We start from the raw sequence: 72,089 nt of genomic DNA, 5'->3' as shown, positions 1-72,089 counted from the left end.
GATTATTACTGGTGCAAATTTATTTGATTGAGAAGCATAATATTTGTACGCATGTTGTATTGAAAATCGGTTGTATTCCAGGTGTGGCTTGAGGGGGTATTAATCCAGTTTGGAAGGATTGGTTCTAAAGGTTGAGGTCAGCTTTGTGCTAATTGACCTGGTTGTATTTAGGTGCCGCTTCACCCATTAAGTGAGCCTTAGTGTAGTCCTTTTGCTTATGAGCCATGGCGGGGACGTAGGCAGTTTGCTAAACCTCGATAACATATATGGTGTCATCTCTCTTTACTGCTTTATTGTGCTTGCTTAATTATATCACCCATTCTATTTAATTTCAGGTGAATATATTGATTTATTTTATATATGCACTAGATTGACTCTAGGGTTGTGTATTACTGCTGCTGGTTAAGTGATCTAGGGAAGAAATTTTAAAATATCAATTCACCCTCCTCTTGTGATTATAGTAAAGCTAACAATTGGCATCCGAGCCTAGTAGCTTAGACTTAATAGTTATTCTACAAAAGATTTAGATGACTCATAACAATGTAACCCCTTTCCCTGAGCGACCCTCTTCCACATGTTCTCCAGTCTTTAGTGGTGTTAATTACACCTTCTGGAAACAGAGGATGCATATTTATCTTCAGAATATTGACTGGAAGGTGTGGAGAGTTGTCTCTAAGGGAAACTATGTTCTTATGAAAATTGAAGGTGAAACTAGAGTTCCTAAGATTGAAGAGGAATATACTGATGGTGATATGGAAGCTCTTAGTGTAAATGCTACTGCCATGAATAATATGTATTGGGGTCTTGATGTTAATGAATTTAATAGAGTTATGACATGTTCTTTTGCTAAAGAAATATAGGATAAGTTAGAGGTCACCTATGAGGGTACTAGAGATGTGAAGGATAGTAGGATTGATATGTCGACCAGTGAGTATGAAACATTTATGATGAACACTAGTGAGTCCATTTAGAGCATGTACACTAAATTCACACACATCATTAATTCACTGCATGCATTAGGTAAGACTTATCCTACGTATGAAATGATTAAAAAAAAACCTTACGGGTTTGCCTCCTGTTTGGGAAGCAAAGGCTACGACCATATCTGAGGGTAGAGACCTTAAGGCTATGTTACTAGATGAATTGATAGGTTCACTTATCACCTATGACTTAGCCATTAATGAGAGACTGAATAAGCACAATAGGATGAGAAAAGTAACTGCCTTAAAAACGTCTACTAATACATCTAGTGAGTGCAGTGAACCAGAATCTGGAGATGACATGGCTATGCTTACTAGGAAGTTCAACAGGTTCTTCAGGAAGAACAGTAGGCCATACAAAAAGTTTAGTTATTCAGTATTTGAGAAGGGAGAGCCTAGTAAAAGAAAAGAAAAATTGAATGCTCCCACATGCTACAATTGCAACAAGGTCAGACTTATCAAACCTGATTGCCCATTACTGAAAAAGGAGTCTAAGAGAAAGAAGAAAGCTATGAAAGCAGGTACCTCGTGGGATAGACAAAACAGCAACGACTCAGATTCAGATTGCAGCGACTCTAAGATTGCCAACTTGTGCCTAATGGCACGGGACGATGAGGTATTGTCTTCTTACTCCTTATCTTCATATTATTCTGATGATGATTGTGATTCTGATAGCATGCCTACCTTTAAAGAATTGCAATATGAATATATTCGTGTATCTAAATTGTTAAAAAAAATGACCAAGGAGAATGATATTTTGAAAAAGAAATGTGAAAATTGGTCAAAACTGTTTGAAATTGCAAAGACCTCTCATGCCTCGATTCATAAAGAAAAAGATTTGAAAATTGCCGAGCTTGGGAGAAAATTGGAGGATAGCTCCAAAATTGTTTTTAAATTTACTGAGGGTCAAAACAATTTTGAAAAACTACTTGGAGCCCAAAGAAACTCTCTTAGCAAAGAAGGTCTTGGATTTAATGGTGTTGAAAATGTAAGACGACCTAATCTTTATTTGTGACATTTTACTCGAGAGTCAAAATCCCAAATTCCACCTAAAGATCCTCAGTGTCGAATGATATGTTTTAAATGTAAACAAATTGGTCATATTCAGTTTGACAGCCTACTTAGAAATAGACATGTAAAAGTTAAAATGGTGCAAAGAGTCAAAGGTGATCCAGACACTAACCCCTGTGGACCCAACAAAATTTGGGGACCAGCGTCGGTTACTTACATTTTCTTGTAGGGGTGCTTAAGATTGTCCTCTTCCAAGGAAGTGGTACCTGGATAGCAGCTGCTCACGGCATATGACCGGAGACAAGGCCAAGTTTGCTTCCATCACTCCCAAGGATTGAGGATACATTACATTCGATGACAATGCCAAGGGCCGAATCATCAGTGTAGGTAAGGTTGGTAAGGAACCTTCCCTAAGTATTGATAATGTATTATTGGTTGATGGATTGAAACATAATTTGTTGAGTATTAGCCTATTATGTGATAAAGGGTATAAAGTATCTTTTGAAAATCATAAATGCATAGTTGAAAGAAAATCTGATGACAAAGTACTTTTTACTGCTGAACGCCATGAAAATGTGTACACAACTAGCTTTGATAATTTAGCTTCTCAATAAGTCACATGTTTTTCTGCAATAAATGAAGTTAGTTGGTTATGACATAGACGTTTAGGACATGCAAGCATAGATTTGTTGTCAAAACTTGTCAAAAAGGATTTAGTTAAAGGCTTGCCAAAAACACATTTTTTGAAAGATAAAATTTGTGATGCATGTCAAATGGGTAAGCAAACTAAATCAAGTTTTAAGAAAAAGAAATTCATATCTACCACTAGACCACTTGAAATGCTACATTTGGATTTATTTGGTCCTAATCAAGTTCAAAGTATAGGTGGAAAATTGTATGCCTTTGTTATTGTGGATGATTATTATAGGTTCACATGAGTGATGTTTCTTTCTCATAAAGATGAATCGTGTGAACAATTTACTAAATTATGTAGAGGAATTCAGAATGAAAAAGGCTACAAAATCACACACATAAGAAGTGATAGGGGAACTGAATTAAAAAAATGATGGCATAGAAAACTATTGTGACTTTGGGGACATTTCACATAATTTTTCTGCACCTAGGACCCCACAACAAAATGAAGTTATAGAAAGAAAGAATAGGTCCTTGCAAGAAATGGGTAGGACAATGTTAAATGAACACAAATTACCCAAATATTTCCGAGCAGAAGCTGTGAATACTGCATGTTATGTCATGAATAGAGTGTTAATCAAGCTTTCACTTAATAAGACTCCATATGAATTGTGGAACAACCATAGACCTAATATTTCTTATTTTCATGTTTTTGGTTATAAATGCTTTGTACTTAGAGATAATGAGCATTTAGGGAAATTTGACTCTAAATATGATGAAGGTATTTTCCTAGGTTATTCACTTAATAGTAGAGCATATAGAGTATTTAATAAGAGAACTTTAACAGTTGTTGAATTTATTCATGTTGTGTTGATGAATCTAATCTAAAAGGGATGATGAAGTTGATATTGATATTAGAAAAGGTTTAGATAAGTTATCTATTGAAAATAATGTGGATATCAATTCAGAAGCAAATGACTAGGGATTGGAAATTCATTAGGAACCACCCTTTAGATCAAATTATAGGTGAGCCTTCACGTGGTGTAGCCACCTAGTCCTCCTTAAGAAACTTACTTAGTCATTTTTCATTCTTGTCTCAGGAAGAACCCAAAAATATTAAGGAAGCCATAGAGGATGAGTCTTGGGTAATGTCTATGCAGGAAGAGCTTAACCAATTTGAAAGAAGTAAAGTTTGGACCCTAGTTCCTAGGCTTAACAATCATACTATTATTGAAACTAAATGGGTATATAGAAATAAAAAGGATGAAAATGAGGCAGTAACTAAAAATAAAGCTAAACTAGTTGCCCAAGGATATAATCAGGAAGAAGAGATAGATTTTAAGGAAACCTATGCTCCCGTAGCTAGAATGGAGGCCATCGGTATGTTGCTTGCTTATGCCGCTTTTAAGAACTTTAAATTGTATCAAATGGATGTTAAAAGTGCATTATTAAATGACTATATAAATGAAGAAGTTTATGTAGAACAACCTCCTGATTTTGAAATTCATAAATATCTTGATCATGTATACCGGTTGTCCAAAGCCTTGTATGGATTGAAACAAGCTCCCAGAGCTTAGTATGAGAGGCTTAGTGGTTTTCTATTAGATAATGGTTTTACCAAGGGCAATATTGACACTACACTTTTCATCAAATCTAAAAATGATGATATGCTCCTTGTTCAAATTTATGTTGATGATATTATTTTTGGAGCAACTAATGATGATTTGTGTAATGAGTTTGCCAAATGCATGCAAAGTGAATTCGAAATGAGCATGATGGGTGAACTGAGTTTCTTCCTAGGTCTTCAAATCGAACAGGCTAAATATAGAACTTTTATATGCCAATCTAAATATGTTAGGGACTTACTCAAGAAATTTAATATAGAAGATGGTAAAATTCGTGGTACCCCTATGAGTTCTTCCACAAAATTGATAAAGATGAGCAACACATCCCTGTTGATGTGAAACTATATCGTGGCATGATAGGTAGCCTCCTATACCTTACTACTAGTCGTACTGATATCATGTTTAGTGTGTGTATGTGTGCTAGGTTTTAGGATGCTCCTAAGGAGCCTTATCTATTAGCAGTCAAAAGAATTCTTAGATACCTAGTTCGAACTATAAAATTAGGCTTATGGTATCCTAAGCATGCGACATTTGAGATTGTTAGTTATACTGATGCTGATTTTGCCGGTAGTAAGGTTGATAGGAAGAGTACTAGCGGCACTTGTCACTATTTAGGACAATCTCTGGTTTCTTGGTTCTCCAAAAAATAGAACTCAGTTGCCTTATCCATAGCCGAAGCAGAATATATTTTGGCTGGAAGTTGTTGTGCTCAAATGCTCTATATGAAACAACAACTTATGGATTTTGGATTGCACTATGATATGGTTTCGATTAAATGCGATAATACTAGTGCAATCAACATCTCTAAAAATTCTATCTCACATTCACAAACCAAATATATTGAGATTAGACTCCATTTCATTCGTGATCATGTGCAGGAAGGGGATGTGATACTTGAGTTTGTGTGCACAAATGAGTAGTGAGCTGATATTTTCACCAAACCTCTTCAAGAAAATAGGTTCATATAGATTAGACGTGAGTTAGGTCTAATGTATAGTAGAGATGCCTCATAGGAATTTGATAGAATGCACAAACTTAGAGGGAACTTCTTATCATAAGAAAATATATGGCTCTGAAAACTTTACACTTATCATTGTTTTATACTTTATGAATATGTTTGTGGTTTGCAATGCATGACTATCATATCCCTTGCATGTTGATAGTTATATTTATGTTTTTCATCTTGATCATACTGAACTGTTTGAGTTGGTAGCTGTGGATAAATTATTAATTTAGAACTCAATAAGGTCTTTTACAGTTATTTTTGGGAAAATGCTTTAATTTCAAATGGCATGCTGTCGAAATTTCCAAAAAAAATTTCCAATCATATCTTGCATGTAAATGATTTATACTCAATGCTTTGCTTACATGCCTTATATTTACAGTAGCCCTTTTTACTGTTGCCAAAAGGGGGAGAAGAGGCAAAATTAGGTACTTTTTGAAAAATGTTTGAACTTTAAATCTTTAAAATTCTCATTATGCATATTGGCAGGGGGAGCCTTTCAAGGTTGTGCCCACTTTTGCATGATGTATTTATCATCATCAAGGGGTATAATGTTGACCTTATAGGTCATACCTTATTTTGATTATGACAAATAATCAAGTACTTAGTGTCTATCAAGTTTGTGTGCAGGTTCATATTAGTAAGATCATTTGATGGCATATGAAAACTTGAAGAATAAAGACCCAGAAGATTTATTTGTTGTAATTTATATTATCTTCATTTCGAGTCTATAATAGTAATATAGGAAAGGTTTGTAATAATGAATGCATATCATGCATGTAGGAACTAATAAGCTCAAAGACCTTAGAAAGACCTTAGGTCCTTGCAATTACACTTAAGTTAGTCCCCAATATTACATATACTATCAGGGGAACCTATTGAATTGAAATAGTACTTAAGGGCTAAAATAGTAAGGTTTCGGGCAATCGAACCTTGGTGTTCAAAACACCTTGGTCGACTAAACCGTTGAATGGCCAGCGAGGTGACTTGGTTTCGGGCGACCAAACCAAAAGGACTGTAGCATCCTTGGTTAACCAAATCTTTATTCTAACCTTTTCCACCAACTTAACAGCCAAAACTTTCACATTCAAAACTACCTCGGGCTACCGAACTTGATATCGGACGACCGAATTGCGGACTTTTGGAAAATTGCCTCGATTCAGCAAACCGTTCTCTTCCTAAGGCAGTTAGGTAAACCAAACTTGATACCGGAAGATCGAATCGTGGACTTTTGGAAAATTGCCTCGATTCAACAAACCGTTCTCTTCCTAAGGCACTCGAACATGAAAAACATACTTTTTCTCATGTGTCTATTCGGGCGACCGAACCATAGGTTAGGCGCCCGAAACTCTCGAGTTGCACAAATTTTTACCGTGTTTAAGAGGGGTTAAACATGGTTAATTTTTCTAAATATTTTTAAAATAAATTTAATAATACCATATGTATCCCCAACGGTTATAAAATTGGGCAAGTCTATATATAGGGGTTCATTTGCTCTGATTAGCAATTAATTAGCAAATTGATTAGCAACAAATGCTCTAAAAATTTTCAAAGCCCATTCTTTCATACAAAGTCTATATACTCACATACTACCATTCTTTTGAGAAATCTAGCCTTGTGAGAATATCCTGGAGTGATTATTCATTGTTGGTTGTTGCTAAAAACCCTCATTTGTTTATTGTATATTTGGTTTTCGGATTGATGGTTGAGCTTAGTTTTCCCTCCAGATTTAATTTAATAAACTTTTGTGTGGGAAAGCTTAGAGCTTGTGGGTCTTAGCATTCATATTGTAGGACACCTTAGCTCATATTTTTGATTGTGCAAAAATCTTTCCACAAGCTCATTTTTGAATATTTCTTTTTGCTTTGATATTGAAAAAATATTTTTGAGATATTCTGATTACTCTTTGTGAAAATATTTGAAACCCTAAAATTTTATTGAGAGTTGCATCTATATGTTGTTTCAAAGATTAGCTTGTTGATACACTCATGTGCTCGATTGAATATAGACATTTGTTGAGTGTTGGTTGCACACATATAGCACTGAGCTTATTATTCTTACATTATTGGTGTGCTTTGATTATTACTGGTGCAAATATGCTTGATTGAGAAGCATAATATTTGTACGCATCTTGTATTGAAAATTGGTTGTATTCCAGGCATGACTTGAGGGGGTGTTAATCCAGCCCAGAAGGATTGGTTGTAAAGGTTGAGGTTGGCCCTGTGCTAATTGACCTGGTTGTATTTAGGTGCCACTCCACTCGTTAAGTGAGCCTTAGTGTAATCCTTGTACTTGTGAGCGAAGGCAGGGACGTAGCTATTTTCCAAATCTCGATAACATATCTGGTGTCATCTTTCTTTACTGCTTTATTGTGCTTGCTTAATTAGATCACTCGTGCTATTTAATTTCAGCTGAACATATTGATTTATTTTATATCTGCACTAGATTGACTCTAGGGTTGTGTAATACTGCTACTTATTGTAAAAGCATTACATTTGTACACAAAAACTTTTATCTTTGTAATCCCGACATGTGGTCGGAAGAGGACTGCACAAACCTGTGAGGTGCACCGGTTTGGCTCTTGCCCGGTTAGGTGAGCTAGGAAGCACTGTCCTGTAAGGTGTATGTTTGGTTCTGCCCGGTAAGTGAACCGAGGAGACTCTATCTTGTGAGGAGTAGTGTAAACGGCGTGGCTCCACCCGGTTAAGTGAGCATTTAGTGAATCCTTTTACTGGTTAGCTTGAGGCGGGGATGTAGGCATTGTGGCCGAACCTCGATAACAAACCACGTGTCACTTTTACCTTATACTCTTTACATTTCAGTATTTGCATGCTTACATTTATCTGCTAATATTATCTCTAGTGCATTTTTAATATTAATCAGTGTCTGATTTGGAATATACTGGAATTGTGTTAATTGTGTAAGCGTTCATTTATCTGCTATATATATATATAATTAGAATGACCTTAGGTTGAGAAATACTAACTGCTGTGGTATTTTAACCTAGGAATTTGAAAATATCCAATTCACCTCCTCTTGGGTTTACACCATAAATCACATTTGGTATTAGAGCCTCATTGCATAGACTTAAACGTTTTTGTAAAAGATCACAATGACTCAAACTAGTGTAACCCCTTTTGGTGAGGGACAGTCTTCCACACGTCCTCCAATTTTCATTGGTGTTAACTACACCTTTTGGAAACAAATGATGTGCATTTTTCTTCAAAATATTGATTGGAAGGTGTGAAGGGTTGTCTCCATAGGATATTTTATCCTAATAAAAGCTGTAGAGGGTAAGAGAGAACCTAAAACGGAAGAAGAATATACTGATGATGATATAAAAGGGAGTAAATGTAAATGCTACTGATGAATGCCCTATACTAAGCTCTAGATGTTAATGAATTTAATAGAGTTATGACACATACATTTGAAAAAGAAATATAGGATAAACTAGAGGTCACATGTGAAGGCACTAGAGATTTTAAGGATAGTTGCATTGACATGTTAACTTGTGAATACGAGACATTTAAAATGAACTCTAGTGAATCCATACAAAGCATGTACACTCGGTTCACACATATCACCAACTCTCTGTATGCACTTGGTAAGACTTACCTAACATATGAAATGATTAGCAAAATACTTAGGGGTCTACCGCCAATCTAGGAGACAAAAGCCACTGCCATAGCTGAGGGGAGAAACCTAAAGGCAACGACGGCAGATGAGCTTATTGGATCACTTATCACATATGAAATGGCAGTAAATGAGAGGTTGGGCGAGCACAACAAAGCAAAGAAGGTGACTGCTCCAAAAGCATCTACCAGTAGCTCCAGTGGAGATAGTGATAAGGAGTCAGAAGAGGATATGACACTGCTGAGCAAGAAGTTCAAAAGGTTCTTTAGGAAAAATGGGAAACCATCCAGAAAGTTTCAAAGCTCAAAATATGAAAAAGGAGAGTCAAGCAAAAGAAAGCAAAAATCAGATCCTCTCATTTGTTACAATTGCAATGAAACTGGACATATTAAACCAGATTTCTTGCTATTGAAAAAGGATTTAAAAAAGAAGAAGAGGGCAATGAAGGCCGGCACGTCTTCAAATAGATGTTGTACCAACGGCTTAGACACAGAAACCAGTGACACTAAAGTCGCAAACTTGTTTTTAATGGCACAAAGTGACCACGAGGTGCATTCTTTATGCTCTTTATCGTCTTATCTAGTGATGATTCTGCTATTGATAGCATGCCTACATATAAAAAACTACAGCTTGAACATATTCAAGTTCATAAATTACTTGATAAAATGACTAAGAAAAATGATGATTTGAAAATCAAATGTAAAGGTTTGTCAAATGCTTTTGAAAAGGAAAATAAATCTTGTTCCTCTCTATTGAAAGAAATAGATTTGAAAAATGCCAGTCTAGAGAGAAAATTGGAGGATAACTCCAAAATAATTTATAAATTCACAGAGGGCAAAAAAAATGTTGAAAAACTCCTTGGGGTCCAAAGAAATTCACTAGACAAAGAAGGCCTTGGATTTAATGGAAAGGAAAATAGGAGGTAGAAAAATCTTTATATGGGATATTTTGTAAAAGAATTGAGATCATTTATTCCATCTAAAAACTCCTAGAGACCTACAATGTGTTTCAAATGTAAAAGTGAAGGCCATATACAATTTGATTATCCATTTAAGAACAGGGATGTTAAAATTAAGAAGGTCTGGAGAGTTAAGGGAGATTCAGGCACTAAAGGATAATGAGAACCTAGGAAAATTTGATTCGAAAACTGATGAGGGAATATTTCTAGGTTATGCATTAGATTGTAAAGCCTACAGGGTGTATAATAAGAGAACATTAACTGTGATAGAGTCCATCCATGTAGTGTTTGATGGGTTCAATCCCTTCTCTAAGAAGTATGATGAGGATGATATTTAAATAATATTGACTCTATGAGTCCAATCCTGTTTTGGTAATGACAAATCACATAGTATCTTACTTGTGCATTGAGATTGTGAACAAGATCATTACCTAGCATGCATGGAAGGTAAGGATGTCATGGAAGCCATGAGGAACTTAAAGCATATACAACCTGACACACTTCATGGAATTAGAACGTGAGTTGTTCATATATATATATATATATATATATATATATATATATTTATTTATTTATTTATTTATTTATTGAAATAATGTTGACTCTATGAGTCCAATCCTGTTTTGGTAATGACAAATCACATAGTATCTTACCTGTGCATTGAGATTGTGAACAAGATCATTACCTAGCATGCACGGAAGGTAAGGATGTCATGGAAGCCATAAGGAACTTAAAGCATATACACCTGGCACACTTCATGGAATTAGAACGTGAGTTGTTCATATATATATATATATATATATATATATATATATATATATTACACTTGAAGATAAACATTCAAGTTTATATTTTATTCAAAGATTTTATGTCAGTTTCATTATTGTAAAATTGATTTGATTTAGATCTTTGGAGCAAAGATGTTTTACATATATTTTCATAAAGATCATATAGTTGGATTAGATCTTTGGAACATATTTGTTATACATCTTTTCTTATATAAAGATCATTCAATTGTTATTACTAAAGATTTCATTGAATCATATTACATACATTCAATTGAGCTTCAAGTTATATCATTTGAGTATGTTTTAGGATTTCAATTGTACTCATTAGCTTGTTGTGAAGCATTTGACTTTGCAGAAAATTGTAATCTTATTTGTATTGATGGTCGGGTTGTGAACCAAAGTGAGAAGGAAGCTACGCCTCTTGTAAGCAGCAAACTATAACAAGAAGCTCTGTCCCAGTTAAAGGAGCGGCATTAGTGGAATCCTTATTGAGTTGCTTAAGGCGAGGACGTAGGTTAGGTTGGTTGAACCTTGTAAAAACTGTGTTTGCATTTCTCTTTCCCTTAATTCTTTTAATTTTTGCTTGCAGTTAATTATGTGGGTGTTGTGTATGTGTTAACTGTTTAGTACGTCAGTAAAGTAATTGGGTAAGATCGATTGATTAATAAAATCACACATTAAAATTGATAAGTTGAGAAATACTGAATTGCTTGTCATCTAAGTTGTATGCGTATGGTTGTAAGTTGTTCAAAATTAGAAATTAGAACTTGAGTGACACAAATTTTTAAATACCCAATTCACTCCCCTCTTCAGATTACACCTAAATTAACATTTGGTATCAGAGCGAGGTTACACTAGACTTAAATGTTCTTTTTGTAAAAGATCACAATGGAACACATTGGTGTAAGCCCATTCGGTGAGGGACACTCATCCACACGACCACCCATCTTTTGTGGTGTTAGCTACACATATTAGAAATAGAAAATGCGAATCTTTCTTCAAAATGCTGATTGGAAAGTACAGAAAATTTTTTCTAGAGGAAATCATATTCCTATGAATATTGTCGATAAGGAAAATATACCTAAGACTGAAGATGAGTACACAGACGAGGACATGAAAGCTCTTCAAATAAATGCTACTGCAATGAATCTACTTTATTGTGCTTTAGACGTAAATTAATTTAATAGGGTCATGGCATGTACAATTGCTAAAGAAATATGGGATAAATTAGAAGTCACATATGAAGGCATTAAAGATGTAAAAGATAGTAGAATAGACATGCTAACAAGTGAGTATGAAGCCTTTAAAATGCCTTCTAGTGAATCAATCTAATCTATGTACACTAGCTTCACTCACATCACGAATTCATTGCATACTCTTGGTAAAACTTACCCCACTTATGAAATGATCAGGAAAGGCTAAGGCTAAGGCTAAGGCTACAACCATAGCAGAAGGAAGGAACCTGAAAGCAATGACACTAAATGAGTTGATCGAGTCGCTCATCATATACGAGCTGACAATAAATGAAAGAGTGAGTGAGTAGAAAAAAACTAAGAAAGTAACAACCCTCAAAGCATCATCCAGCAATTCCAGTGAAGAGAGCTATTCAGAATCAGAAGATAACATGACTCTTCTAACTAAGAAGTTTAGAAAGTTTCTGAAAAAGAACAACAAGTATACCAAAAAATCCAGAACTCAAAAACAAAAAAAGAAGAGTCAAGTAGAGGGAAGCAAAAGGATGATTTTCCTATGTGCTACAACTATAGAGAAGTTGGGCACATCAAGTTAGAATGTCCACAGCTAAAGAAGATGTCCAAAAAGAAGAAGGCGCTAAAGGTCGGTTGGGACACTCACAGTACCAGTAGTTCATACTTTGAATCTAGCGATGATTAGATTGCAAATCAATGTCTGATGGCTCACGAAGACCACAGGGTACAATCTTTTTGTTCAGCTTCATCATATTACTCTAGTGACTTTGATAATGATGATAGCATGATGTTGTATGATGAATTGTAATAGGAATATCTATATACTTTTAAAATTCTTGAGAAAATGACTAAAAAACATTTTGATTTGAAATTAAAATTAAAGAAAATTTCCAAGTTGTTGGAAAGACAATGTAAATCTCATGCATCTTTAATAAAAGACAAGGATTTGAAAATTGAGGAGTTAGAAAGAAATTTGGAAGATAAATCTAAAATTATTTATAAATACACAGAGGGTCAAAATAATTTTGAAAGACTCCTTGGATTTTAAAGAAATTCCCTAGATAAGGAAGGTTTTGGTTTTAATGGAAAAGAAAACCTTAAACAGAAACACCTTTACATGGGTCACTTTTTGAGAGAATCAAAATCTTATGTTCCATCTAAAGACACTTATAGATATACTACATGTTTTAAATGTAAGAGGCTAGGTCACATAAAATTTGTCTGTCCAATTAAGAACAAAGATTTTAAAATTAAGAAAGTTTGGAAAGTCAAATGAGAGTCTAGCACTAACCCCATGGACCCAAGAAAATATGGGTACCAAAATTAGTCAATTGAATATCCATTGCAGGTGTGCTTGACATCATCCTCTTCAAAGGATAGATGGTATATGGATAGTGGATGTTCTCGAAATAGGACCAGAGATAAAGCAAAATTTGTATCCATCACACCTAAGGATGGATGATTCGTCACCTTCGACGACAATGTAAAGGGTAGAATTATTTGAGTTGGTAAGGTTGGTAAGGAACCTTCCCTTGTTATTGATAATGTGTTATTAGTAGATGATCTAAAACATAATCTTTTAAGTATAAGTCAATTGTGTGTTAAAGGTTATAGAGTTTCTTTTGAATTTGACAAATGCACCGTAGAGGATAAATTTGAAAACAAAATATTGTTTATTGCTGATCATCATGAAAATGTCTACATCACTAGCTTTGATAACCTTGCTTCTTAACATGTAACTTGCTTTTCTACTATAAATGAAGCTAGCTAGCTATGACATAGGAGATTAGGACATACAAACATGGACTTATTATCCAAACTAGTTAAAGGAGAATTAGTTAAGGGATTAGCTAAGACAAAATTTGCTAAAGATAAAATATGTGATGCATGTAAACTAGAAAAACAAATAAAATCTAGCTTTAAGAAGAAGAAAACTATCTCCACCACTAGACCACTTCAAATGTTGCACCTAGATCTATTTGGTCCTAATCCAACTCAAAGTTTAGGTGGTAAATTATATGCTTTCGTCATTGTCGACGATAATTCTAGGTTCACATGGGTACTATTTCTTACACATAAAGATGAAACTTGTGAACAATTTACTAGACTTTGCAGAAAAATCCAAAATGAAAAGAGATACAAAATAACACACATTAGAAGTGATAGGGGAACATAATTTAAAAATGAAGGTATAGAGAACTATTGTGACATAGAGGGTATATCTCATAACTTATCAGCACCTAGTACTCCACAACAAAACGAGGTAGTTAAGAGAAAAAATAGAACTTTACAGGAAATGGCTAGAACTATGCTTAATGAACATAAGTTACCTAAATATTTTTGGGCTAAAGGAGTGAACACCGCCTTCTATGTATCGTATAGAGTTCTGATTAGACCCACTCTAAATAAAACTCCCTATGAAATGTGGAAGGGCCATAGACCAAATATTTCATATTTTCATGTCATTGGCTGCAAATGTTTTATTCTTAGAGATAATGAACACGTAGGAAAATTTGGCGCCAAATTAGATGAGGGTATCTTTCTAGGTTATGCCTTAGATAGTAAAGCCTATAGGGTGTATAACAAAAGAACGTCGACTGTAGTTGAATCCATCCATGTAGTGAGTCCAATCCCTTCTCCAAAAAGGTTGATGAGGATGAATTTGAGATAAGTAAGGGATTAGAAGAACTATCTATTGAAAATAATTCAGATAAGAGCATTGAAGTTAAGGAAACATCTCCTGAAGATAATCAAGTAGAAAGAAGGGTTAACAAGCTTCCTAGAGAATGAAAATATGTTAGGAATCACCCCATTGATCAAATCATAGGTGAACCATCATGTGGAGTAGCTACACGATCTTCACTTAGAAATATGATTAGCCATTTTGCATTCTTATCATAAGAAGAACCTAGGAATGTGGGTGAGGCTATTGAGGATTAATCATGGGTGATATCTATGCAAGAGGAATTAAATCAATTTGAGAGAAATAAAGTCTGGACATTAGTTCCTAGACTTGATGATCATACAATTATTGAAACAAAATGGATATTTAAGAATAAGAAAGATGAAAATGGAATAGTAGTTAGAAACAAAGCTAGACTAGTAGCTCAAGGATACAACTAGGAGGAAGACATAGATTTCGAGGAAACATTTGCTCCTGTAGCTAGAATGGAAGCCATTAGGATGTTGCTAGCATATGCCGCTTTTAAGAATTTCAAATTATACCAAATGGACGTCAAAAGCGTTATTTTTAAATGGCTATATAAATGAGGAAGCAAGCTTTTAGAGCTTGGTATGAAATGCTTAGTGGTTTTCTGCTAGAAAATGGATTTACTAGAGGGAAGATTGACACAAAACTTTTCATAAAAACTAAGAATGATAACTTGCTCCTAGTACAAATATGCGTAGATGATATCATTTTTGGAGCTATCAACAAACAGTTGTGTAATGAGTTTTCTAGTTGTATGCAAAGTGAATTTGAAATGAGTATGATGGGTGAACTTAACTTCTTTCTAGGACTCCAGATCAAATAGGAAAAATATGGAATTTTGATGCACCAATCAAAATACATTAAAGACCTGCTCAAAAAGTTTAACATGGAAGATGGTAAAATTTTATGAAAACCTATGAGTTCTTCCACAAAATTAGATAAGGATAAGCAAGGTATACTGATGGATGTTAAACTCTACCATGGAATGATAGGTAGCCTGTTATACCTGACTACTAGCAAGCTTGATATTATGTTTAGCGTATGCTTGTGTATACGATATCAGGCTGCACCTAAAGAGTCTCATCTATTAGCCGTTAAAAGGATACTTAGATACCTTATTGGAACTATTGAACTAGGATTATGGTATCCTAAGTACACTTCTTTTGAGATAGTAAGTTATTCTAATGCTGACTCTGCTGGTAATAAAGTGGATAGAAAAAGCACGAACAACACTTGTCATTTTTTAGGACATTTTTTAGTTTCTTGGTTTTCGAAAAAATAGAACTCAGTTGCATTGTCCGCAGTCGAGGTAGAATACATAGCTGCTGAAGTTGTTGTGCTCAAAGCTATATATGAAGCAACAACTAATGGACTATGAATTACACTATGAATCTATTCCTATAAAGTGTGGCAATACGAGTTCAATAAATATCTCAAAGAACCCCATATCACATTCACGAACTAAGCACATAGAAATTAAACATCATTTTCTACGTGACTATGTGCAAAAGGGGGATGTGAAACTTGAGTTTGTGTGCACAGATGAACAATGGGCAAATATATTCACGAAACCACTTTTGAAGGATAGGTTTATCCAAATTAGATGTGAATTAGACTTGATGCACAGTAGAGAAGTTGCCTAGAGATATATTAGGATACATAACTTAAGGGGAGCAATTTAAATATTTTATGGCTATATGATACATGTTGATGCGCACATGAATTTTAAACTTTAATGAACTAAATTGCTTGCCTATATAAATGTCGATATAAATGCTGCTGTATGTTCAACATGAAATTTGTTTTCACAAAACGACTATATCTTTAGAAAGGGGGAGAGATAAAAGGGGGAGAGATAAACTTTTTTTTACAAAGGGGCAAAATATTTAACCATGTATATTTTTGTATACCTTTTTGATTGATGTCAAAAGGGGAAGAGAATATTTATTAGAGAAAAATTTTATTTGTAATATTTTCTGGATTACACTGCCATATTATTAGAAAATGAGGAGAAAATATTTTTTTTGCTCGTGTATTTGTCATCATAAAAAAGGGGGAGATTGTTGACTCTATGAGTCTTATCCTGTTTTGATAATGACAAATCACATAGTATCTTACTTGTGCGTTGAGATTGTGAACATGGTCATTACCTAGCATGCACGGAAGGTAAGGATGTCATGGAAGCCATGAGGAACTTAAAGCATATATAACCTGACACACTTCATGGAATTAGAAGAGCAAAAGAATGAAGAAACTTTAAGTTTTTCAAGTGTGGGTATTTAGTATTACTTGTATTTACATATCTCATATGATATTGGTGGGAGCTCAAAATAACAAATAGATGGACCTTAGGATACATGCATTTTATGAAAATTTACATTCACTTATTGATAATAGTCTAAAAATTCAGTATTTTTATACACTTCGTAAGACTTTATTACACTTCCATTATATTAATACTCATACTTTTGGTCAAAGTAGAAACTCATGTCACAACTTTGATTTGCATTGACTTTAATTGTAAAAATAAGACTATGCATACATGTTTAGGTTGTCTTGAGTATTATTCATAAAGTATAGTATTTATGTAGTGTATTTGTTGTGTGCAAATGAAAAAAAATGTGTGAATGAAAAGCCAACAATTTCAGCTTGCTTACCTACTGCACAGCAGTCAATAGTTTGAACATATATGAAGTTGTAGATCTCAAAATGAGCTGATATTTTATATATAGAAAGAAAAGACATATATCTACAACTTTTATATTTTTAATAAATTCAAATTCGGTGTGCATGTAGGTGAAATATAGCAATCAATTTGGGTGAAGACAAGTCAACAATGCTGGCTGCGTACAGATTGCTATTTTGGACATAGCTGGAGCTGAAAACCTTGAATGAAGATGAAATTTGATATATGAATGCCCAAGACATTGGGTTACAACTTTCATGTTTTGACTAGCTCCCAATTCCATGTGTAAAGGGGTACAAATGGAGCAATCCTGTGGAAGTTGATAAAATTTCAGCTTGTGTTCAAACTTGTGTTCACACTTGCATAAGGTGCTTGTGATGCCTATAAAAGGAAACCTTGAGAGAGCTCTAGGGACACGAAATTCTGACCATTATTCTCCTAAAAATTGTTGAAGAACTTCTCTCTCAAGTTTGTGAGATGAATTGTAAGTTAGACTAGAGTTCTTAACAAGGCTAGAGATGAATTTCTATGTGTAGTATTTCTATTTCTCTGTTTTGATTCAAATTGAAGTTTAATAAATGTAATCTTTTTTTAATGCATGAAGCTCTTTATCATTTTTAGTTTCAATCAAACCAAAGATTATGGTTTTCAAGTTCGTATAAATTTAGTCATGCTTTCTTTATGCAATTTCTTTTTAATCATAGTTTTATTTTTTGGGTTGATCTTTTACTGCAATATTGTCAGTAGATATATTGTCAATTTTGGATAACCTCTAAGATAACATCTTCTTGTTCTCAAGGAAAAAAAGAGTTTTATGCATATTAAATACATTTGCTGATCATTTGTTCTTCAAAGAAATACTTTCCGATTGAAGGTATGGGACGTGAAACTTTCAGTTGAGTTATAAAATTGAATCAAAATAGGAAATAGATTTACGAAGCATAGAAGGGATTCTCAATGCCTTGTTATCCTTAATACTTGATTCTCTTCAACTTATTTTGTTGTAAGCACTTCCTCGTGAGATCGACACCTCAATCTATACTTCAATAACCGTTAGTATATTTTGAGCGTAATCAAAATTTGGTGCCGTTGCCGGGGAAGCCATATCAACAAGAAAGGTTTGTACTTCAAAGGTAAAGTTTATTTTATTTTATTTTAATGGAAGGCTGAGCCTCCTAATTTTACTTGTAAGTTATCACATCTCTTATTTTTCCATTGTTAATATTAATCTTATGGATGGCTAAGCCACCTATTTCTTATTATTGTTATTATTATTGTGTGGTCGGCTGAGCCGCCTTTTATTATTTTTCTTTTCTCTTTTATGGATGGCTATGCCTCCTAGTTTCATTTTAATCTCTTGTTAAAGTTCTTTCTAATAGATTTTTATTTTTATTTTTTTTATAGTTTATGTTCTAAAAAAAAAAAAAAAGAGAAGAAGGAATTTCCTTTTGTTTTGGGTGTATGTTTTGGCAGAGAACCGAGCGTGGAAGACTTGCGAGAAGAGTTGAAATTGAGCAGCGACCAAGCTCCACTGCTAGTGAGACCTCATCTGATTCTTGGTCAAGCATAACATTGTCTTACACACCCGCTACCATGAATCAACTTGAGCCTAATCCTGCACGGTCCTTGAAGGACTACTTGCATCCAACCCGTACAGCCACTCCATCATGTATTATGTTTCCCGCAAACACTCCACAACTAGATTTCAAACCGGGCATGATCCGACTCCTACCCACCTTTCATGGATTAGAAAGTGAAAATCCATATGTACATGTTAGGGAATTTGAGGAGGTAGTGGCCACTTTTTATAGCCAACCCAATGCCATAGATTCTATTAGACTAAAATTTTTCCCATTCTCTTTAAAAGATAGAGCAAAGAGTTGGTTATACTCTCTGAGACCGAGATCCATAGGTACATGGGCGGAAATGACTGAAGCTTTCTTTAATAAATATTTCCCGCACCATAAGACCAATAATTTGAAAAGACGGATCTCAACCTTTGCCCAAAAAGATAGTGAAACCCTATACCAAGCACGGGAAAGGTTTAAAGAATTGTTAAATTTGTGCCCACACCATGGGTATGAGAATTGGCGCCTAGTTAGCTGTTTTTATGAAGGACTCACAATTAGGGAGCGCCAATTCGTGGAGATGATGTGCAATGGAGAGTTTCTCCAAAAAGATCCTGATGAAGCAATTGAATTCTTGAATGACCTAGCCGAGAAAGCTCACACCTGGACTGGACCCAATGCTACTGATAACACCAATAGGTCAAAACCTAGTGGTGTCTACCATCTACGAGAAGAAGATCACCTAAAGGCCCAATGGAATCTTGTCACAAAGAAACTTGAAGCCTTGGAAAGTAGAGATAGTCGGCCCATCCAAATAGTCGCTAGAGTGGAATCTCAAGTCACTTGCTTTGTCTGTGGAGAAGTGGACAACCCAGCTCAGGAATGTCCCACCTATGGAGAGATGCGAGGTATGTATGAAGAACAATGTAATGCACTTGGAATGTTTCAAAAGTCATACTCTCCATATTCCAACACTTACAACCCTAGCTGGAGAAACCATCCCAATTTTAGTTGGAAGTCTGAATCCAATCAGTCTGTACCATCCAACCACAACAATTGGAAACCTGAGGCACCATCACAACGATCTTATCCTCCACCTCAATATAATGCTCCACCTACACGATCTTCTTTGGAAGACACTTTACATGCATTTATGGAGGCGCAGAATAAGACGAACAAAAATTTTAAATCTGTCCTGACACAGGTGGTGGAAGAAAACAAGGAGATAAAAAGTCAAATCACTAGATTAACTAGTTCTCTGACAATCCAAGAGCGAGGTAAATTTCCTTTGCAACCTCAGTCAAATCCAAATGGGCAACATATGGCTGAAACTTCAACCAAAGAGGAGCAGAATATTAAAGGGGTCAATGCCATTATGACTTGAAGTGGTAAAACTTTAGATGGATCAACTCTACCAAACAACAAAAGCACTACTCTTGGAGGTACCTCTCCACTAGAGCCTGAGAAGAAGTGTCAAGTACTAGTTCCATTTCCCCAAGCACTTCGAACAGGAAAATTACCGAAAAATCAAGGTGAGATTCTTGAACACCTCACACAAGTTAAAGTAAACCTGCCTTTGTTACATGTGATCAAACAGGTACCAGCTTATGCAAAGATTCTTGACCGAGCAGGTAAGCGCGATGATTGAGCAGAAAACTCCACCAAAATACAAAGATCTAGGATGTCCTACAATCACCTGCCACATAGGGACAAACGAGTTTAGCCAAGCTCTACTAGATCTGGTGCAAGCGTCAATTTAATGCCTTACTCAGTGTACCTGCACCTGGGACTTGGAGAGATTAAGCCCACTTCTGTGGTATTGCAACTGGCCGATCGTTCTGTGTGACGACCAAGGGGGATAGTGGAAGATGTTTTGCTCCAAGTTGATAAATTCTACTATCCCGTTGAATTTTTGGTCCTGGATACCCAATCAGGGGTTGACATGGAGTCAAAAATCCCATTGATCTTAGGAAGACCATTCTTGGCTACTGCAAATGCTTTGATCAATTGTAGGAATGGCCTCATGAAGCTATCATTTGGGAACATGACTCTTGAAGTTAATGTTTTCAATGTTGGAAAGCAACCACGAGACGAGGATGAGTGCTATCAAACCTACCTGATAGACACACTTGTTTAGGAGGAAGTACAATTGCATAAAGATTTTGAATCCTTAGAGTACCTCCTCCATAACTCCAACTTTGATCCATTGCTATTTCCTGTAAATACTATTAATATTTCTGCTGATTTTGATGAAAAACAGGATAAGCAATTGAAATATTGGCAACCACGCTTTGAAGAGTTGCCAAGTGATAGAGAAAAGCTGAAACCCTCGACCTTGGAAGCACCAAAATTTGAACTTTCCTCACTGCCCAAAGGTTTGAAACATGCATTCTTAGGAGTAGGTGATACTTTTCCTATCATTATTTCTTCTGAACTTAGTGCTGAACAGGATGAAAAATTGATAAATTTGTTAAAAGAACATAAATCTGCACTAGGTTGGGTCATAACTGACATTAAAGGTATTTCCCCACTGATATGTTCCCATAAGATCCATTTAGCGGAAGGAGCTCAACCCCGTAGAGACCCCCAAAGAAGAAAGAAGTTGTTAAGAAAGAAGTCTTAAAATTATTAGATGCTGGTATAATCTATCCAATATCTGATAGTCAATGGGTGAGTCCAACATAGGTAGTTCCTAAGAAATCAGGGGTGACTGTGGTGGAAAATGAGGATGGAGTATCTATTCCAACTAGGGTGGTGACTGGGTGGCGAATGTGCATCGACTATAGAAAATTAAATTCTGCCACACCACTTTCCATTGCCTTTTATTGACCAAATCTTAAAGCGAGTAGCTGGTCATCCCTTCTATTGCTTTCTTGATGGATATTCAGGATATTATCAAATAGAGATAGCTATAGAAGATCAGGATAAGACGAATTTTACATGTCCTTTTGGTACTTTTGCTTTTCGTAGGATGCCATTTGGTTTATGTAATGCGCCTGCTACTTTTCAGCGTTGTATGATGAGCATATTTTCTGATATGGTTGAAAAATGCATGGAAATTTTTATGGATGATTTGACTATTTTTGGTAATTCCTTTTACTCATGTTTGCTTAACTTAAAAGCTGTTTTGAGTAGGTGTGAAGAAAAAGGACTTGTGTTGAACTGGGAAAAATGTCATTTCATGGTGCCTTCAGGGACCGTCTTAGGGCATATTGTGTCTAAAAAAGGTATAGAGGTTGACAAGGCCAAAATCGAATTAATCTCTCAACTACGTTCTCCTAAGATGGTAAGAGATGTTTGATCATTTTTGGGACACGCTGGCTTCTACAGGAGGTTTATACAAAATTTCTCCACTATTTCACGACCATTGTGTAACCTCTTGTTGAAAGATGTGGAGTTCAACTGGACTTTAGAGTGCGAAGAAGCATTTTGAATGCTCGTTGGCAAACTCACCACTGTTCCTATCATATAATCACCAGATTGGACCTTGCCATTTGAAATAATGTGTGACGCTAGCAATTATGCTATTGGAGCTGTCCTAGGGCAACGAAGGGAGGGGAAGCCTTTTATTGTTTATTACGCTAGTCGAACCTTAAATAGTGCTCAAATAAATTATTCTACTACGGAAAAGGAACTACTAGCAGTTGTTTTTGCTTTAGAAAAATTCCGTTCATATTTGATTGGTTCACCTATTACAGTGTTTACTGACCATGCAGCCCTTAAGTACCTTCTATCTAAGAAGGATGCCAAGGCTCGTTTGATTAGGTGGATTTTACTCTTGCAGGAATTTGATCTTACAATCAAGGATAAGAAAGGTGTGAAAAATGTCATGGCTGATTATTTATCTCGCCTAGAGTTCAATGACTCTACTGAAGGACCACCCATTCGAGATGACTTCCCTGATGAACACCTATTTGCCATTAGCCAAATGCCATGGTATGCTCACATTGTCAACTACTTGGTTTCTAGTGAAATTCCATCCAATTGGAGCACACAAGATAAACGTAAGTTCTTGGTCGAGGTAAGAAATTTTTATTGGGATGATCCTTATTTGTTTAAGTATTGCCCTGACCAAATCATGAGAAGATGCATTCTAGCAACTGAGGTAATGAGTGTCTTGAACTTTTGTCATTCAGAGGCTTGTGATGGTCATTTTTCTATGAAAAAGACAGCTGCAAAAATTTTACAGTGTGGTCTTTATTGGCCTACTTTGTTCAAAGATACTAATGCTTTTTGCCGTTCTTGTGAAAAATGCCAGAAGTTGGGAGCACTAACCCGACGTCACATGATGCCCCTTAACCCTATTCTTGTCATTGAAATATTCGATTGTTGGGGTATTGATTTTATGGGTCCTTTTCCTTCTTCTTTTGGCTATCTTTATATTCTTCTTGCTGTTGACTACGTGTCCAAATGGATTTAGGCCATGCCTTGTCGTACTAACGATAACACTGTTGTGATCAAATTTTTGAAAGAGAATGTATTGTCTAGGTATGGTACGCCACGTGTCATCATTAGTGACCAAGGGGCACATTTCTGTAATCATTCCTTTGAAGCTTTGATGCACAGGTATGGAGTTGTTCACAAGGTCTCCACCACATATCATCCACAAACCAATGGACAAGCTGAGCTAGCAAATCGTGAAGTCAAGCAGATTTTGGAAAAAACTGTTCAACCAAACCGGAAAGATTGGTCTTTACGCCTATCTGATGCATTATGGGCTTATCGCACTGCTTACAAGACTATTCTTGGAATGTCTCTGTATCAACTTGTTTATGGGAAAGCGTGTCATCTACCTGTTGAACTAGAGCATAAATCTTATTGGGCTGTTAAAGCCCTTAACTTTGATATTAGTGCTGCAGGTCTTCGAAGGAAGTTACAATTGTCAGAAATAGAAGAGTTGAGGAACGATGCGTATGAAAACTTTAGGATTTACAAAGCTAAACTGAAAGCGGCTCATGATAAGTAGATCCTAAGGAAATGTTTTGAGCCAAAGCAATGGGTGCATCTATATGATTCTCGTTTGCATCTCCATCCTGGAAAGTTGAGATCCCACTGGACTGGACCATTTTTGGTGAAACAAGTATTTCCCAACGGTGCTGTTGAAATTGAAGATCCAAAAGATGGGAGAATTTTCAAAGTTAATGGACAACGGTTGAAGCATTTCATGGAGTGCGTAGACAAACCTGAGGAGATCACTTTGGTGGCTCTTGTCTACCTTAATTAATCAGGTTTTATCTTTTTATACTATAGTTTTTATTTTTTTTTATTTTTATTATTATTATATTTTTTTTTTCCTTTTGTGTGTGTGTGTGTGTGTGTGTGTTTTTTTTTTTTTTAGTTCCTCTAGTATCTCCTTGCATGTCTAGTTCTTATACAACACCATTGCTATATTTGGTGACAGTGAAGACACTATCAAATTTAGGTTGGGGGTGGTGGCATATTCATGCACATTTGCACATTTGCACTTATAATTTTGGTAATTCTTGTGTAAACAAGTGTACATTGCGTGTTTGAACGGATTAACTTGGAATCTTAGCAGTTTTATCCATGTGTTTTAGTCAAAATATTTGGTTTTTGTCACATTTTCTATCTTGATTATTAGAGAATAGCTTCTACAAATTTTATCTGCACGTTGCTAGGTCATAAGGTAAGATGGATGGTCAATGTATATAGCTGAGAAAATTACCATGGTTAAGTTTATTTTCCTTTTAAACTCACACATCTTTGGTGAATGAGTGGAGAGGATGCGAAAACAGTTTATGAACTTTCATTGATTTGTTGGATTGGTTAATTGCTGCTAGGAATGTCAATACGTGATACTCACATACCCAGGGATGATATTTGTCAAAATGAGGATTTGTTTTATTGATGAGCCTAGATAACATGAATATTCTCTATCCTTGAGAATATCATGGTAAGAATTGTTATTTTATTTTGGATGTATTTGTTCTTCCAGTGAAAAAAAAAAAACATATATGAAAAAAAAAAATAGTTGAAAAAAAAGAAAAAAAGAAAAAGAAAAAAAAGGGATGTTTATTGAGATCAATAAAGTCTTCCATCATTTATAGACGACGATCTTTGTTTTCTCTTTCCTTGTAAATAATTTTCTCACTAGGCTCTCTTACTTGTATTATTCTCATAATGACCTATTGAAATCCTGAAGCTATAGTAGTAAAATGGGTGAGTTCTTAGCAGTTAGTTTTCCTATCTTCTTATCAATGTTAGTTTATTCGTCTGTCCTTAAATGTAACCTTTTCTAGAGTGTTTGTCTGTTTTCCAACTCCATGAGTGAACATCTAACCTCGCAAATTAATATTTGTACCTGTGAGGATATGGAGTTGAGACTTTTCCATGGTTAATTTTTCAAAGTTATATGTATTATGGTATGTGGTAAGAGGAGTTTGGGCCTAGTACACACACAATTTTAGAAGTTGTGATTGAAATAATCTTTTTAGCACTTGTGATCTTACCGATAATTTGATTCAAAATACTTCTATAGTTTTGCTTATTTTATTTCAATCTTATCATTGTGTTGTGTATCATGTTTACCTTTGAAGTACAAACCTTTCTTGTTGATATGGCTTCCCCGGCAACGGCGCCAAATTTTGGTTACGCTCACTTTGTCAACTACTTGGTTTCTGGTGAAATTCCATCCAACTGGAGCACACAAGATAAGCATAAGTTCTAGGTCGAGGTAAGAAATTTTTATTGGGATGATCCTTATTTGTTTAAATATTGCCCAGACCAAATCATGAGAAGATGCATTCCAGCAACTGAGGTAATGAGTGTCTTGAACTTTTGTCATTCAGAGGCTTGTGGTGGTCACTTATCTTAGGTTGAATCGGGCTGAAAATAAGGCAGCTCGTCGATGAATCCTTGGCCTCATCGACAAAAGCATGTAGGCCACTCGGCAACGAACGTTTTTTCCTTGTCGACAAGAAAATACCAAGACCTTTAAAATTTCAGACAGGCCACTTGGCGACGAACCCATGCTCCTGTTGACGAACAAGTGTAAAGCACTCGTCGACGAGTCCGTCGGGCAAAACGACGCTCCAGTGCACAATAGGCAAAATTTTTCTTAACAAAAATATACCTAAATTGATCCAGTGATCAAGATGCGCCCATCGGCCAACCATGCATATATATATATATATATATATATATATATATATATATATATTTCAACCTAAAACCCTAGTTTTTGTAAGAAGATCAAAGAGACGAACAACAAGGGCTAGAAGAGAACAAGAACGGAAGATTTTTGCTATGCTTGAACCTCTTGCCTACGCACTACTGTATTTAGATTTTTGGGCATTCATTACTCTCACGATCAAAGGTTCTTTCACTCATATTTTCATAAGCAAGATCATGTCTTTGAGGTTTGGTAAATAGAATATTATTTTTGATATATAGATCTTTATTTTCAAAGTGCTTATACTCCCACAATCATATTGTTATATATTTTGAGAGCAAGAACGTGAGTTGTTCATATATATATATATATATATATATATATATATACATATATTACTTGAAGATATTTTTAAAGGGTTTATTAAAGCTTAAATCTTTGAAAACATTCAAGTTTATATTTTATTCAAAGATTTTATCTCAGTTTAATTATTGTAAAATTGATTTGATTTAGATCTTTAGAGCAAAACTGTTTTACATATATTTTTGTAAAGATCATATAGTTGGATTAGATCTTTGGAACATATTTGTTATACATATTTTCTTATACAAAGATCATTCAATTGTTATTACTAAAGATTTCATTGAATATCTTTGGAACATATTATTGAGCTTCAAGTTATATCATTTGAGTATGTATTAGGATTTCAATTGTACTCATTAGATTGTTGTGAAGCATTTGAGTTTGCAAAAAATTGTAATCTTATTATTGTGTTGGCGGTTCGGGTTGTGAACTGGAGTGAGGAGGAAGTTACGCCTCTTGTAAGCGGAGGACTATAACAGGAAGTTCCATCCCAGTTAAAGGAGTGAGATTAGTGGAATCCTTGAGTGGGTTGCTCAGCGAGTACGTTGGCCGAGTTGGCTGAACTTTGTAAAAACTGTATTTGCATCTCTCTTTCCCTTAACTCTTTTAATTTTCGCTTGTACTTAATTATGTGGGTGTTGTGTATGTGTTAATTGTTTAGTATGTTAGTAAAGTAATTGGGTAAGATTGATTGATTGATAAAATCACACATTAAAATTGATAAGTTGAGAAATACTAAATTTCTTGTCATCTATGTTGTACGTGTATGGTTGTAAGTTGTTCAAAATTAGAACTTAAGTGACACAAATTTTTAAATGCCCAATTCACCCCCTCTTGGGATTACACATAAATTAACAAATAAGAAAGGGCTTAGAAAACTTATCAATTGAAAATAATAAAGATGAGATCATATAAATTAAAGAACCACCTACTGAAGATAATCAAGTAGAGAGTGAGGTACATGACCTACCTAGAGAGTGGAAATTTGCGAAGAACCACCCCAAAGATCAAATCTTATGTGTTCTTCACGAGGTGTAGCTACCTGATCATCCCTTCGAAACTTGTGAAGCCACTTTGCATTCTTATCTCAAAAGGAGCCCAAGAATGTGAATGAGGCAATTGAGGATGAGTCATGGGTGATGTCCATGCAAGAAGAGCTTAATCAATTTGAGAGAAATAAAGCCTGGACCTTGGTTCCTAGACATGATGATCATACTATTATTGGAACTAAATGGGTCTATAGGAACAAGAAGGACGAAAATGGAATAGTAATTAGAGACAAAGCTAGACTACTAGCCCAAGGGTATAACCAGGAGGAAGGTACAGATTTTGAGGAAACATATGCTCTTGTAGTTAGGATGGAAGCCATTCGAATGCTACTTGCATATGCTACTTTTAATAACTTCAAATTATATCAAATGGATGTTAAAAGTGCATTTATAAATGGCTACATCAATGAGGAGGTATATGTGGAACAACCTTTAGAATTTTAAAACCACATATTTCCTAATCATGTTTATCGATTGAAAAAAGCCTTGTATGGATTGAAACAAGCTCATATAGCTTGGTATGAGAGGTTTAGTGGTTTTCTACTAGATAATGGATTTACTAGAGGGAAGATAGACACAACACTCTTTATTAAAGCTAAAAATGATCACATGCTCCTAGTATAGATATATGTAGATAACATCATTTTTGGAGCTACAAATGATGAGTTGTGTTATGAGTTTGCCAAATGCATGCAAAATGAATTTGAATTGAGCATGATGGGTGAACTGAACTTCTTTCTAGGACTTCAGATTAAACAGACCAAACATGGAACATTCATATGCCAATCAAAATATGTTTGAGACTTGCTCAAGAAATTTAATATGGAGGATAGTAAAATTTTAGGAACACCTATGAGCTCCTCCACTTAGTTAGACAAAGATGAGTAAGTTATATCGGTAGATGTCAAGTTCTATCGTGGGATGATTGGTAGTCTATTGTACCTAACTGCTAGCAGGCCTGATATTATGTTTAGTGTTTGTATGTGTGCTAAATTTTAGGCTGCACTTAAAGAGTCTCACTTGTGAGCAATTAAGAGGATACTTAGATACCTTATTGGGACTATTGAATTAGGATTATGGTACCCTAAGCATACCTCATTTAAGATTATCAGTTATTCAGATGCTGACTTTGCCGACAGTAAAGTAGATTGAAAAAGCACGAGCGACACTTGTCATTACTTAGGACAATCTCTGATTTCTTGGTTCTCCAAGAAACATAACTCAGTTGCATTGTCCACAGCCGAGGCTAAATACATAGAGGCTGGGAGTTGTTGTGCTCAAACACTTAATATGAAGCAACAACTCATGGACTATGGATTGCACTATGACACAGTTCCTTTAAAATGCGAAAACACTAGTGCAATAAATATCTCAAAGAACCCCATATCACATTAACGAACTAAACATATAGAAATCAGACATCATTTAATTAGTGACCATGTGCAAAAGGGAGATGTGGCACTTGAATTTGTGTGCACTGATGAAAAATGGGCCGATATATTCATGAAACCACTTCAGGAGGATAGGTATATCCAAATTAGACATGAGTTACATCTAATGCACAGTAGAGAAGTTGCCTAGGGATATGATGGAATGCATAACTAAGGGGGAACAACTTAACTTAAAATACTATAGCTCTGAACATTTAAAACTCTCACATTTTTTTATTCATATACTTCATGTGAGAAATGCAAATTGATGTCCATATTGAAATGCAAGTTTATACTCTTTGATGGCTATTTGATGTATATTGCTTATAACATGAACTGCCCTAGACTATACTGAATTGCATGCATACTTGTATGGATTGCCATCTGCAAAGCAGTTGTAGATTCTATGTGTGCATGATGATAGTGGACTAGGTTATTGCATGATGAACTTGAATGCTCATATTTAAAGATTCATGTTACCTTGTTGTATGATTTGGGGAGTTTCTCTAAACTAAGGGCGCACATAAATGCTTAAATTTTTTTTTCCTCAGCCCTTTTTGTTGATGCCAAAAGGGGGAGAAATAGTGTAGCAAAATTGGGTAATGAGGCAACGTTATGTGTGGGGGAGAATTAACTGAGCATAACTCTTCATATTGTATTCTCCTGCGTATCTTTTCTTTACTCTTGATAGTTGAGCTTAAATGACAATCTTAGATGCATATTTTTTTAAATGTCTTCTGTTATGGATATGCTTGAACTGTCATAGATTTTTACTTTATGCATATTCTTAGGGAGAACCTTTTAAGGCTATACCCATTTTTGCTCTTGCATTTTTCATCATCAAGGGGGGGGGGGATTGTTGACTTTATGAGTCTTATTTCGTTTTGATTATGACAAATCCAAGGTATCTCACTTGTATATCTAGTGCTTGAACAAATAACTCTCTTAGATGGCATGTAGGGTCGAGGTACAATCAAAGTCATAAGGAGCTAAAAGACCACTTCACCTAGCATATGGCATGGTAACATGTAGAGCAAAGAATGAAGACATTTTATTTTTATTGTAATTGCATTTAAGTATTGGTCTGTAATAATGCATCTCATGTATGATGGGATTAACAAGCTCAACAGAGACAATAGATTGACCTTAGGTCCCAAAACCTTTCAGGAAAAATCCCCTAACAAAAATAAAATACTTATACATATACGGCTAAATTTTTAAGGACATATCTTAGGTCTTCACTTAGCTTAATCGACCGAACGTTTCAAGTTCAAATCAGCTCAGTCGAGTAGAAGCCTGGGTAGAAGGCTCGTGAAAGTGTGTGAGTTCATATAATTATCTTATTCCCCTAAACTCCACATTTCATTAATTTTTACACATGCTTATTCCATCATATATACAATAAAATATTAACAATTATACAAACAATATTCACAAAACATCATGGAGTAATTAAAAGATTCATTAAGTTCATATTTGGGATAATTCCTAATTAATTAACGATTCGACTTTCTAAAATCCTCAGTGGAGTCGCCAAGCTATTGTGATGTCTTGAGAGCGAGGGTCCCGAGGAAGGCATGACGATAATAATTTTGAAAATTTGATGGAGTCGCAACTAATCTATGATTTACCTTGGTGTCGTTAGAACACCTAATTACTACTTATTTGATTGGTCACTAGTTTAGTAGTATCAGGATTGGGAGTTTAGTTTTGTGAGGGGAAGGTATTTGCACCCCCTACACACTCGTTCAACGAACATACCTAATTAATTATGAATTATCCCCAAATTGAATTTAATGACCTTAAATTAACTCCATTTAAAACAAACAAACAAACAAATAAATAAATAAATGAAAAAAATTAACAGGTGATTAAAAACCTCAATGTGATTTAGGAATGTCTAATAAGACCTCTAAATGAGAGCTCATGTTAGATAAATACCCCTCAGAGCTAATACATATGAGATCTAATATACCACATTACCCTTTTCTAAATCATAGGGACACACAATTAGGCAAAAACTAGGAAAAATATCAAATAATAAACAAAAGAATCTTTAAAAATATCCCCAGATTTTTCAAGTTTTTTGTAGAAAATTTTAACATTTTTCTAAAATTTTCTAACAACCAAAAAAAAAAGTATTTTTTCTATTTTCCTAAACTTCAAAATATTTATCTTGATTTCCCACAATTTTGCCTGATTTTTTCAAATTGTTTTCTATTTTTCTATTATTTTTAAAAAAACTAATTAAAAATTAAATTAACAAATAAATAAAATAAATAATAAAAAACGATTCAGGAAATAGACCGGTTTGATTGGTCTGAATTGGGTCAATTTGTTTAGGAAGTGGGTGCCACATGTCAACCCAGAGTGTTGACACGTGGTAAAAATTTTTTTATACCTTTTCTAATTTTATGTTTGAGGGTGACATCACTGCCACATAGTAGTCTCTGAGTGGGTCTTGTAAAATTACAAGAATTGCTGACTTGACAGTGATCCAACCGTCTAAAGAAACACCGATTGGATGATCCAGATAAGACCACGTCGCCTGAAAAAAAAACTTGGACCAGAAGGAGCAACGTGTCACCTTGCGGTGGTGACACGTGGCCCACTAACGCCTAATATAAAAGCTTTGTTTTTTCTCTTCTCTAATTTTCTCGGTCTTCCTTCCCTCTCCTCTCTCTCTTATTCTATTTTCTCTCTCTCCCTTTTTTTCTCTCTCGCGAGGCTTTCCCCCCCCCCTCTCTCTCTCTCTCTCTCTTTTTTCTTTCTATCCTTTATTCTTATTTTCTCTCTTCTCTTTCCTTACTCTATGGTTCCCTATGATTTTTTCTATTCTATGATTCTTTGATCCTTTGTTCTCTGTTGTTCTCCTGGGTTCTATGGTTCTTTGATAATTGTTGTTCTCTCAGGTTCTATGGTTCTCTGATTTATGTTGTTCTCTTGGGTTCTATGGTAATTTGATCTCTATGGTTCTTTTGGGTTCTATCGATCTCTACTATTCTCTTAGGTTTGAAGATGTGCCTTTTTTTCTCCTTACAAACTCAACAAATCATTCTAGAATGACGAAGCTTGGTTGATTTCCTGTGGACATAGATAAGTGCTTTTCCTCTTTATTTTGACAATATGTGTCTTAATCTGTTAGTATTTTCAATTGGATTTTCTTGGAAACCAAACAAGCTCCCAAGCTTGGACCTGTGTCTGAGGTTCTTGGTTTGGATCATGGTTTGGGTTCAGGTTTGGGTTCTAGTTGGTTGCTTGGGCTCTGGTTGGGTTGGTTTGGGGCTCTGGTTGGGTTGGTTTAGGCTCTGGTTGTGTTGATTTAGGCTTTGCTTGGGTTGGTTTGAACTCTAGTTAGGTTGGTGGGCTCTAGTTGGGTTGATTTAGCTTTGGCTGGGTTGGTTCGGCTCTGGTTGGGTTAGTTTTGGCTCTGGTTGGTTGGTTAGGCTTTGGCTACTACATAGCTTGATTTAAAAAAAAAAAAAAGGGTCTAAGGCCTAGTTTGTTTTCTTTTGTTAAAAAAGATGTGGGTTTTGAAAAATTAGGCCTGAGGTGCTTTGTTTTAAAACTTGGGCCCAGGTTATTTAAAAAAAAAATGGGCCGGGGTGTTTTGGTTTAAACAGTGTGCTCGAGTGTTTGGGATTTAAAAAAAAAAAAGGTTTGGGTTTTTGGGTTTAAATAGTGGGCCTAGGTTTTTGGGCTTTAAAAAAAAAAGGCCTAGGTTTTTGGGTTTAAACGGCGGGCCTAGGTGTTGAAACCATGAGCCTGGTCTTTGGGCTTTTAAAAAGGAGCCTAGGTTTTCGGGTTTAAATAGTGGGCCTGAGTGTTTAGGCTTTTAAACCATGGGCATGGTCTTTGAGCTTTAAAAAAATAGTGGGCCTCATCTCTTTTTAAAGCATGGGCTTAGAGGCTATTCGTTAGAGCATGGGCTTGGGGGGCTTTTCTTTTGAGCATGGGCTTGGGGACTTGCTTAGAGCATAGGCTCTGAGGGATTGTGTGCTGAACTGCATGTGAGATACTCTCTTTTGTTCTAACTGATTATATATAGTAAGATCATGGAAGTAAAGCAAACATGAAACCTTACTTACCTTAGGTCTCCCTACTCCTTTAAGTCTTCTTTTCCTACTTGCTACCCTTTTGGTTTCTCCTTCTCCAATGTTTGGGACATGCTTAGGTCTTTAGCCTTTGCCCCCTATGGTTATGGGAACCCATCTAGCCAAAGATTCTTTGGCTCTAACCTTCCTCTAGTTGTGAGAACCCTCTTAGACTGTGGCTCACCGATTATGACCTTAATCACAACTAGGGCTTCTCACCCAACTCTCACTATCGTATTGTCTCTCCTTTTTCCTTTTTGTTTCCCCCTCTTTGTTCATGTATTTTACCCTCTGCGAAGGCCCCTATTTATAAGGTCCTGGCCTCAGCTAGTGTAGGCAATAAACCAAACCTTGCCTTACCAACCCTTTCCTTGTATCCAATTTCCCATGCGCATGCTTTCCTTCCTATAGAATAACTCCCATCCTTTAACATGGCTCATTGAAATCAGATTCTCATAGCCGATTTCTTTCCATATGGGTTCCTGCCCGAGTAATGGAATTGGGAAAAAAGTCAAGCCTCTTTACTACAAATTCTTGATTTTTAACAAACAAAATTTTCAATTTATTATAGAATCAATCCAAAAATCTCTCCCTTTATTGCTTGATTTCGCCTAGCCTCTCTTTGTGTGAGTAGGTGCCAGCGGAGGTGCTCGAATATCCTTTGGATACTCCCTGTCTTTTCCCTATATTTCCCTATATTTTATGCATTACCCTATATTTCCCTATATTTCTATGTATTTCCCCATCGTTTCCCTATAATTCATGTATTTCCTTGTATTCCCCCACATTTCCCTGTATTTCATGCATTTCCCTGTATTTGGCACTTCTGTTGTACCTAAATAAATGAAAACTTTTGTTATTTAAGGCCCCGGTTAAAATTGGGTGTCTAAAAATGTCATCGACTTAGTTTTCTTTCATTTTCAAAAGTGTTGGATTTGTTTTGAAAATCATTTCTTCTTTTTTCTAAAATACTTTTCTTGATTTCAAACTCTTCTTTCTCTACTTGATTAGTTCTTTCAAAACATAGGTTTCCTTTTTCAAAGCAATTTTTCTTTGTTTGCTTTTTAGGTATTTAATATAATTCTTCAAAAGTCTCTTGTAGTTCTTCAAAACTAAATGGTAATCAAAGTTCTTTACCTTGGGTTCTTCTTTAAGATGAGCTATTAGACAAAGATTTTCCTTCTCATGCATTTGTACTCACTTTCTAATTCTTAGTCACTATCATTGTTGCTCCATTTGGCTACCATCATCTTCTTCTTGCTTTTTGGCTTCATCTTTCTTCTTTTGTTCATCTTTATTTGGTGATCTTCTATATGTTTTTCTATTTACAAATATTTTTTAAAATAAACCAAGCAACATTTGCGAGAAATGGTTCATTTTGTTTATTTTTCTTAAGGTGAGTTATCTTTGGATGAAGGGTCTATATTTGCCTTAACTGCAATGCCCTTTTTTTTTTGAGTTAGTTAATTTAGTTGCTTTTGTTTAATGTGATCTTATGCGTTATGAGTGAGTCAATCAAATAATCTAATGCTAGCTTGTTAAGGTCTTTAGCTTTGGTTATTGTTGCGATCTTGGCTTCCCATTTATTTGGTAGTGATTTAAGCATTTTCTTGGCAAGCTCATTCTTAGTAAAACATTCGCTCAATGATTTTAGGATTTGTATTATTTTTTCTAGAAGAATATAAGAAAAAAATATTTTAAGATCAAAGGGAAAAGAATGTAGAAATAAGCCACAAAGGGCCCAAGAACTTACAATTAGTAGAATTTAGCAAACCTCTTAACATTAGGCATGTAGTAACTAATATTACTATTACCTATGCTACTAACAATTTAGTTGACATTGTTGGTATAGTTCTAAAAAAATTGCCTTCATATATAGTAGACTAAGTTAGCTAGGACAAGCTCGCACTGGTTTGCCATAGGGCCATAAAAGCTAGCAATTCTTCTTAACTCATCATCCTAAACACTTAAAGGATAGGAAATATTAATGGTGGCAACAAATTTAAGATAAATCTAAAAGGCAAAGCTACAGAAGAAAAGAGGTGGTATCTACTTTCACTAACTTTACCATAGGAAACACAGTTAAAAGAGGGTAGGTTTTTTCCATTGTGACATCCTATCCAAGCTTTTCAGTCTTAGCAACTTTGCCTAAGATTCTCCCAGGCTCCTTAATGATAGTAGAAAATTGTGGCCTCTAATGAAATAAATAACTACCTTCAAATAGAAGAATTAGACTTCAAAAATAGTGGGCCAATTGATTTCCAATTATATATAATAAAAAAACAATATATTTTTTTTATCATCACCAATCATATATATGTTAGCCTTGGTGGCTACATTGTTTAATGTGTTTTGATGATATTAATCTATTTGTTGTTCCTAGTGTTTCCTATCTTTGCAGATCATGTTTAGTACAGGTTCAAGTGACAAATACATGAAACACTGGATCAAAGGCAAAGATCAGAGATGTCAAGTAGGAAAGATCAGATGGACACTCACTCGGAAAGGATTCAAGCACATCCAAGGAAGCTTAATGTAGAAATTATATGTAATGGGGAGTGTTTGAGGTAGTATTCATTGTAGCTATTGCGGTTTTGTTTTATGCATGATTTCTGAGTAAAAGTTGAGCAAATGCATGTTCATACTAGGACATATGAGTTTATAGGATTTCACTAAAAGTCACAAACTCAACTTTCATAGTTTTCAAAGATAAATCAAAGAGTTTGTCAAAAGAATCCTAAATTCAAAATATGGTTTCATAAGGGACAAGTTTTTAACATCCTAGTATTTTATACTTTTACATACTTGGTCCTGATTGTGTCAAAGCATGTTTTATGTCCTAAAGGTTCAAAGAAGTCAAGTATATTTCTATATATAGGATATACTAGCATATAAGGTATCAAATGAGCTTTAAAATGTGTTTTCATAAACAAGATATCTTATACTCAAAGGGAAACTCATTTGGACAAGTATTAATCTTCGTTAGACTTAATATATTTCATATACTTTTGTTCAGGAATGTTTTAAATCATTAAAAAGCTTATTGGCATCGAAAAACAGGGCATTAGTCAACTAATGGGGTGTTTTCGTCGTCTAATTAATCTAGTAGCCTAAATTGAGTTTCTGCCCAGGTCAATCATCATCGAATGGCATTGAATCGTCGATAAATGACAGTGACTTGTTGACAAATGACATTGACTCGTCAATGAATTTTTCCAGTAGTCAAACAAGTTTTTCAGCCCAGGTGACTCATCAATGAAAGGGGGGTTTTTCGTCAAAGACTGAGTGTGACTTGTCGACAAATCAATGGAACTAGTCGACGATTCGCATCGAAACCTGAACTCCAACTGCTAGAAAACGTCTAGTTCTTGAGCAAATCCAATGGGATTCACTCCCAACGGTCGTATAATGGTTAGCTCACGTTTTTGGCTATAAATACAAGTCCATAGACTTGTTTAACATGGTTTTTGATCATTTTAGTGAAAAATATCTTTTGAATACCAACCCTAAGCGCTTTGCAAATAGTTTATCATTTCAAGTGTTCAATTCTCTTTTTCTCTCTAAATTGTGTTTGTTCATTCCTTGAGAGAATAGTGTGAGGTTGATTGTATTTTATATCAGCTCAAGTTAAAGGAGCATCATCTTGTAATCCATTTTCTTGTTCTAAAGGGATTGGTTCCCGTATTGAAGGTTCTTGGTGAACCGTTGTTGAAGGTTCTTAGTGAACTGACTTGCAAGGCATCTTGGTGATCCTAGTGGCTCTTGGTGAGTGTTGAGGGATTGGTTCTCTCGTTGTAAGGCTTCTCCACCGATGAAGGAGTGTTTTAGTGGATTGTGGAATCTTTGAGTTGGTCTCAAGGCGTGGATGTAGGCTTGGTGCCAAACCACATTAAAATACAGATGTTGAGCTTTCTCTTCTCTATACTCTTTATTTGATGTCTTGTGCATGGATTACATTTTCTATATTGTGATATAATTGCTTGAATCTTGCCAAGAATTTTATTTTGTACATAAATTCGAAAATACATGAAAGAGTCCATTCACCCCCCTTCTTTACTTTATACTCCCAAGACGACAATATATTTAAAGACATTAGCCACCTTATCCCTGATTTTGAGGATTATTCTCTATGTTGGAATGTCACTAGGATGCTTAATAGCTCAAATGCACCTATTCTTTATTTTGTAAAAAAGTTAAAATTTTGATCTAGATAAAAATAGAAGAGGAACAAATTAGACACACAAATTTCACAGCATAAGCATCTTTTTAATCTCTAAAGCTCATGAGACCAAAACCTCCCTCAGTTGTGGTTTGTAATATTAATGAACCTCGAGTACATATGGAAGGTTGATTTTTTATCTTTAATGTAGAATAGTTCATAATCATACATAAGATGATTAGTTTTAGATTCCTTTACATGATTTGTTCCTTCACGCATTACTTCCAAATTTTCCCAAATTTCTTTTAGTCGAATCACATGTAGAACTGCATGATTGAATTCATTAGGGTCAAAAGAACAATGCAACATATTCATAGCTTTTGCATTAAGTTGAATCTTTTTGTCATCTAAATCATCCCATTCATTTTATTTTTATTTTACTGGAAACACCATTACAATCTTAACAGGAATGAAAGAACCATTCATTATAACTTTTTCACAAGTTAGCATCAAAAGATCGCATATCTATCTTTATAGGAGTTCTTTAAAATGTATAATTTGTGCCAAAAAACAAGGGAAATTTGTTTGATGGATTGACATTCAACAAGCTTATTTCTCACCATGGATATGATGAGGATCTACTCTAAAGGCACATAAAAGTCTACTAGAGAAACTACTTTGATAATATTTGTCAGGTCTAAGTACGACACCCAAGAAGGGAATGAAGTGGGTATTTCAAAAAATAATTAATACAAACACAATTTAAAACAAGAATCAAGTGTGGGATAAAAAATAATCATCCAAACACAATTCCAACCACAATTTCAAGGACATCAAATTTATAATGGTTTGATCCATTTGACCTACATTCACTCAGTAACCTTTCCAAATATTCCATGCTACTTCAAATAGTTTAATGTATCTATGGCACATATACAATCTCGTCCAATAACAATAGTTATACAACCCAATTCTAGCCACAAAGACAACACTACTTTGGATATGCCAACTCAATATGACTCTCGCAACCCCTCATGGCATAGCCAAGACAATTACAAACCGGATGCCTTCCCACATATCATTTGATGCAATCTCACCACAATGTGTACGCATAAAAATACTAAAATAATAAACACATATATAATAGGCATATTTACAATATGAATTTAATAAGAATTTAATTGATTATTGAAGTGTGAAACTAGCCTATTGAGAAGAATGAACAAGATAAGAAATTTAAAGCACATAGATCTTCTCAACAATAAGAACTAGCCTGTTTAGAAGCCATACAACTAAACTTGAGAGCCTTGCACACACTGGGTCACTTAAAATGATCTTGCAATATTTAGGAGTACTCACGTTTTCCTTTGGAAATGTGCGTCTCACTCATTGTCTTATGAAAGTGATGTGATTGTGCTTGTTCTTGTTCTTGTCCCATAAAACTTCAAGAAGTTTCCATCACATATATAGAATTTTCTTGAATGACCACCTTATTGATGAATTCCCTATAAAATCAAAGATTGAAAGTTAAGGTTAGTCCCAAGAGGGGAGGGGGTGAATTGAGTTTTAAAATTTTCTTTTAATTCTTTGCAAGAATTCCTAACCCCTTGTTGATTTAACAATTACACAACAAAGTTTTATTTACTTATTCAATCCACAAACCAATACTTAACATAAGTAAACCGAAGCTCAAACAATCCACCAACAACTTTAAAGTAAACAACCAAAGATACCAACTCAAAATATAATATGCAACTCTATGGCAATTCTCATCTTTTACAAGAATTCAAAGTATTTGTTTGTTTGTAGCCATGTGTATATGAATTTGATTCAATCCTTCTATTAATGGATTTGATTCAAGCATTGTAGATAATAAAATTACTTTCTCAATATTATGCACAATTTAAAACTTCAACACTCTTTCCAAAAGCTTAGACTTTAAATAAACTTTTAGTTAAAAAGTCTTTGGGTGTTAACTAATCAACGTACTCCCTTATGGTTTCGGCAAATTATTGATTAACCAACGTACTCCCTTTCGGTTTCCGCAATCCTAAAAATAAATTAAACTTTAGTTTATTTAATTTCCAAACTACGTAGTATTTATGATCAAGAAATTAAATCATCCATGAAGTCTATAGGTATGCTGAAAAATAAAGAGAGTAAGGGAAAAAGAACGAGACCAAGGTTTTTATGAGGTTCGGCTTATCCCCAGCCTACGTCCTCACCTTAGGCAAACCGCCTAAGGATTCCACTATACCTATTCCTTTCTGGGTAGAACAAAACTATTACAAGTGATACTCCACGCTCAAATACTCCTTCACTGGGCTAGAGCAACGCCTCTCCAAGCGATACCCCACGCTTGGGCACTCCTTCAATAGGATAGAGTAATCACCTCTCCAAGCGATACCCCATGCTTGGTTAATGATCCGACAACCTGGAATCGTCCAAGAACATTGCAAAAATACAAGATAATTCTGCGTACAAAAACACTCTCTAAAAGAGCAAATTAGTACAAATTCAAACACTATGCACTTTAATATTCAAATATCAATATGAAATACAATTGAAGTTCAAGTTATAATTCACCAATTCCTTCTCTAGATGAATATCAACAGTAGGAACTGAAAGTAGGATGGATCAGCAACTCAGAAATTTAGCAATTCAGATTTTGCAATGAGTGAGCAAGAGAGAGCAGCGAGGTAGCTTTTAGCAAAAATAGTTTTTCAATTCTTTTGTTCTTGGTATTTTTGATTTTCAAAACCATGTATTTATAGGCTTCTAAAAGTTTTTTCGTGATGCCCAAGTTTACTTGGAGTATCTTCCAAGTTTTCATTAATTTTGGGGCTCAAGAAACCTTTATTTGAAATTTAAAACATTTAAATTTTTTTTTCCATTAACAGTGTTCTGACGACTAAACTTTCGGGTTCAGTCTTATGATGTTCCTTAATGCTTTGAAAAATTAAGTCTAGACACAAAGTCAGATGACTAAACTTCAGGTTCAGTCTTCCGAAGTCTCAGCTCAGATGACTAAATTGAAGGTCCAGTCTTCTGAGGGTATTCTGCCTATTCTTTGTTTCTATAGATAAATCTTCAGACGACTAAACTAAAACTTCATTCTTCTGAGGAAATGCTTTAGACGTTTGAAGTAAAACTTCAGGCTTCTGAAGGTGCTTCTTCAGTCTTCTCAGGGTACACCTCGGACGAATGGGTAGACTAAAATCCAGTTTTCCACTTTAGTTTTCAAAAGTTTCTTTGCTCTCTTACTTTAAGTATTTATAAAACATTTTTCGGGGTTTTGAAATAAGGTCTCTAAGTCCATATTTAACCCTAGAGAAGATTCAAAAATATTTCAAGAGATATTTAAATGCGAAGTACTTACATAAAGACTTCTTATGACGTTTTGACATTCTAAACTCTTAAGTCTTCATGCTTTTCTTTCTTTAAGCTCCATGTTGTCTTCAAGCTTTAAAATACCTTAAGCTTTTAGCAAGTCCTCTTTAACGTCCATTCTCCCATGATCTTCAAGTTTTAAAATATCATCTTGGAATCCATGCCTTTAACTCTTTAAGCTTCATTTGATCATCTTTCTTTGAAATATAAGCTTTGAATCATCGTTATGAGCATTTGACTTTGTGTTCACATACTTGAATCCTGAAATATCATCATTTAACAAAATATGTTAAGATCCTCTTGTTTGTTATCATCAAAACAATATTTTAAGCCGTGTAAGGCTAACAAAGATTGTCGGCCATTTAATAATTCAAGATAAATCAAACTTTACATACAATAATTTGAAACAAGGTTTCCAATTTAGCAAGTCAACTAATTAGAGAGAGATGAAGCACAAAGTGAGTGAGCTTGTGTACAGAAAGAGTATTAGGCTAATTCAAATTTTCTCAATAGTAATTTTAGAATTCAATAAGATTTAGAGATTCATATCATGTTAAGAGAATATTCAATCTATCTTAATTCTCATAAGCCAACCTTAAGTCTCAAGTCTCTTTTTAAGAAAACATCTCAATTTAAATTTGTAATAAAAATATCCTAGAATTTTTAGCCAATCAATAGATTTAGAAAATACTTTCCTATCAATTATAAGTCAATTTAAATTGTATCTAATGATTTCAAGATTTGAAATATTTAAGAAGATTTTTAAATTTATTTAACAAAACAAAATTTGAGTTAAATTCAAATTAAATAAGGTCCACACATAAAATAATAAGAAAAAAAATTCATCTCACTTGAGTGTGAGAAAACCTCACAAATAGAAACTATGTAACAAATAAGTTAAAAGAGTGTCTAACATGTAAATAATATACAACACATAAAAGGAGATACTACAATCCATAAGACATTGTTTGGAGAGACCCGGAGAATTGTAGCAATTAAATAATAAAGGAAAAGAGAGAAAATGGATATTTCCAAAGGGGCTCAATAGGGTCTCTTCGATGAGCACAAAATATTCGTCGACAAGTGGCCTTCTTGGGAATGTCGACGAGGACACATGTCTCGTCGATGAAGAGAAACCGAGAGTAGGATTAAGGACATGTGGGCTCGTCGACAAACCTATAGTCCTCATCGACGAACTCCCATCTTAGACTCATCGACGAGGTGACATGGCTCGTCGACGAGGCCATGTAGACAACACTCTATATATAGGCCAAAATCGGGGTTTCGGCGAGAAATTGCATGCAAACCCTCTTTCTCTCTTTAAAATTCGTCTCTTTGAATTCTCTTTAGAATTTCGGCTTTGATTCTCGCTGGTTTGACGATCGGAAGCCGCCACGTTACTCCTGCAAAGATTCTCTACAATAGTGCCAGATCAGAATTTTGATTTGGGGCATTCGGGCTCCATCCCAAAATCTGGGTAAGTTGGTTATTTTAAGTTTTATAAGCTATTGGGTATTTCTGGACGGAGGGGAATGTGTTGGAAAGGTATTTTACTGGTGATTGTTGATTTGTTGGGGAAATGTAAATTTCAGGGTGTTGAGCTGGGAACACACAGGAGTAGGGTAAGTTAGATTTGTGTGCTTCTTAGTAAGCCAGGTAAAGGGATAAATTAAGTCAGCATTTTTCATGAAATTATTTATTTATATACAACATTTTTTTTCCAGAAAATTATGTATGTTATAGTATAGTGTTTGAGAATACTGCTGTTGAACAAGAAAATATATTGAATACATTTTATTAGAAAATATGAATTCAGATCATATTTTATGTTTAGGATATTACTCACATTTGTGTGGCATGAGTATTGATTTCCATGAAAATTATGTTATATCAGAATAAAATGATTTTTTCAGAATAAGCATGTTACGACAATTTTCACAAAAACCATCAAAATAGTATATGAACTATGGTTAAAAATATTATGTTAAACAGTGTAGAAATTTTATGTTCAGTATGTTATGATATGGCCAACGCAGATGCCATGATTTATATGTTATGATATGGGCGATGCAGATGTTGTGATTTATATGTTATGATTTACAAGTCGGCGCAGATGCCATAATGATGTATGTTATGTCAAAAATCAGGAAAATATTATCATGTCAGATATTACTTTAAAATATGAAACGGTTATGTGTTAGTAATATGAAGTGTACTATATGTTATCAGAACTCGGATGGCTTAGTCTAGATTTCATAGCACATTACTATAGCTATATGATAAGATCAAGTTCAAGCATAAGTTTATGTTAGTGCTACCACACATCTCAGATAGAGTGTGGGAGATGGCAAACGATGTGGTTTCAATGTAGTGCAGGTGTCCCCCTGACAGTCCGGACTAGGTGGGGCAAGCCCATTGTACTTACAGACATATGTTTGACTTAGGGTGGTCAACCAGCCATTGCTAGGTTTCGCCTACAGGCCGCACAACCCTATCATATGGGGGGTAAGACATGACATCACTTCTTGAGAGATCATGTGCAAAACGAAGACATGATGCTAGAATTTTTAAATACAAATAACCAATTAGCAGATATATTCACAAAACCACTCTCTGAAGAGCAATTCATATTCATCAGAAGAGAATTGGGAATGATGCATATTTGAGAAGTAAACTAAAATTTTTTTTGCTTGGCAGGCAACTGCCACCAAGGTGTCAGGCGACTGCCAAGCTATTGACTTTCAAGTTTTTTTATTGACAGGCGCTTGCCTCATCCTAGCAGGCGACTGCCTCATGGCGGGTAGGGTTTAAAACCCTGTTTTATGTCTTTTTAACTTCCTTCAGGTGCTTGCTCTTTCTTCTCTCTCTCTGAAAATCTTCTTTCCTACTCTTTTCCACATAGACTCCTCTTCCAAATCAGCCTGAAACCGAGCATCAAACCTGTCCTCCACATCAAATCGCGAATACAACCTAGGGTTTATTGACCTTCCTCTTCAATACAAACATGCCATGGATAAAATCGACCGCTAACAAGGGTTCTTCCTCTTCGACAAGGATCAACAATGATGAAGTAGAGAAATGGTTAGTAACTCCACATGCTAAGCAACTCTATAGGAATCAAATCGCTTTAGCCAAACCCATTCTAGGTAAAGTTCTTGATGTTACATTCTTCAATTTAGATTTTCCTGAAATTATGGAACTTTTCAAGGAAATTGGGTGGGATCGGTTTATTACATATCAAGCAAAAGGATACTATCCAAACGTGGTTCGGATTTTCTATGCAAATATGAAAAGGTTTGAAAATGGGATAAAAAAAAATCTTCTAGGGCAAAATATTCATCTTACTCCCATATCTTTTGGAAAAATTCTTCGAGTCAAACCATGAGATTTTGAGGTCCACATTGTTGAGAAACAATGGATAATGTCCCAAGGATTTACTCTAGAGGAATTTTTACCCCTAGTCATAACTGATACACCTATCTCCTTTGGGCATCTACCTCTTTACAAACAGCTCAATCTACAAGCTCTAATCCTACACAAACTTATTACATATAATATCCTACCATGTTTCGGTTCTCATGATCATATTTCATCCTTAGATTGTTTTGTTATGTGGTGTATTCTTAAAGGAAAAAGGTTGGATCTTCCAAGTTTACTTATCAAATGGATTATTATGAAAGTTGATGCCCCTCGTGTCATTCTACCATATGCTGGGATGTTAAATATGGTATTTGCTCATTTCAATGTTCTCACATCATCATTTAACTTCACTAGAAAAACCCATTACGATATCTTTTCTGATACTATTCTTAAGCGTATGGGATATAAGAACTCTCCTCAAGGGTGGTTTCATAAGGGACATCATCACATCTCATCTGCACTACCTCCTCAGCCTTCCATGCCAGTCTCTTTAGTACAGCTTAACCCAGAAACTCCTTCTTGGTTTGTTCCATTTTTTAATCACTATATGACCTTTAGTGATGGAATGCAATCTGGACTTGGTACACTAAGGGAGAAGGTTTTTACTATGGAAACTCATTGTTCAAGCCTTGTTTAGCATGTTGACAAGATTGAGCAACATTTGGCTAGCTCTTCTAAAGGCAAATCTTAGATGGATATCAGCTCGGCTCCCTCAAGTGATGATGAATTTGCTGAAAAATATGGTGAACAAGAAGAAGAAGAAGAAGAAGAAGAAGAAGAAGAAGAAGAAAGTGGATCTATGGAAGCCTCCGATCGATGTGTTTCATCTATGAGCTATTTAAAACTTTTGTCTATGCATTAGTACTTTACCGGAAAGTATGTTCTTTATGTTTGTAAGATCTAAAAGTACTATGTATTGCAGCACTTCACTATGTTTTTTTTTGTATTACTCTCTTCTCCTTTTTGATTGATGTCCAAAGGGGGAGATGTTTGAGAGAAGGAAGTGCAAAAATAAAAAATGCTAATATGCTATGGATTGTAAAACTATGAATATGTATGGCTATGAATATGTATGGATTGTCTTGTATGGATCTTGTATGGATGGATATATATGGGTATGATCATTTTTCAAGTAACATGAATTCATTACTTATATGACTATAAATATATCATGCTTGTTGAAAGGGGGAGACATGAGTATTATCTCTTATTATTTTTGCTCTCGATTTGTCATCATCAAAAAGGGGGACATTGTTGGCCTAACAAGGCTTACAATTCTTATTTTTATGATAACAAATAATGATGTGTTTAATATGATTTAAGTGAAAGTTTTTCAGGAAAAAGGCAAAGCTTAAAGGTAGTGACAAAGCTTAAAAGGATGATAAAGTTTATGGATCATAAAAGATCTTGAAGAGCATGAGGATTAAAGATAACTTGATGAAAGCTCAAAAAAAAGATCAGAAACTCAAAGATGATAGAAGAACAAGGACTTACTTGAAGATCAAAAGAATAAAGTTTTAAAGATGTTTGAATGTAAGTACTTCAAGTTAATTTCAAGTATAAATTGAATTGAAGCTCTCATAAAATCAAAAGAAACTTAGAAATATATTTTTAGAAAAACCCTAAAGTATGTTTTTCAAATCAAAGAAAAGAAGGGTTTTAAAAAGAAATTTTTTTTTTGTAAAACAGAAGGGCCAGACGACTACCCATATTAAATGAAGAATTTTCAAAGAGGCAGTAGGGTGCCAGGCAACTGCCTGAACATAGCCAGGCGCTTGGGTGGTCATGCCAGGTGACTGCCTGGGTTCTGGCAGGTGACTGCCAATGTTCTGTGTTTTAAGTTTCTTCTATGACAGGCGACTGCCAAGTCGTGGCAGGCAATTGCCACTCGAACAATGGTTTAAAAATTACCAATGGGAAGATTTTTTAAATGAATTTTTTGGGCACTACTATTTTGAAAAACTTGGGGATTACATCAAGGAAACTTGGAGGACATGCAATTACTTTTTAAACTTCTATAAATAGCCCCAAACTTCAAATATTTTATACACCAAGAAATTTTCAGTAATCAAAGTTCTCTAAAAAGCTCTTAAATTTTCAGTAATCAAATTCTCTCAAATTTGAGTTACTTCTGGTTCAAACTCCGAAGTAAAGCCTTCAAAGTCTGAATCTTTCAATACTTGGAAGATATTTGATGATCTAAATTCAGTATTGAGCTTCAATCCTTTTATATTTGATTTACTTTGAAGTATACTTGTGCTGAATATTGTACTAACCTACTCTGCTGTGAGAGTATTTTCTTGTACACAAACTTTTCTATATCTTGATTCTTGTTTATAGACGATTCAAGGTTGTAGAATCATTGGACCAAACGAGGGAATATCATTTGGAGAGGCAGGCTCTAGCCTAACGGAAGGAGTGATTGTAATCGGTATTGTTCCACTCGTCAATGGAACTAAACTAGTGAATCCTTTGGTGGTTTGCCAAAGGCGAGGATGTAGGTTGGGTATAAACCGAACCTCGTAAAACCTTGTGTCTCTCTTTTCTTCGTTACTCTTTATTTTTCAGCAATACTTTCAACCTACGTGTATGCTTTAAATTGTTAATTCTGAGTGTATGGTTGTTAAATAGACCGGAGGATAATTTGTTTTGGCTTGATCAGCATTGATTGCAAAAACCAAAATTGACTACGTTGGTTGATCATCCTAAACTTATTAATCTAAAAGTTTGTTTAAAAACTAAACACTAAGAAGAATTGTGAGTTTGGAATAAACACAGGGCTTACATAAATTCAACGTGCTTTACAATTTATTATAGGGCTATTGATACAAAGATCAAGATTTTGATTATCTTGTTGATTGGTTGTGGTTGAATTGATTTTGTATTTACTTGTTGTGATTGTTGAAAAACAAAGTATTAAAATCGAAATTTTTTTAAAAATCCAATTCACCCCCCCTCTTGAGAAGCTATCCTAATTTCTTTTATCATATACAACAAGGCTTTAAACCCTTAGGTTGATCCTAATGGACGAGTTCTAGTCTCGTAAGGGTTTCTAGAGTTATACCCATAAACACCAGTTCAATGAACATAAAATGAATATACACATGCAACATAGATATACCATTTCACATACAAAAATATCACCTAATTACATGTGAACTCATTTCTTCACAACTCTGCTATGCAGTCAACTTCGAAGCAAGTGACTCATGGAAGTCTCATCATTATATAGTCATGGGGAACAATATCATCACATAAATCCAACCAGCAATTACAATTCATAGTTAATGTAGCCATATAAATTCAAGTATAAATAGGTGAAATTACAAGGCATGTGTAAAGTGCATGACTCGTCACATTAGGACATCCAAGGACACCTATAGAACAGTCATCTTGACTCAGCCTCACTGGTAAATTCTCAAAAACACTCAAAATATGGGATCACTTATCATAAGTGAGGAGGAGTGTCATGATAAAACATCCCACATATTGTAGGGAACAAACGCTAAATGTATGGAGTGGACTAGTATTAAAAAGGGTCCAGCCTATTTGTGACGTGTTAGGTCCTTCATCCTAGCATCTTCTCACCTACTAGCCATATCTAACGGGTTGTGTCTCTAGCTTGACTTTTATTGTAGTTGTGTGGAGTAGGTATTAATCTGGAGTATTTCTTTTTCTTCTGCTTATTCTTCAGTTTCTTTCTTTCCATAATTGGCTAGGACAATCGTTCACTTCTTTTTTGATCTTTATACCACCAATGGAAATTAAGCTCGAACAGGAGTCCATGAAATAATTTTATCTCTAGGGATGGCTCAGCCTTCACATCTTGAGTAGGGTACAAGACCTAAGTTTCTATCTCCTCACTTCATGTAACCTCTAGGCTAGCAAATGCAAGAATAAAACTAGTATGAAAAAGGGAAAGTTGAGTTTCAAAAACTCCGAGTTGACATCAAAACTCAAAAGAATGAAAAATGGCTTAAAAGTACCTCACAAGGTGTCATAGTCACCACGGGTGCTCTCTCAATGCTCTCAAGGACCCCTAAGTGCTACGAGTCACGTGAACATGTATTTTTAGCCTCAAGAGATACAAGGTAAATACATGAGTTTATATAGCTAGATTAACACAAACAAACCACTAGTCAACCTACATAGAGTTATAGTCCCTAGATTAGCCATATAAAGGGAAATGAAACATAGATGACCCACTACATTGTCAGGGAGCATATCAAGGTCATGTTAGTGATGGGCCTAAACTTGTAACTTCTAGGTTATATGCAAGTATGTAAAGGGTTTAAATTAGTGTTAATCATGGCATATTCCAATTGTTCACTAAAAAATTTAAATTTCTATCATTTTGTACTAAAAGATGCCATGTAGTGTACACCTACCCCTTACCCCCAACTTAGAACTTCAGTGTCCTCACTAAAGTGTGGAAAAGAAAAGTCCTAGGATAAAAGGGCAAGAAACAAGGCATAGTGCCATGAACTTCAAATGGTGTACCTACAATAAATACATATAATCCAAACACCACATGCATGCAAAAATACACTGAAGCACAAAAGACCAGTAGACCCAAAAACACAATGTCATTTCATTACTGAAAAAAAGGCAGTACAATATGTAGACAAAGTTATAATGGCAGTGGACTACCACAAAATCATTGTAAACATTATCAAAAAAAGAAAATCCAAGAAAAACAGCAAACATATTGATTTCACAACATGGTTCTAAAGACAACTCCTAAGCGAAGTCTGACTCGGAATTAGAAAGGATGACTGAGTGAGTCGAGCAACACCCAATGTCAGAGGAAGCAGCCACTGCCCTAACTATTGTTCGTAGGAGTTCCACTATGGCATCCCAAATCACCGGAGCCAGGGTGGCGATAGGGACAAGAGCTAAGGGTGGTGCCTAAGCACAAGCTAGAGTTCCCTATGGAGGTGGCATCCTTCATGCTGTGGGTTCATGCTCTTTACTACCATCGTGCTTCTAAGTAGGCGACTCTTTTTTTTTTATGTCGATACCTACTTATAGGGGTCAGTGAGGGCTGGCCTTGCTCCACTTTAATCTTCATCCTAGAGCAGAGCTTCATTTAATAAGAGCATATGGAAGATGTAGTGGTATAGATGTGCAGGAAGATAAAACCCTAGATTGGGAGGACGGCGAGGTAAAGTCCGGTGGCTGGAGAAAGATTGATGGTTCAAGGGCTCAAGCTACGGTGACTAGGATTAGGAGGAGAGCGATGAGATTTGATCGAGAGCCAATGATGGCGGGAGTTTAAGAGTCAAGTGTGAAGCCAGATTTTAAATGAGTTTCGGTCAGCTTGACCAGGTCACACCGGTCCTTGTGTTGGGTGTGCTTGGTCACATCCATGACTATACTTAGTAAAACAACCCTTTCGACTAAGTCGCATGCCAACCAAATGCTAATCGTGACTATGGTCGAACTTCTCAGTATTTTCAAATCTCAACACAGTGCAAAGACTGGACCAAATCGCCCATGTGCATGCAAGCCGCCCTTCTAACCGCACCCTCAATTTTTCTAAAGTTTATTTTAAAAAAACCCTACTTACCCTATAATGTACAATCTAACGACACAAAGAGAAAATAAAAATTCTCAGGTTGCCTCTCGGAAGCGTTAAGTTTATTATCTTTAGCCAAATCCTTCAGGTTGCCTCCTAGAAGTGCTAAGTTTACCTTCTTCAGTCCGATGCCTTGGGTTGCCTCTAGAAGCGCTAAGTTTACCGTCTTCTTCCAGATGCATTTAAGCTTATCTCGAACTCATCCTAGTTCGAAGTTAAAATTGGCTTCCCCTTTTTCCTCATCACACTTGGTGTTGCATACCCCAAATTTTTTCTCTATATAGGATACTAAATCATGACTTGCAGCAGGTTGCTCGTAAAGGTCTCCTACTATAGTGGTGGAGGGATGCTCAGGCTAAAGTGCACTATCCCAATGATCCCTCCAAAAAATTGAGGAAGCCACTTTCCCAACAATTTTATTAAGCAAGTCCTCGTCCATAGCTTTGACGATTTTAAATGGATGTTGGGAAGTATTAAATATATTCATCCTATGGCCCAAGAAGATATCCATAATCCCCGCCTTGCATTGAATGCAAGCGTTAGTCGTGGCTAAGAATGGTCATCCCAAAAGGATAGGGATTGGATTCGTGGAAGGTTTCATATCTAAGATAATGTAATCTACCGGGTAATGGAACTCTTCCACCTTGACTATTGCATCCTCTATCACACCCCAAGGTTTCTGTAGAGATTGATCAGCAAGACATAATGTGACCGGAGTGGGCTGCAGCTTCTTGAGGTTGAGTTTTTTGTAGGCCGAGTACGGTAGGATGTTCACGCTTGCCCCTAAATCCAAGAGAGACCCATCAAAGGCATGATTGCAAATTATACATAAAATAGTGGGTGAACCAGGGCTTTTTAGCTTAGGGACGAGGTGCCCTAATATCATAAAGCTCATATGCTCGGCCTGATTAACCAATTCGTCCATGTGCACCCTTGACTCTTGCTCTTGCGTTGATAAGTCCTTAAGGAACTCTTTGAACATAGGCGATTGCTTTGTGCCGTCTAGGAGAGGCTTGTCAACCCTTACTTGCTTAAACATGTCCCATATGGACTCTGTTAAGGCCTCATTCCTAAATATGGAAGGTGTACGAGGAGCTGTAGGAGGTGCAACTGGAGGTACATGAAAGGCCCTATGAGGGGTCAAGTGAGGTTTGGTCCTTCTAGTGGCAGGTGTGGGGTTAAGGGGCTTATGTTCTAAACTAGAGGAAGATAAGGTGTGAGAATCAACATTGGGTACTACCCTATTTTCTTCCTCATTCTCTCCCTTGCTCAATTCCTCCTCGGTTTCATTATCTATCATCCTACCACTTTGGAGAGTGGTCACCGCCTGGACTTGCTCAGGGTATGATAAGGGACCAGCGTCCGGTTCACATTCCATCCCATATTGTCCCTTTGATTTCACTAAAGGCTAGCTTGGAAATTTTCTTTCATCTCTCTGACTCAAAGAAGTAGTCAAACTTTGCGATGGACTGGGAGTGGGAGTGAGGGAGTTTTGGATCTACTTGATGATCAACCTCAATGCTTTTAATGGCTTTCAACACCGTCTCCTGAAATGTGTCATACTTAGGCTGAGAGGGAGATGGCTACTCAAAGGTTGAAGATCTAGGGGCTGAATTAGGATGATTTTGAAAATTTTGGTATGGACGAGGAAATGGAGCATTAGGGGCTTGTGGAGGTCTTTGGCATTGGAAACCTGGAGCTTGTGGCCTTTAGGAGAAGTTGGGATGTTTTTTCCACCTAGGGTTGTAGGTATTAGAATAGGGATCATTGGACAGTTTGTCATACCAATTGTGGGCGGCTTTCACTTCCTCTTACACAAGCTCGGGCTAGGAAGGCACGTGTGGGCAATTATAACATATATGGGAAGGATCAGAGCAGATCGCACAAACCTTTGCACACGCCATTGTATGTGATTACGAACCTAAGGACAAGCATTTATCTAACTTTTTAGATATGGAGTGCAGGGTAAGGCCTAGGTCATGGTTTGCAGCCAACTCGTAAACTCCCTTAGGTTTAGGAGTGGATGGGTTAGGGGGTCTACAAGCAGTAGCCATATGCTATTGAGAATTCTCAGCTAGGTTCTCGAAGAGAACCCATGCCTCATTCTCTTGCTTTGTGAGGAAAGTACCTCTACACGAGGCATCAACCATGTACCTATCTCTCTTGGCTAACCCTTCATAAAAGGTTTATACTAACTGCCACTTGGGGACCTGATGATGTGGACATTTACGAAGTAGGTCCTTGAAAGGCTCCTAGGTCTTAAAGAAAATTTCCTCATCGATCTATGTGAAGCTTGTGATTGCCCCTCACAGTTGGTTAGTTTTCCTAATTTTGAAGTACTTTTTCAAGAATTCATGCTGCATGGTGGCCCAGCTAGTCATCGAGTTTGGCTATAAGGATGTCAGCCAATATTTGGCCTTATCCTTCAAAGAGAATGGAAAGAGCCTAAGGCAAAGGGCATCATCACTAAAATTAGGTATTCGAATGGTGGAGCAGATATCCAAGAATTCATCTAGATGCTAATAAGGATTTTTAGTGGAGTTCCCCTTAAAGGTGGGCAGCATCGAGATGATCGAAGTCTTAATCTCGAATTTTGCCGCATGAACATTCGAGAACCAAGTGCAAGATGGCAAGGTGTATGCATTAGGCACAAAGTAGTCCCTAAGAGGCCGAAAGGGGTTGCTCTCCTACCACAGGTAGGCAAGGAGCTCGGGGTTCTGAAATTTGTTTAGTGGGAACCGGTGGGTAATTTTAGGTCATGGCTTTCAGTTCAGACGAATCAGCTTTCTCTTGATTAGAGATAGGTTTCCTAAGCGACCTATGAGATTTTTCAATCTTGGGATCTATGGGAATTATCTCTGACGCAGACCAAACATACCCACTTTTAAGCACAAAGATTCAAAATTCAATATGTAACTAAGAAAAAAGAAACCAAACCAAAATATATAAAGACAAAGCAACAATATCCTAAGAGAGAAATTGGCTAACAACCGTACCCTAGCCCCTGGCAACGGCACCAAAATTTGGTAGGCTCGTACCCTAGTCCTTGGCAACGACACCATACATTGTTCCTGACGAAGTGAACAAAGCTAGGCAGTTTGAGAGAGGCTTGAGGTGGAGTATATTCAAGCAGGTGGTGGTGCTGTGGATCTAGGACTTTGCTGAGTTAGTTGACAGGGCAGCCTTGGCAAAGATTGGTGAGCATCTTGAAGCAGAGGAGCAAGGATAAAGGAAGAGAGCTGCATTTACTGGCTACAAGCAGGGTTATAGACCAGGTCAGTGGAGGAGAGGAAACTATGGTAGAGGGCGGAGGCAAGATACGGGAGGATACGAGGTGCAGGCAGGGTAGGGTCCTCTAGTTTGTCAGACTTGTGGTAGAAGGCACTAGGGAGAGTGTCGAGCTAGTGGTGTAGTGTGCTATCACTACGGTAGATCGGGGCATATGGTGCGAGACTTGCCCTAGCCCACCAAATGTAGTTCCAGCTCCCAGACCATACTGGGGAGGTTATCGGGTGCCACGTGGGGGCCAGCAGAGGAATACGGCTCCAGCCAGGGTGTTTACTCTGACGCCGGGTGAGGCTGAGATGGCAGGTGGCGTGGTGGCAGGTATGGTTATTATGCATTCTTTTAAATTTATTGCATTATTTGAGTCATGAGCAACGCACTTGTTCGTGTCTTCAGGGTGTGTTAAATTATGTGGGGTTGAAACACAATCATTAGATGTTGAATTGTTGGTATCTATACCGACTGGGTCAGTAGAGAGGTGTAGTAGGGTGCTCCGAGATTGTCCAGTTGATATTCAAGGAAAGACTTTATCTGCTGATTTGATAGTGCTGGACATGCATGGGTTTGACATTATTTTTAGCATGGATTGGCTAGCAAGTAATTTTGCCAGCATAGATTGCCGAGCACAAGAAGTGATATTTAGATCTCCAGGAAAAACAGAATTCAAGTTCATAGGGTCGCGAGTGCAATCCCCGCCTAACTAGTTTCAGCTATTCAGGCCAGAAGACTATTGCTGAGTGGTTGTCAGGGGTTTGTGGCTGTTGTAAAGGAGATGTCAGAAAATGAATTGAAACTTGCTAGCACGCTTGTAGTAAGGGAGTTTACAGATGTTTTCCCAGATGAGTTACTAGGCTTGCCACCCGATCGTGAGGTAGATTCCCCTATTGATCTACTTCCAGGTACAACACCGATTTCTAAAGTACCATACCGGATGGCGCCCGCAGTGTTGGAAGAATTGAAGAATCAGTTAGAAGATCTACTTGATAAAGGCTTCATACGACCCAGTGTATCTCCGTGGGGAGCTTCAGTTTTATTTGTGAAGAAGAAAGACAGGACCATGAGGATATGTATATACTATAGGGAGATTAATAAAGTGACAATCAAGAACAAGTATCCTCTACCCCGTATCGACGATTTTTTTTACCAGCTCCAGGGTACATGGGTGTATTTGAAGATTGACCTCAGATCCGGCTATCATCAAGTGAAAGTGAAAGCAGAAGACGTCTCGAAGACGACCTTCAGGACCAGGTACGGGCATTACAAGTTTCTTGTTATACCGTTTGGTTTGACGAATGTTCCTGTGGTGGACTTGATGAACAGAGTCTTCCCCCAATACCTAGACCAATTTTTTGTTGTTTTTATTGATAATGTACTGGTCTATTCTAGGAGCTATGAGGAGCATGAGACCCACCTGAGGCAGGTTTTGCAGACACTTCGGGAAAAGAAGTTGTACACCAAGTTCAGTAAATGTGAATTCTAGATTGAGAAGGTCGTGTTCTTGGGGCATGTTGTATCGGGAGATGGCATTTCTGTGGATCCTAGCAAGATTGAGGCAGTAGTGAATTGGGCTAGACCAAGATATGTCCAAGAGATCAGGAGTTTCTTAGGGCTAGCTGGCTATTATCGCCATTACGTTGAGGGATTCTCAACTTTGTCAGGACCTTTGACACGACTAACGAGGAAGAATGCCAGATTTGAATGGGACGACAGCTGTGAGTAGAGTTTTCAGGATTTGAAGCAAATGCTAGTCACAGCTCCAGTACTGATCATCTCGGCTGGGGGTGAGGGTTATACTATCTACAGTGATGCGTCCCTAAAGGGACTTGGCTGTGTATTGATGCAGCATGGCAGGGTAGTGGCGTATGCGTCTAGGCAGTTGAAAGAATATAAAAAGAACTACCTTACACATGATCTTGAATTGGGTGCAGTGGTACACGCATTGAAAATTTGGAGGCACTACCTGTACGGCGTGCAGTGTGAGATTTTCTCTGACGACAAGAGTTTAAAGTATTTCTTCATGCAGAAGGAACTGAATATGAGGCAGAGAAGGTGGTTGGAGCTGCTAAAGGATTTTGATTGTACCATTAGTTATCACCGAGGGAAAGCAAACGTGGTAGCTAATGCTTTGAGCAGGAAATCCAGGGAACCAGTGTTGGCAGCTATGGAGATCCAGCATTCGATCATGATGGATCTGGAGAGACTCGACATAGAGTTGGTAGAGAGTGATCATCCAGTGTGTATTTCCAGCCTAGTAGTATAGCCTACTCTGCAAGAAAGAATTAAAGCCGCCCAAAAGGAAGACCCAGAATTAGAAAAGGTGATAGATAGAGTGTAGAATGGTGAGGGGGAGGAATTCAGTATTGTAGATGACGGAGCTTTGCGGTTCCATTCCAGATTATGTGTTCCTGCCGATACAGAGATCAGGAAGATATTTTAGAGGAGGCTCACAGATCTTTGTATACAGTTCATCCCGATAGTACAAAGATGTATAGAGATCTGCGAGAATCGCACTGGTGGAGTGGTATGAATAGAGAGATCGCCGAGTATGTAGCCCAGTGTTTGACGTGCCAGCAGGTAAAGGCTGAGCACTAGAGGCCGGTAGGGCAGTTACAGCCGTTATTTATCCCAGAGTGGAAGTGGGATCATATATCTATGGACTTCATGTCAGGACTGCCGATGACATTACATGGCCAGAATGCCATCTGGGTGATTGTTGACCGTTTGACTAAGACTGCCCACTTTATACCTATCAAGATCAGCTATCCCCTCAGCCGTTTAGCGGAGATTTACATTCAGGAGATAGTTCGTTCTCATGGGGTGCCTCTGTCGATTATGTCAGATCGAGACCTGCATTTTACGTCACATTTTTGGAAGAGCTTGCAGGAAGCTCTAGCGTCTCAGTTATTATTTAGCACGACATTCCATCCGCAGTCAGATGGGCAAACTTAGAGGACGATACATACATTAGAGGATATGCTCCGTGCGTGCGTATTAGAATTTGGGGGTAGTTGGACTCAGTTCATGCCACTGATAGAGTTCACGTATAATAACAGTTACCAGTCTAGTATTGGCATGGCACCGTTTGAGGCTTTATACGGTAGGAGATGTCGTTCTCCTTTATTTTGGGATGAAGTGGGTAAGTGGCGAGTAGTGGGGCTAGAGCTTGTGCAGCAAGCGCGTGATAAGGTTCGGCTTATCAGAGACAAGATCAGTACAACTCAGAGCTGACAGAAAAGTTATGCTGATAATCGCCGTAGAAATCTAGAATTTGATGTGGGGAATCATGTGTTTTTGAAGATAGCTTCGTTGAAAGGGGTTATGCGATTTGGGAAGAAGGGTAAACTTAGTCCTAGGTTTATCGGTCCATTTGAGATTCTAGATAAAGTGGGGCCGGTAGCCTACATGCTAGTTTTACCACTTGTGTTATCCAGGATCCACGACGTATTCCATGTTGCGATGTTGAGGAAATACGTCCTAGATCCTTCTCATATCATCAGTTATGATGAATTAGAGCTTAGCAATTCACTGGTGTATGAGGAGGTACCAGTACAGATTTTAGAAAGGAAAGTACAAGAACTACGTAACAAGAAGATTCCTCAGGTAAAAGTTTTGTGGAGGAATCATGCAATTGAAGAGGCTTCTTGGGAATCTGAGGAACAGATGAGACAGAAGTATCCACATTTATTCCAAGAAGTTTGATTGGATAAAATGTAAGTAGTTAGGTAGTATTTCTTTTCCAGGTACCTGTAATGGTTTAATTAGAGTAACATTTTAGTTTTGGGAGAAGTTTTCTTTTGTATATGTAATCTCCTAGGACTTGGAATGTAACCACGGTATTCCTCTGCCATAAGTGAGGGTAAGTAATAAAATAAGTAGATCGTTTTGCCTAATAAAGGATGATGAATTATACGAATAGTAAATTTTGAGGAAAAAATTTTATAAGGAGGGGAGATTGCGACAACCCGAATAAAATGGAATTTAAATAATAAAGAGGAAGGGAAATGGAAAACAGTAACAGAAGGAGGAGGTCGACTTCGTCGACGAATACTAGGGATTTGTTGACGAGGGTATAAGAGAATTCGTCAACGAATACAGGGGATTTGTCGATGAGGAAATACCGAGAGAGGTTTTGAGCCGACTGAATTTCATCGACGAGGACCGAATTTCGTCGTTGAAATTATTAAAGGATTCGTTAATGAATGACGTGGCTCATTGACGAATTCCCTGCTCTATAAATATCAAAATCCGGATTTTTAACTTTCTAAATAAGCTAACTCTCTCCTCTCTCTCTCTCTCTCTCTCTCTCTCTCTCTCTCTTTCTTTTTTGTCGATTTCGGGCTAAATTTATGCTAGATCGACAATCTGAAGCCACCACGACGCTCCTGGGGAAGTTCTCTCCAAATCTGCCTGAGTGGATCGTTGGTGAGAGCAAGTTGGAAATCATCCTTGAGTTGAGGTAAGGCTTTTTGAGCCAAATTTGGTCTTGCGGTAGTTATAGGAAATGATATACGCGTGAAAATGCTGAAGTTTAATACTGGGAGTTTTCATTTTCAGGGTATTGGTCAGGAGATCCTACGGGTGTTAGACTAGAATATTTTGGGGGTTTTCTCAGTAGCCAAGTAAGGGGATAAACTAAGTTAGTATTTTATGAAAAATGTATGTATATTATTATAGACTTTGATTTTAGGGAAATGAATATATTTATATATGATTTATATTTGAAAAAATACAGTTAAAAGGATGGTATGTTTAATATGTGGAAAATCTGTTTAGTGTGGCATGAGTATAAAATGTTATGAAATACTGTTTTCTAGAATGGGATTATGATACGGATTTTTATAATGGGAAAACAGGCGTGTGGGTTGAGATTTTCATATATGTTTATCGGTGTACGGGCCGTGCTATGATGTGATTTGCCAGCGTACGGGCTATGCTATTATTTGCCGGCATACGAGCCGATGATTTTCATGATATACGTATATATGCAAAATGATATGATTGATGTGAAAATTAATGATATGAAATATTCATGTATCACAGTTTCAATATATGTTATATATTATCAGAACCTGGTTGGCTTGGTCTAGGCTAGCACTTGCACGGCACCGTTGCTATGTGTCCATGGTCTTCATAATCATGATATTTGTGTTAACGCCGCTGTACGGAGTGGTGTGAGATTGGATGGTCGATGTGGTTTTTAAGAAGTGTGTGAGCACCCCTGGTGTACTGACCAGGTTTGGCAGACCCATCAGACTTACAGACTATACTTTTGACTTGGCAGTGGTTGGCCAACCATTGTCAGGTCCCGCCTTCAGGCCACACAACCCAGTCATGTGAGGGTAATACATGACAATAGCCAGCTAACCTACCAGAAATGTTTTTATGTTATTATTATTATATGAGATGAAATATGTTTATGAGAATGCAGTATGTTCTGCCATGTTTTGATGATATATATGTTTTCCCAAATTGGACAAAACGGTTACTGAATATGTTATGTATGGTATATGTAGAATATGGAATACTCATGTTGCCACAAACTGGTATTAGTTTATTTCCCTTACTGAGAGGTGTCTCACACCAAAATTTTATAAACTTTTCAGGAGTCCCAGATAGGAGAGCTGGAAAAGCTCCGTTGATCTAAAGTTGTTGTCTGGCCTTTTTGAAGGGTAAGTTTTAGTAGGGACAGTTGGATTTTTTTGTGGGAAATGTCCCTAAATTTTGTTTTTGAGATGTATATATAATGAAATACAGTGGATATAGTGACTCTAGTATGTGTAGTAACGTGATGGATGTTTTGTATTTACAATATCGTGATTATATGTTTCTTGCTGCTTAGGCTTCCGTGTTGTGTTTTGATTTATCCTTGGTACCCACGGGACCAGGCGGATTATGATCTAATGAGTTGGGATTTGTGATGTTGATCTTATTTTTTTTTAAAATGTGGAAATTAAGTAGGTCGTCACAACATTCAACCAGGAATACATAAGAGTACTAACCTGAGCCGTCTCAGGCCAAAGCGGGGGAGGGTTATTCAAGGGCACAGGGTAGATACGGTGCACCAACCATCCGGAGGATGATCGGGAACTGTAGTATACCCTGTCTCAACGATCACGAACACCTTCGCGTATTCGTAGCAAACTACTTATCCTTACTGAAACAATAGTAGTGCTATTCCTTACTATAGCCTTTCATCATTCATCAAAGCAATAAATCAAAAGTAGTAAAGGAAAGCATGTAAAATAAAGTGGTAAAGAGAAAGCAAGCAAAAGATTTATCCTTTGTATTCAGTACGTCTGTCACCAACGCTAGAAGGAATAAGAGAATGATTATGTAATATACATGGAGATTACACAAATGCCGCTGGTTGTCACAAGCTGTCGAAAACTTTGTACACACACCAAAACATGAATTGAAATATACTCTACCCCTACTCTAACTTGGCTCTCAATGACATCTCAGGTCTCTCACTAACCTAAGAGAGGCCAAAAAGGAACCCCCGAGCTCATGTTTGTAGTGATTACTTATAGGCCCTAGGGTTTACAAAGTTTGTTTCATAGTTTAAGAAAGTTTGCAGCATATCTTGCGTAGAAGATCGTTGTTGTTGACCAAGTTGCTCCCACATCTTCCTTGTGCACGCCCTGGTCGATTCTCTTGGGAAGCAAGGATTTGAATCTTCAGCATTGTCGACTTAGTTGCACCATATGGTCTTGCTAGTCGAGTTGATGGTTGAGGCTTGCAGGATCTCGAACTTCAGGGAATCTCAGGGTTTCGACATAGTCGCACCTCATGACCTCTCTGGTTGAGCACATTGTCGAGGCTCTTGGTATTTCTGATCTTAGTCCTACCTCAGTATCTCGACGTGCTCGCCCTTGAGAGTCACTTGGTCGAGGGCTTAGTCGACCCTTGTAGCAATTCTTCCTCAGTCTGAACTTTGGATTCTGCTAGTGAGGACTTGGTCGCCCCTTGGGTTGCTAGTCGCACCCCTTGGTCGAGCAAAGTCTTCTTTTCTTTTAATCATCTAGAGCTTTAGGAATTTGGCTGAGCATCTGATTTAAGCTTTGCGTGTCCCCAAATTCTCCTTTAGCTTCTCGTATGATTAATTCCTTGGTTTTTACCTGTTTTTCCTAAAAAGATGAAAAAACCTTGCATAGCTCAAAACAATGATAACTCTCAGTAATTACATAATAAAACAAGGATAAACAAAGGTAAATGAGGGCCTAAAATCATGCATTTTAGGGACTCATTTGACCGCGAAAGGGTCAATTTGAAGGGGACCACGAAATTGTAAATTTGAAAGGATCCGCAAAAGGGTCAATTTGAATGAGACCGCGAAAGGGTCAATTTGAATGGGACCGCGAAAGGTTCAATTTGAAGGGGACTGCGAAAGGGTCAATTTGATTAGGATTGTGAAAGGGTCAATTTGAAAGGGTCGCAAAAGGGTCAATTTGAATGTGACCGCGAAAAGGTCAATTGGAAGGGGACTGCAAAAGAGTCAATTTGAATGGGCCCACGAAAGGGTCAATTTGAATGGACCACAAAAGGGTCAATTTGAATAGGTCCGCAAAAGTGTCAAATTGAATGGGACCGTGAAAGGGTCAATTTCAATAGGACCTTAGAAGGGTCAATTTGAATGGGATTGTGAAAGGGTCAATTTGAATATGACCACAAAAGGGTAAATTTGAAAGGGACCACAAAAGGGTCAATTTGAAGGGGACCGTGAAGGGGTCATTTTGAATGGGACCATGGAAGGGTCAATTTGAATAGGACCTCAAAAGGGTCAGTTTCAATGGGACAGCGAAAGGGCCAATTTGAAGGGGACCACAAAAGGGTCAATTTGAAGGGGACTACAAAAGGGTCAATTTGAAGGGGACCACGAATACCCGGAACTGCATCGGGAGGGTCACTTGGAACTACATTGGGAGGGGTCCCTCGAACTACATCGGGAGGGGTCCCCTGAACTACATTGGGAGTAGTACTATACCCACGACCACAAATCGACTATCACGCATCACACTTCCATCCCCGTGTGATTGCACTCACTGCCAACACATAGCTACGGTACTGTGCTCATAACATAACATCTGATGTCTTCAAGTTTCTTAAATCATATATGGAAATTTACATAATAAAACTGAAATCATAATTCATTTTCATAAAACTGTATAAAACATAAGCTATTCATAATGCTGTCAAATATCTATCATATACTATCTTGGTATAAAATCAGCATATCAAAACTAGGCATCTAGTCGTCATATCAAAATCTTGACTTATAGCCATCATATCTCATCTCGGCATATAGTCATTATATCACATCTTGGCTTATTGTCGTCATATCATATTGTATTACAACTGTATAAACATTCTGTTCATTTATGTCCTTTTAAACTGTTCTCATGCCACACAATTTTCATCTGATAAATCATAAATATACATAACTATCTGGGAAACATATAAGTTGCTAAAAACAAGGGTATAAGCATCTCCAGGGTTTAGTTTAACTCAAACTATATACTTTACTGAAAATAGGATATGTTCAACCCATTCACTTTAGTTTTTTCAAAACAGCCATTTTTATATACCTGATTCGTTCAAAAAATCATATATACTGTTTCTATAAACATATATTGCAATTTAATCGGTTCATATTCCAAAAATAACTGACATAATCTAATCCTCTTACCTATTCCTAAAGAAACTACTTAAAACCTTTGAAACCACAAAACCTAGCTGCTCAAATCCGCCAAGGATCAGCGACCTACAAGCCGGGAGGAGGATCGAGGAGCACTCGTGAGTGATTTGGGAGGATTAAAGGAGAGAGAGAGAGAGAGAGAGAGAGAGAGAGAGAGAGAGAGAGAGAGAGAGAGAGAGAGCTTCCCAAAACCCTAGGTTAAAGAGAGTGAGTGAGAATTATGAAAAAATATGTTACTTAGCCCCTAAGTAACTCAGCCCGTAGGAAAACTGTCGACGGTTTTTCAGGGCTTTACAAAACCGTCGACGATTTGGCACTAAAACTGCTCCCTGTAGTTGTAACCGTCAACGATTTTTCTAAGACTTCTTGAAACCATCGAGGGTTTGGTCCTATGCCAAACCAATTTCCCTCTTTTGTTTCCCTTTCTCTTTTCTTTTATTTATTTATTTATTTATTTTCTTGGTTCGGGTTACTACATTCTCCCCTCCTTACAAAAATTTCGTCCTTAAAATTTTCTAGCTGACTTTCATCACATCCATTGAATTATCACTGATCTGCTGATCCGACTCTAGGAAGAGCCGGTGACCACCCACATAGTGGCCCCATCCCAAGTTTATTAATTATCCTCACTTATGGCGGAGGAATACCGTGGTTACACACAATGTCTCGGGAGGTTACAATGTCCATACAAACTCTCCCAAACACCATCCATATACTAACACCTTAAATGACAAATAACCAAGCAAACCTACTCTAAGCACCCTATATATACAAAACCAAACACTTACTTGCTATCATACTTACCTATTTAGCGTTGAGCCTCTCTGAATATCTGTGGATACTTCTGATATATTTCTGTCTCAAATTCCCATGAAGCTTCCTCGACTGCATGATTACGCCAAAGTACCTTCACAAACGAAATTCTCTTAGTGCGTAGCCCCTGTTCCTTCCGATCTAGGATCTAAACTGGTATCTCATCATATGCCAAAGTGTCATTGATCTCTAAAGACTCATAACTGATAACGTGTGAAGGATCTGGAATGTACTTCCTTAGCATGGACACGTGGAACACGTCGTGGATCTTAGACAGTGCTGGGGGTAATGCTATCTTGTACGCCACCAGACCAACTCTCTCAAGAATTTCGAATGGACCAATTTATCTAGGGCTTAGCTTACCCCTCTTTCTAAATCTCATCACCACTTTCATTGGAACAATCCTAAAAAATATCACATCACCTATCTCAAACTCCAACTCTCGCCGGCGTGTATCCGCATAACTTTTCTACCGACTTTGTGCTGCTCTAATCCTTTCCCTGATGAGCTTGACCTTCTTAGAGGTCTGCTGAACAAGTTTTCGTCCCAAAATCTACTGCTCACCAACCTCATCCCTGTACAATAGAGATCGGCACATTCGACCATACAATGCCTTATACGACGCCATGCCGATGCTAGCCTAGTGACTGTTATTGTATGCGAACTCAACTAACAGTAGATATTGAATCTAACTACCCCCAAAATCCAGTACACACGCCTGTAGCATATCCTCTAGAGTCAGAATTGTCTTCTTAGACTGTCCATCGGTCTATGGGTGAAATACAGTACCGAAGAGATAACCGAGATGATTTTAGAATTTTAATGTCCTAACCTATCCGGTGCAATTATAATACTAAAGGACCCTATTAATAAATTTCAAGTATCGGCCTAAATCATCTCCCCTAAATTATGACATACTCTGCCAACTTAATATTCTCATTCTAGTTTTCAAGTTCCTATCCCTTTGCTCGAAAACAAAACCGTTGATGGATTGTCATGGTTTTCTGAACCCATCGATTGATTCAAAAAATCACAGAAGTTCGTCAAGGGATTTCTGCCTCCAGGCTTATGAAACAAAACTCAAAATTTCTACCAGTGTCCTACTCTACCCATTACTATCCTTGTCCTCATTTGAACCTATACTCTGGTAAGATCATCTAACATAGTCTGCAGAACCTAACAACCTAGGCTCTGATACCACTTGTAATGCCCCCGAACACGAGAGTGGGCTCAGGGTGTTATTTTTGAATAAAATAAACTATGATACCATAATACCACCACCTGCCCTAATAAGGAAAAATCGGGTGGTCCTGTCATAACTGAACATAAAACCATACAGTGAAAGAAAACACCTCAATCATGTTACTAGAGTTCTAACTATCCCCAAATATACATATAAACTTCATGTCAATACATTACGATCCCAAAATATCAAAACATAATAGCTGGTGTCTCACCTGCTCTGACTACTGCTATCAACCGTCTAGTCCCAGCCCCGAGGTAAGTTAAGCACGGTGTAACGACTAAAAAATTCTTGCTATATTTTTATCTACATAATAATAGAACTCTGATACCATAAAACATAATGAAAGTCAACTCTGACCCAAAGGGGTACTGAGGATGAACCTGTTTATACATACATGTCAACTATGCAGCGGAAACCATAATATACTTAACCTTATATTAAATATCAGAGTTTTACTGTAACCAAAATACACATATACATCCCAAAAAGAACCATAAATACCCTAGATTCATACCCCTAAAAATTCATCCTGGTTTCAACCCAACTACTTACCCTTTAGCCAGGGTAGCACTATCAGCCTCCTCTATCTCAGAGCTCGGTCTACTCTTCTATATAGGTTTCTTATAATATTTGTATTTCTGAGGTGAGACGTCTCTTGGTACGGGAGATAGACTAATATCAGTGTATATCAACATGAGAATTATTGTGTTATATATATATATATATATATATATATATACTATTCATGATAAACTGTATCTGATAAGTAAGGAAAATTTGTACATAGTTTAATTGCATTTAACAAGTCAGGTAAAAATGTTTTGTATAAATCTAAATAAATCATAAATCATTTGTTATATCTGTATATAACTAAAATTATACCCTAGATGGAAGGCTAAGTCATGAATTAACCCTACATGATCGAGTTGTGTGGCCCGAGGGCTAGACTTAACCATGGCTGGCCTACTAGGCTAAGTCAAGCATGACATAACTACGCACGATTGCCCACCTAACCTGGTCTGCCCATCCTACTCTTCGTAGTACTTATTGGGTCGGCACACAGTGGGTATTTTGCTCTCTGCAACACTTCGGGGCTAATCGGGCTCCAACCCAACACTTTCTGAATAGTGTGGTTGCACTTTCGGCTAACACCAACCTAGTCCACCCATCCTGCTCTTCGCAAAACTTCTCGGGTCTGCACACAAGGGTTACACCATCTGATCTACCTAGCTAGCTATGGTATCGTGCTCATAACATACTTAGTCCATTAGGGTTCTTCTACAGTATAGTATATTTCATTAATATCTGTAATAATATTTTTCATGATTCTGCGTAAAATCTGTCATAATAATAATATTTCTGAATATTTGTTATAAATATATCTAGTCACGGCATTTGCGCTAGCTAAATATCACGACATTCCGTGTTAGTTAAATATCACGACATTTGTGTCGGCTAAATATCACGACATCTGCCCCGTGATTGGAAGGCATAGAAAGTTGTCACAAATGGTGACCACATCCCCACTAAATTAGTTGATGGCAAAGAAGTACCCAAAGAGGAAAAATACGTGACCGATAATGATTTTAAGATACTACAAGTTAATTCAAGTGTCATTAATGCACTATATTGAGCCTTGGATGTAAATAAGTTTAATAGGGTCATGGCATGTAAGTAAGTCAAAGAAATTTGGGATAAGTTAGAGGTAACCTATAAAGGAATAGTCGATGTTAGAGATAATAGAATCGACATGCTCACAAGCGAGTATGAGGCCTTCAGGATGAACTCGGATGAAATTATCACTATCATGTATACTAGGTTTACTCACATAATAAACTCCTTAAATGCTTTAGGGAAAAATTACTCAACATATGAAATGATTCGAAAAATCCTTAGAGGACTTCCACCAATTTGGGAACCTAAGGCCATTGCAATAACTAAAGGAAGAAATTTAAAAAACACCTTCCTAGATGAATTAATAGGTTCTCTACTCACTTATGAGATGGCAATAAATGAAAGAAGTGGAAAATCTAAAAACAAAGAATCCATTGCATTTAAAGCCTCAAGTGAAAGCTCTAGTTATGAAGATGAAGAAGTGATAGATGTAAATGATATAACCTTCATAACCAAGAAACTTGCAAAAATCCTTAGTAAGAAGAAAACAAAGGCTAAACTTCCAACATGTTATAATTGTAAGAAAGTTGGACATAAAATCGGATTGTCCACAACTTAAGAAGGATTCCAATAAAAAAAAAAAAGGCAATGAAGGCCACTGTATGGGACAATATAAGTGCAAGTAGTTCAGAAAGTGAATCAAGTGACCAAGAAGTTGCTTATACTTGCTTTATGGCATGAGACGATGATGAAAAACAAAGTTCCACATCCAAATCATTAAATAACTCATACAATGAATCTTGCTCATCTGACGAATCCAATTATGAGAGTATGTCATCTTATGAAGAATTATAAAGTGAACTATTCAAGGTTCATAAAATTCTAGTTAAAGTAACTAAACGATACACTTCATTGAAAAATAAGAATGAAGCTGTCATGAAAGAATTAAAATGTAAAAAACTTGCTGAAAGAGAAAAGGATTTAAAAATCAAGAGATTAGAAAGCAAGAATGAAAAGGTGATGAACGAATTGGAAGATCTAAGATCCCAAACTTCCATTGATAATGAGAAAGATCTATATATTTCTGAACTAGAAAACAAAATTAGTAAAATGTCTCAAAATCAAGAAAAGGGTAAAAATACACAAGACCTGAAAATTTGTGATCTTGAAAAGAAAATTAAGGATCAAAATAAAATAATTTAAAAATTCACTAGAGAAAAATAAAATCTTAATAAAATGATTGGCGCACAAAGAATTTCCTTAAATAAAGAAGGCATGGGATTCAATGGAGTTGAGAATACAAGAAAAAAGAACCTCTACATGGGGTACTTTGCAAAAGCCTGCAAAGACTATGCTAGCACCTCCTCAAATGCTTAAACACATACTATATATTTCCTATGTAAGAAGAAATGACACATTAAGTTTGAATGTCCATTAAAAAGAAAGGGTGCAAAAATCAAACAAGTTTGGAGAATAAAAGAATCAACTCTTGTTAAACCATCTGGACCCAAGAAAGTATGGGTACTGTAACAACCTGAAATTTCCATCCATTTTTTTTAAATATATATAATTCTGATACCTTACATGAGCATAATAGTCATCATCATGACCCGAATGGGGCCGTGGTATCCTGTGCATTTCATATAACACCTAAGCAGCAAAAGTACATACATATCCAACATAACCAAAGTACAATACCAGAGTACTACATACCTAGTTGTACACATACACACATATATACATAACACTTCCCAAAAGTCCCAAAAACACTGTGGGCTCCCCAGACCAGCCCAAAACTCACCCCAAAAATTACGCCGACTTTACACCAACTCTATCTCTGACCTGGCCCTGCTCGCCTCTCTGGATTACTTGAAATGTTTAATAATTTTGGGGTGACACACCTCTCAGTAAGGAGAAACATGTTATTGCCAATGTGTGGCATATGAGTTAGTTGATAACATATCATTTAATTGATACTGTATACGATATAAATCAAGAAAAACATTTGTATAATAACGCATGCTTATATCATATAGAATATGAAAATTTCTGAGTTATCAATCCAAAAGTACTTCTATCTATAATACGTAATTTCTACTTTCTGTGTGTACTACACATAACTATATATCTGTAAACTTTCCCCCTAGATAGCTATATGTCATGACTTACCCCCTCATGATTGGGTTGTGCGGCCCGAAGGCGGGGCTAAACACTAGTTGGCCCTCTAGTGTTAGCCTAACTGTATGCATATCTGGATGCCTATAGCATGAAAGGCCCACACCACCTGTTCTGGACATCAGGGAGCTCACAACTTTACCTAAGGGCACAATTACTTGTACTATACTCTATTTGACATATATGGTTGCACTGTTTATACTGTAACGCAACGGTACCATACTCTGTAAACTATTGTATTCCATCGGGGTCTAATACTATATAATAATATTTCTATATAAATCTAGTCATTTTACCATAATCCTTTATTTCTGTATAACCATGATTCTGTATAAACTATATAGCCATGACACTGTAACAACTGTATATCTGTATATTCTATAATTTTGTAACTGTAATTCTATATTCTGTATGTTATGGCTCTATATTCTGTATAATCTGTATTTCTGTATATTATGATTCCATATTCTGTATATCATGATTCTATAAAATTCTGTATAATCATGGTTCTATATTCTGTATATCATGGTAACAAAATACTACGTAGTCAAATCTGTAAAATGTTGTACAATCTTGTTCTAGAATATACTATATATTCGTAATCCTGTAAAATACTGTATAAGCATAATTCTATAAAATATTGTATCACATATAAGCTGTATTTCTGAATAATTCTTGTTGGCCTTACAAGGCTTAACATCCTATTTTGATGCTAACAAACAAGTAGAACTTAACATGCTTTGTTTAGTGATGTCTTTTCAAGACTCAATGATGAATGCAAGGTTAAATAATTCATGAAAGCTTGTACTTCAAAGAAGGATGATCATATGAAGCTTAAGGCATGGATTCAAAGATGATTTAATAGAGCTTGAAGATTATGAGATCAGTGCATATTAAAGTGAACTTGCTAAAAGCCTAAAGTACATTGAAAGCTTGAAGAAAAGATGGACTCTAAGCAAGGATTTACATGAATATCAAAATTTTAGAGTTTTAAGGATGTCTCTATGTAAGTACTTCATGTAAACCTCAATATAAATTGAATTGAAGCTCTTACAAATAAAAAAAAAAAACTAAGAAACATATTTTTGAAAGATCTTAAAATACGTTTTTAAATCAAAATGATAAAAAGTCTCAGAGGAAGAAAGTTCTCAAATTAATAAAAAAGAGAGTTTTTGAGAGCCAGGCGACCGCCCAATATAGGCAGTAGACTGCCAAAAATAAAGGGATTAAACTTGGGAGGCAATAGGGTCCCTGGCGACGGCCTGAACCCTGTCAGTCACCTGGGTGGTCAAGCTAGGCGACTACCTGTGTCTTGGCAGGTGACTGCTAGCCTTCTAGATATATAATTTTGACTATAGCAGGTGACTGCCAAGTCGTGGCAAGCGACTGCCACTTGTATAGACTTTTAAAACTCAATAGGAAGATTTTTTATATGGATTTCTTGGGCTCTACTCTTTTTGAAAACTTTATGTTTACTCCAAGTAAACTTGGGGGGTAAGGAATTATCTTTTAAACATCTATAAATAGCCACAAACTATAATGATTTTAAAAACCAAGAAATTTTCCAACAATCAGGAACTCTCAAAGCTCTCAATCTCTCTTGTGCTCATCCTGCTTTCTCTACTGAATTGCTGCTAATCCTAACTCCGAATTTGAGCCTTCAAAGTCTGAATATTTCCATCCAAGGAAGATAAATTCGGTGATTTAATTCAATTGAGCTTTAATTTCTTTATATTGAATTACATTGAAGTATATAGTTTTGAAATTGTACTAATATGCTCTTTGTGAAAGTATACTTGTACACAGCTTGTATCTTGTGTTTCTTGTAGTTCTTTGATGTTCCAAGGTGTTTGGATCGTTGGCTAAGCATGGGGACATTGCTTAGAGAGGCGGTGTAAAAACCCCAAAAAGAGATATAAAAGATTAATGGATTGATTTCAAAAAAATAAAAATAAATAAATAAATAATTAACTAATTAATTAAACGAATTTATAAAAAAAGAAAGAAAGAAAGAAAATTAATTAAAATAAATTTTATTTTATTAATAAAATATAATATTATTAATATTAATTAAATATTAATATTAATTAAATGTTATTATTATTATTATTATTATTATTATTATTATTATTATTATTATTATTATATTTATCCTCTTGAAGCTTAAGGAGAATCAAAAGTTAAATTTCTTCTTCTTCTTCTTCTTCTTCTTTACTTTTTCTTTTCTTTATTTTTATTATTCTCTGCAACTCTCTGAACTCTCTCTCTCTCCTCACGTTCTCTCTCCCTCTCTCCTCGATTTCGTGATGGATTTTTGCCCGATTGAAAATTCGAAAATACCACTGGACTCCATTCACCGCTGCCGTCATTTCTACCGGAGCAGATCGGTGGTAGGAGCGGCGTAGGCGTATTCCCTAGGGTAAGCCATTTTCTCCTTTTTCTTTAATTTTTTGCAAAATATAAGCCCAATTGACGAACGGACACCACCATGAGAATCTAGGGATGATTCTCTACAAATTTAGTGGGACGAAATTCTCGTGGGGGTGTCGGGCCAAAACCCCAAATTTGGGGCATGGGGGTTATAAAGGGGCTTATTTTTAATTAGTTAGCATTAATTTAGAAATGCTAAAATATTAAGCATCTAGGACTGAAGTAGGATTTCTAAAATTTAGGGCCTGGGTGAGCGCCGCGGATATAATTTTGGGACCCGCAGGCAAAATTCATAAAATTAAGTGGGAATATTAAATAATAGTTTAAATATTAATTTGAGGTATATGGAGCCTAGGGAAGGCTAGATGAGTATTATTTTGGAGAAATAGATTAATTAATCTAGGGAAAATGTAAATTGCAGGAGTTAAATTTCGGGCGCCAAGGGCGTGAAATTTTGGGTCCTAACGAATTTCTCAATAGCTAGGTAAAGGAATAAACCAAAGCAATAAATTTCCATACAAATTATTATTGATTATGAGTAAATTTATTTTCAGAAAAGCATATGTTATATTGTGTATTATGAATGAAATGTACGATTGGGAAAATACTGCTATGATGATTAAAATGTATATGTATGTATGAGATGTAAGGAATTCACGATTTTAGAATATGAAGTATGGTTTTTTTTTACAGCACATGTGTGGCATGAATATTGTTTTACGTGGAATGTATTGTGATTTGAAAAAATTTACGAACGAAACATGTTTTCAGGTATTATGAAAAGATGAATTATGTTGTGATGGTTTTGACGATTATATGATAAATGATGTATTTTCAGAATATATATACCTAAAATAATTTTGGCGCGAGGCCATATATTTATGTTATCGGCACGAGGCCATATTTATGTTATTGGCGCGAGGCTATACATTTATGTTATCGGCACGAGGCCGTATTTATGTTATTGGCGCGAGGCCATGTATTTATGTTATCGGCACGAGGCCGTATTTATGTTATCGACACGAGGCCGTTATGATGTTATATATATGATCATGTATTATATGTTATCACCACCAGGATGTTAGTTTAGTTCAGTTCAGTTTAGGGGCTCGGTACTGTAGCTATATGTGTAGATCAGATATCTACGTCAGATTAGTGCTAACCAACCCACGATGGGATAGCAGATGGATAGTCAATGTGGCTTTCAGTAAAGTGTGGACATCCACCTGGCAGTCCGGACCAGGGTGTGGCGGGCTCATCGTACTTACAGACATATTTGATTCGGCAGTGGTCGGCCAGCCATTGTCGGGTCCCGCCTTCGGGCTGCACAACCCATCATGGGGGTAATACATGACACCAGCTAGCTATTCATCCTAGGTTTGTTTTCAGTATTATCAGTATAATAGATGTTTTATGTATGATATGACTTACTAGAAAATACGAAAGCATGTGATTTTTCAGTATGATATGATGAACGTTTATGAAATATGAAATGTACTGTATACGTATAATTGCATTAAATATTCATGTTGTCACACAGTTGTATTTAGTTTATTTTCCCTTACTGAGAAGTGTCTCACCCCCAAACTTAATTAATTTTTCAGGAGCCCCAGAGAGACCGACGGCTCAGGGCCGCCGTTGAGCTAGTGAGATTACCCTGTGAGAAGGGTAAGATTTTGTAATAAGGTCAGAGTTATTTTGTGTTTGACCCTATAAATATTTTGATGTATATGAGGATGTATAGAAGTACAGTTTTATAATGTTATAGAAAGCTCTAGTATTATGATTTATGATTGGATGTTTGAGATTTTATGTTTACTTTTGCTAGGTTTTTCGCTGTGTTTGACAGGTGTCCCCGCTGCCCACCGGTTCGGGTTGACCATTTGATCTATTATGTGACATTTTATATTAAGGAATTGAGGGACGTTACAAGCGGGCTCTAGTCTAATTGAACGTGACCGAGTGAGGGGATATCACCTGGAGAGGCGGGCTCTAGCCTACTGAAGGAGTGTGTAATCGATGTTGTTCTGCCAGGAAAAGGAACTGGTTCTAGTAAATCCTTTGGTGGTTTGCCAAAGGCGAGGAAATAGGTTGGGTATAAACCGAACCTCGTAAAAATCCTGGTCTCACTCTCTCTTTCCCTTACTCTCTTTATTTTCAGCACATATAAAACTGCGTGGATGTTTTAAATATCTAAATCATATACACTATGTGGATTAGATATTGAATAAAATTAAGATTAATTTGTTTTTGGGATTGCGGAAACTGAAAGGGAGTACGTTAGTTGATCAATCTTTTTCGAAAACTGTAAAGTAGTACGTTGATTGATTCAATACCCTAAGACTCTTTAAACTTAAAGTTTATTTAAGGTCTAAGTATTTGGAAAGAGTGATTGGATGTTGTATTGGATATC

At 36.4% G+C, this 72,089-nt stretch overlaps 1 protein-coding gene and 1 non-coding gene across 2 annotated transcripts; both read right to left on the bottom strand.

Moving 5' to 3' along the window:
- Positions 1–19,209: 19,209 nt before the first annotated feature.
- LOC131161086 (small nucleolar RNA R71) lies at positions 19,210–19,316 on the bottom strand. Its single transcript, XR_009138246.1, has one exon. It is a non-coding gene; the product is annotated as a small nucleolar RNA R71 (small nucleolar RNA).
- Positions 19,317–49,977: 30,661 nt separating this feature from the next.
- Positions 49,978–50,796, bottom strand: LOC131160838 (uncharacterized). Its single transcript, XM_058116718.1, has one exon. It carries the CDS (start codon positions 50,794–50,796, stop codon positions 49,978–49,980), a length of 819 nt encoding a protein of 272 aa, XP_057972701.1.
- Between the last annotated feature and the right edge of the window lie 21,293 nt (positions 50,797–72,089).

Source organism: Malania oleifera, chromosome 7 (assembly GCF_029873635.1).
Source record: "Malania oleifera isolate guangnan ecotype guangnan chromosome 7, ASM2987363v1, whole genome shotgun sequence".
Lineage (NCBI taxonomy): Eukaryota > Viridiplantae > Streptophyta > Magnoliopsida > Santalales > Ximeniaceae > Malania > Malania oleifera.
This window is presented reverse-complemented; position numbering and strand designations above follow the sequence as displayed.

Bases quoted from the DNA above. Each gene is read 5' to 3' on its own strand.
- LOC131160838 (XM_058116718.1), bottom strand. From the start codon at position 50,796: ATGGAATGTGAACCGGACGCTGGTCCCTTATCATACCCTGAGCAAGTC.